Source organism: Arachis hypogaea, chromosome 13 (assembly GCF_003086295.3).
Source record: "Arachis hypogaea cultivar Tifrunner chromosome 13, arahy.Tifrunner.gnm2.J5K5, whole genome shotgun sequence".
NCBI classification, from domain to species: domain Eukaryota; kingdom Viridiplantae; phylum Streptophyta; class Magnoliopsida; order Fabales; family Fabaceae; genus Arachis; species Arachis hypogaea.
In genome coordinates, this window is record NC_092048.1 from 86,286,626 (window position 1) to 86,358,714 (window position 72,089).

General features: G+C 37.2%; 1 protein-coding gene and 2 non-coding genes across 3 annotated transcripts; 2 read left to right on the forward strand and 1 right to left on the reverse strand.

Moving 5' to 3' along the window:
• Positions 1-23,095: 23,095 nt before the first annotated feature.
• LOC112739717 (small nucleolar RNA R71) lies at positions 23,096-23,199 on the forward strand. The gene has a single exon (XR_003170653.1). It is a non-coding gene; the product is annotated as a small nucleolar RNA R71 (small nucleolar RNA).
• A 16,295-nt stretch (positions 23,200-39,494) lies between these two features.
• LOC140177640 (uncharacterized) lies at positions 39,495-40,555 on the forward strand. Its single transcript, XM_072210783.1, has 2 exons — positions 39,495-39,629; positions 39,731-40,555. The coding sequence occupies exons 1-2, from the start codon at positions 39,495-39,497 to the stop codon at positions 40,553-40,555; spliced, it is 960 nt and encodes a 319-aa protein (XP_072066884.1).
• A 17,763-nt stretch (positions 40,556-58,318) lies between these two features.
• Positions 58,319-58,426, reverse strand: LOC112739349 (small nucleolar RNA R71). Its single transcript, XR_003170285.1, has one exon. It is a non-coding gene; the product is annotated as a small nucleolar RNA R71 (small nucleolar RNA).
• Positions 58,427-72,089: the final 13,663 nt, after the last annotated feature.

The window sequence follows — 72,089 nt, forward strand, 5'->3', positions numbered from 1 at the left end:
AAGATTTACAAGGAGAAAACTAAGAAATGGCATGATCAAAGGCTAACAAGAAGAGAGTTTATAGAAGGTCAAAAGGTGTTGTTATACAACTCAAGACTTAAAGTTTTCTCAGGGAAGTTAAAGTCAAGATGGTCTGGACCATTCACAATCATCAAAGCTTCTCCTTATGATCATGTGGAGCTTATGGATGACAAAACACAGAGGACTTTCATTATTAGACCACAGACTTAAGCACTACTTGGGGGACTCATTGGATGAGCAAAGAGTGAACTATAACCTCAGCTGAAGAGCAAGGATCGTCAAGCTAGTGACGTTAAAGGAGCGCTAATTGGGAGCTACCCCAACACTCATATCCTTTCCATTTCAAGTTTTTTTAGAATTAACTTATGTTTAGTCACTTTGGTTAATTGTTTTTCAGTTTCGGTTGTTAGTTATTTAGTTGATATTTTTTTTATTTGAACTTCAAAAGTTTTTTTTCTAGTGCTGGAAGTGCAACCTTGCATGCTACATTAGGTGATGATGTTAATTAGGTTGAGGAGCTAGCTGAGGAATTAAGTTTGGTGTGGCCACTAGCCCACTTAATTTTTGGCCGTACAAATTGATTAACTTTAAGAATAAGCCAAAAATTTAAGTTTGGTGTGGCCACCATCATAAGCAATTCAGCCTGCGCCTAAATTAAACCCACTAATATAACATTTCAATGCACCTAGCAACTTGGCAGGGAATTGAATGGATCACTTTATTGTGTACACATATAGTGGAAGTGGGAGTGTGAAAGAATTAAATTGATTCCACTCATTGGCTAATTACTAGATGCAAGGAATCTAAGTTTGGTGTCCAAGAGACACACATCAAGTTAGCCTCTTCTAAACCATAACAGTCTACCATATCCGAGCAACTCATGTCCTCTCATCAAGTTAACTCATGGCTTCCCACTATAGCCGAAGGTGAAAACCTAAGCAATCCACTCCCCTTCGCGATCCTACTCAAAATGTCACAGACAATGTTGGATCCTCCAGATCAGGGAATGTTGCTTCTCAGACTCTAGCCATAGTGCTACAGAGACCTCAGCAACCTACGGTCAATGAGATTTTATGTCACTTATCCAAAGTTTTCCAGGCCCTCTCTTGGAATCTGCAGTGCATTCTCTAGCTATGGTTCAATGCTATCCGGGTCAGGACTCACACGTTACCCATGTAGAACAAGGATGAATGTCACGGTTCATCCTCAATTCATGAGATGAAGAACGAAAATGCACAAGAGAGTGGAATCAAACGTCTATTGAAATAAAAATAGTAATATTATTAATCCATGAGAATCAGCAAAGCTCCTAACCCTAACTTAGGAGGTTTAGTAGCTCATAGCTTACAGAAAGTAATAGTAAAATGTGAAAAAGGGCAAAAATCTCTAATAGTGGTGATCTTTGATCTATATATAATAACCTAATAACTAAGAAGTACAAAAGTATGATAGACTAGACTAAAGGTGCGAAAATCCACTCTTGGGCCCACTTTGGTTGAGTACTTGGGTTGAGTTTGGCGTCCAACTTGAGGAATGGGCGTTGAATGCCCATTGGGGGGGTGATTGGTGCTGCCTTGTTCCTCTTGGTGGCGATGAACGCCAGGAATGGGGTGGAATGTGGCGTTCAACGCTGGCTTAGGTTCCTTTGCGGCGTTGAACGCTAGAAAGGGGGTAACTCCTTGGCGTTCAATGCCCAATATAAGCAAGCTCCTTCGAAGAAAAGTATAGAACATTATATATTGTTCTGGAAGTTATCTTTCCAAAGACGTTGAGAGTGCATTATTTTGACCTCTGTAGCTCCAGAAATGCTCATTTGAGTGCATGGAGGTCAGAATCTGACAGCATATGCTACGCTTTCCTTGCCTCTGAATCGGACTTTGCCAAAACTCCTCAATTTCAACCAGAAATTACCTGAAATCATCAGAAAATACAACAACTCAAAGTAGAATCCAAAAATATGAATTTAGCACTAAAACCTATGAAAATATAATAAAACTTAAACCAAACATAACTAAAACAATATGAAAATGATGCCAAAAAGCTTATAAAATATCCGCTCATCAATTGACGATGACTGAGTATAGCCGGATTGGCTGAGATGGCAAGGTCTGGGTATGATCCCGCTTACATGTTACCTCAAAAAATTATATTGGCGCCTACACTAGGCTAGGAAGGAGGTTCCATCCCGTTTTGCTCGTGGTTGCGATGTCATGATGGAGGCAAAGTTTTTATCTCGCCCATGGTGAGGACGGGGGTTTAATCTCACTCACGAGGTTGGCAAGTTGAGGATGAAGGATTCTCTCTCTTGTCGTGATGTGGATGTGGGAAAGGTGAAAAGGCACTCTCATTCATATTATTTTTTCCCCACATTCTTCATTGGTTGGAAGGTGGAAAGGCACACTCCTTCGATGTGGAAAGGCACTCTCCTTTGTAATTCCTCTAGGAGATGGTGAAAAGGCACTCACTTTTGTTTGTGTTCCTCCTAGGGATGCACAGCCTAGAGACAATATCCGGGTTAGCTACTAGATGTATTGGGTCCTGGGATGTTGGGATGTTGGGATGTTGTATTTTGGGTGCTTTGATGTATATGTATATATGTGTATAGACTTATCCCTTATTTTGTTTCGCTCTTATACCTCATAGAGGTTTTTGATGAAGAACTAAAGTTATTTTCAGTATTTTGGAAACTTGGAACTTGTATATACTTATATAAATATCCTTCGGCCAGCCTTAGCTTTGCAGGTTGAGCTTGGAATTTGAATATTTGTATCATTGACACTCTGTTCTTATCATATATATCTATATTCACTTTTCTTCGTATGCAAGTTATCGTTAACTTGAGCGTTGCACTTTTATTTTTCATGTTTTTGCTTAACCAACCTTCAAGGCTCCTTGAATATTATATTCTTTCCATTATATTATGTATGTATATTTTATTTTATAGGTTGTAATACCACACCACCTTTGTTTTACGGCTTAAGCGGAAAGCTCTATGTGGTAAGGTGTTATACTTTGTATGTGAATGATTGTGCGGGGACGTCTGTAAATATAGAATGGCTTCCAGGAGAAAGGGTCACATGCTTCAACTGGAGAATCAGCGCATACAAGAAGTAAAAACTTGCAAAGGTTATGTTGCTGGAATGCCTTATCCAACTTTCGAGTTGGATTGCGTCAAGTGCGGATCGAAACCGACAACTGAGCTCATTACCTGTGATAGGACCAGAGATGCATCATCCTTGCTGCGCATTTGCATTTTACTTGATAATGTGAAATTGTCTGAGATTGTCTTCTTGTGTTTGTGCATTCCTTAATGGTATTCTGAATTATTGTGACTAGCTATTTCTCTGTGATTCTTGTGTATTTGCCTGTAAATTAATTGAACTGTGATAATCCTGACTTAGCTAACTACCCCTAACCCTACTAAGAACTCCAGTTCTTACCTCTTCCTTTCTTTCCCATCAGATGTGATTGAGATTTCCTCTAACGATGACCGTTAATGCTTGGGAGCTGAGGATGTGGCTTTTGGGAGTTTTTGTGTTAGCCTAGTTTTTGTGTTTAGTCTCTCACCTTTGATTAGACTCACTGAGAAAGTAGGATATATATAGTTGACTAGGCTAGTTTTCGGGCGCCAGCTTAGGGGCTTTCTATATGGACCAGGGCTCGGAATGTTGATTATGTATATAGTAACAAGATGTGAAAGATTGTACGCTAACTCAGGACCTGTATGGCAATATATATATATATAAGTAGTATGTATGATGTATATTATCTCTATCTCTGATGTTTGTGTTATTTTATCGTACTTACTTAATTATTTCAGTTTTTTGAAAACTCGATCGCGCGCTAATACAATTACAGGATTAATAATAAATATTTCTTTAATTTTTAGGAAAGCAAGTTAGTGACGCTTAATTTTCAGTATGATCATGGCATACTGAAAATTGGTTCGTTATAATGATTTGGTTTGATTGAAATTAGGAAATGAACTTAGGATTTTTTATGATTTTCATCCAATCACTTTACATATATAGAGAATAAGCTTAGTCGAATAATGAAATTTTCTAAGAAAAACATTCTTTATAGGGCACCCTAATTGATTTGAGTTAAATTTCTCATTGAACTTGCTTGAAAAATATTGTGGAACATAGTTGAGAGCTAAGAACACACAACTTTGTGAGTTCTGAGCCTTAATGTGTGGTTACATCATATTAACCACTATTTTCATTCTTGTGTGTTATGCTCTTTCTATAATTCTAATCTTTGATTTGTTTGATTCTTTATGTCCATTATTCCGTGTATGAATGTATTTATACGATTGAGACCTTATGATTCTAATCTTTGATTTGTTTGATTCTTTACGATTGTTTAAGTGTAAGGAGTTTGATAAACCACAATTTTATGGTTTATTTTGGATTGAACTAAGTGGATTTTATCAACTTATCTTGCATTTATTCACTAAAATAGCATGGTTTTGTGAATTCCTCCTAATTGTGCTTAATGATTAAAAACATACTTTTTAGGCCCTTAAATTACTAAATTTAATTCACTTTAATTCCATTCGATGCCTTGATATATTTGTTGAAGTGATTTCAAGCATAGAAGGCAGGGATGCCTTGAAGAAGTGAAGAAAAAGCATGCAAAAGTGGAGAATTCATGAGAAAATGAAGTTTGGAGCATTTTATGGTCATGCGTACGCATGTCTTGCACGTACGCATGTTTTGGAAATTCGCCACTTTGTGCTTACACATGCCTCATGCGTACGCAAGACTGCTAGCACATGATTTTACTTAAGTGAATACGTGGGTCGCAATTTCAGGCCAATTTTGCCCCAATCCAACTCATTTCTAAAGTATTTCAAGCCAAACTCAAGAAGGATCAAGGGAGAGAGCAATTAGGATAGTTTTTGCCATATTTTAGGTTAGATTTCTAGACAGAGAAGCTTTCTCTTCTCTTTAGAATTTAGGAATTTAGGTTTAGTCTTCCCCTTAGTTTAGGATTTAATTCTTGTTTTAATGTAGTGTGAATTATGTAACAGCCCAGATCACCCGCTAGCACGATATTGTCCGCTTTGGCACACAAGGCCTCACGGTTTTGCCTTTGACGATAGGGATGATAGCCGAAGCCCCCCTCACTCATCAAAATGCGTCATGCTAGGGAGAGGTATCCACACCCTTATAAGGCATGCTTCGTTCCCCTCCCCAACCGATGTGGGATCTTACAAATTACAATTTCCTTATTTTATCATCTTGATTTTTTAGTTTTACTTGTTAACTCCTCTATTTTGTTGCTTGTTTTAGTTTTATGAACTCTTGTTAATTTTGGTTTTCTTTTTGCAACTTGGTATTTTATGTTTTTTTGATACTTGTTGAGTTATTACTATTGTTATCTTGTATTTGGTAGCTTTAGATCTTATTGTTATTGCAATTTTACCATGTTTTACTTTTATGCCTTCTAAGTATTTGTGAAAATACTTCTTTTAGTTTTAGGGTAGAATTTTATACTCTTAGCTTAGAATTGAGTAATTGGAGTTACCTTGATGTCACTAATGTCTGAATTGATTGATAATTTGTAGATTTTAATTGATCTTGTTCCCATTAATTAGTAAGACCTATGAGTTGAGATTGATTAAACCCGGTTGACTTATCTCACTTTTAGAGGTTGACTAATTGGGTTTGCTCTTATAATTATCATGTCGTAGTTAGTGACAAGAGAGTCATTGATGTCCAATATTGATTGGTGATTTAGGGTTGTTAGCTATTCTTATTTCTATTGATGAGTAAGACCTATGTATTAAGACTGACTATGCCTATTTGACTTTTTCCCGATGTTGGAGATGACGAAATAGGATTAACTCTAGGTAATCACTATGTTTATGGTCAATGACTTAATTAGGAAGCTTTGATTCTCAATCCTTTCCAGGAATGTCATTTAGAATTTATCTTCCTTAGTTGTTAGCTTTACTTTCTTGCAATTTAATTTCTTATCTGTTTATCTACAAACCCCCTCATTCTCATGACCCATAATCTGCACACCTCACTACAATTCCCTTGAGAGACGACCGACTCTCGGTTTTTATTGGTTTACATTGTGACAAACAAATTAAACTTTGATTGTGGGTCATTTGTCGGTTTGGAACTATACTTATAACGAAGTGATTCATTTATTGAAAAAACTCCAAACCGACGTCTGGCTTGCCATCAGTTGACGAGGCTAGTTTCAACGGTGGCGATGAGGACTAAGCTTCCTCTCGGTCACTGCTCGCGTCTCCCTCTCGTCCGTGTGCTCGACGGCGACGCGTAGTGATGGCGACGATATCAAGCCTACGACGCCACACCCTTTTCCCTCTCCTTCTCTTCTTCCTCGCCACTGGTTCTCTCTCTTTCTCATATCTCTTCCTCTCTGTTCAATGTGTGTGAGGGTGAAAGGGGGTGGGGGTGCGGCTGAGTGTGGTGAGGGAGGGTATAAATTAGGGTTAGGATTTATTATTTTGGGAATTAGGGTTTTTGATTTTGGGAATTTAGGATTAAGGTTAGGGTTAGGGTTAGGGTTTTTATAAAGGAATAAAAATAGCATAGATATTTTGATAAAATTGGAGAGTAGAATAATAATTTTAAAACCAAATGTACTCTATTAAAAATATTTAAGAACACTATTTATTATCGCTAAGTTCAAATAATTATTTCTAATTTAATTTATAAAATAAACATATTAATCACATTCTATAAAGTAAGGTTTACATCCAAAATATCAATTATCTAAATTAAATCATATAACTTTTTATCATTTTTCCATTACAAAAATTTTTATTTCAAATTTATATAAGATAACCAATTATAATAAAATTATTCAAGAATATTAATTAACATAAACTCAAAGTATTTATAAAATCAATTTAATTATTTTTAATAAATTTTTTTAAAAATAAGGAACTCAAATTAAATCATAAATTATTCATAATAGAAGTTAGTTAGATTAAATTATATAATTCTTTCTTATTTTTTAATTATTAGAATTATAATTTCAATTATACAAATATCCAATTATAATAAAGGTTATATAAAAATCCTAATTAATTTAAACTCCATCTATTATGAAAATTACATATAACTCCATATTATTATTTTTTTTTTTAAATTCAAAGTATCATAAAGTTTTACTTAATTACTTTTACTAAAATAATTTTTTTTAGAATAAAATCTTCATCAAATATAATAAATTTAATTTTTCAAAAACTTGGATTCTTACAGTTTTGAATTTGAATATTAAGTAGAATTAAGATATAAATAAGTGAACAAAATTCAAAAGAGAAGGCATCCAGGAGGGGGATCTTCGGATCCAAATCCCATTCGATTTTTCAGTATAATTTTCTTCTCGTTTTCTTTTACTTTTTCATGGTAACTTGTAACACCCTACCCTTTAAAGACTTATGCTTATGTCATAATTCAATGATGGTTTGGTACTATGACACAAGGTTGAAATATAAATACTTATGTTTAGAAAGAGATATTAAACTAGAAGCCTGTAAAGGGATTTAAACCCCGGATAAAAAGACAATTCGCCAATTGTTCACACTTGATAACATACATAAGCATGACGAAAATGTAGATAATTAAAAGTTTGAAGAAAGAATAAGGGTAAAGAGACATATACAAGTATATATAAAAATATCTACTAGTGTTAAGACTAATTTTACCTTTACTGGCTTAAATTAGTGATAGAAACCACTAAGAACACAAGCTAGATAACTCCTATACCATCAAAGTCACCAAAAATCCTCAATACTCAAGCTCAAAATGTGAATTCAGACTTGAATGAGAAACTGGAGCTAGGATTTCGAGTTACTTACCAAACCAATCAAATAAAATTGAAGAGGAGGAGATAGACTTCGTGTAACTGCAAATGGTGCAGCGATCGGAGTTCCAGAATAAAAGTTATGAGCAATCAAAGATGATAATGAATAGTGCCAAGAGTTTTCTCACACTGCTCTTCTCTCCAACGTTGCTTTCACTCTCTCAAATGGGAGAAATGTTGAATTTTGTTAAGTGTTGTGGGTTTATAAGTCATGACCTTGGGCCCAAGTGAGGCCCAATTCAATTTTTGCCAGTTATTGGGCCAAACCTTTAAGATAGGTGCTCGGGTTTTTATTCTAAATATTTTCCTTGTTATTTTCAAAGCCTTAGTTCCTTTACTCGCAGTACCAAACAGATTTAAGCCAATACAACTAATTTTAATGCTGGTACGCATTTTTCCCAAAATAATTATATTTTTGCGCTTAATTTAATTTTCTTAATTCAAATTTTACTGTTAAATTTCTAAATTATAGATTCTAATATTTTTAAATATTATGGGCGTCTTACTCCCAATTAACGCAATTTTTAGTTAGTCATTTTTACTAGTTAATTTTCTCGAATCTTACATAACTAATCCTCTATCAAAGGATTAGGAGCTCTGTTTATGTTTTCTATGGATTATTAATCTAAGTTTATTCTATTTTAAAGTCTTGTATTGAACTATTTCATGATTAAGTTATTCGTTCTTCATTTGGATTAGTGGTATCGCAAGATATACTAATCCCTCTTGAATTCTTTTATTATAATTGGAAAATTTAATATTTGATTAAAGTTTGAAAACTCTTTCACATGACCTCCTTGAATTTGGCTAGGAATAGTGGTTCAATTAGTGTGTGACACATACATAATTTTCCATCATTCTAATTTTGAATAAGTGACATATTATTCAAATTTGATAACTTTTGAAAATTGTGTTTTCTTCTAAGGTTTAACTAGACATGACTAGCTTGAATAAGTGACATGTAATTCAACTTAAGGACTAATTTTAAATCTTATTAGAAACTAAATCAGTTTTTGTGCTTAAACTCTTTAATTAATTAACTGACGATTAGTTGCTTAAAGAGAAACTGAGGAATCAAGGAATTGAAAGTCAGTTACTAAAAATTTGTTGTCAAAGATCTTTGCATACTTCAAAATAAGTAAACAAGTTTTGGTTTTTCTAAGAGCATAAACATCTTCGAAACCCTTGACTCTCACCATCATTGCCTTCTCTCAATCAACATCCAAGTTCACTCTCTCTCTCAAGCACTCAAGATTCCAAGAAAGATAAAAGTTTTGCACTCATCAATCCAAGTTATTTTAATTTAATAAGGTATTTAATCTGATATTTGGTTGCTCAATCCTTTATTCCTTGTAAAAATAATATCCACTCACCGTGACATTACTTAAACAATTCAGTGCACTTGGTGATATCCGTGAGCCTTCATTTTCGCTCATCAGGAGTTACCATCTTCCGGCAGTGATTCATCTACAGGTGGGCTGCACGAGGATCTACTAAATGGTGATATCTGAGTTCAGTTAGGTGGACATCAGTTAGTATTTTGGCGGCATCTTAGTTTAGTAATAGGAGAGTTTAGAAGTGCTAGGCTAGTCCGGACACCAATTTAGTGACTTTTTGTATGGGCCAAGACCTGGAGATGTCATTATGTTTATATATTTATTTATTTATTTATCTTATGGAATGTATACTGACGGGGTCTATAAATGCTGTACTAATATATGATGATATGTGAATATCCTGTTAATATTTGTGCATATGATGTTGACTACTCCTGTATGCTTTGTGAAAATAAATTGGTAAATGTTTTCAAAAAAAAATTACTCGTAAAATGACTATATTTTAACAAGGTGGAAGGCTCATATAATATATAATAATTACAAGTTAGAGAAGTAAGTTAGTAATACTCGCCTTTCAGTATGATCATGATATACCAGAAGTTGTGTAAGACTCCGAATTTTTAAAAATTAAATAATAAATTATTTATAATTTATTATATTTGTTAATAATTTTATTTAAAAAAGATTATTTTTCTAAAAGTAATTAAATTAAATTTTATAATACTTTAAATTTAAAATTCATTAGGATTTATAAAATTTTTTAAATAATTAAATATTTTCATATTAGGAATTTAAAATTTTAGTAATTAAAAATAATGAGTTTTATGCCATTTAAATTGAATAATTAAAGGTTGTGAATAATTTTATGAATTAAAAAAAAATTTATTTATTTAACTCTAATTTTGAATTAGAGTACTTAATTAAAAATAATTTATAAATTAAAAAATAAATGATATTTTTAAAATTTATTATATTGAATTAAATTTGATTTTCAATTAGTATTTCACCCAAACCCTAATTCCCAAATCAAAACCCTAATTGACACTAACCCTAACCTAGCACTCACACCCTCATTCCTTCATCAAATCAGCTCCGCTACCCACCCCAAAACCTTCACCACGGCACATTCACACACAATAACACCACAGCACACAAACGCGCACACACACATTCGTGAAGAAGAGAGAAAGAGAGGGAGCCGCTATCACGCCACCATCGTCCAACTCGCTGCCGTTCGCCACATCGCCATCGTCGCCGATGATGAAGGACCGAGGGAAGAGTGTTGCGTAGAAGGGAAAGCTCACGGGAGAGAGAGAGTGCAACACACAAGCCAATGAGAGAGGAAGAAGACGCGTCGTTCTACCCAAAGCCGCCATGGGAAGGATTGTCACCGTCGTCGCCCCTGGACCCATCACCCTGTGTCGCCGTCAAGCCTAGCTACCATCGCCGCTGCTCGTGCCTTCGTTTCACACCGTTGTGACTCTCGTCGCCACCAGATCTGTAGCCATCGCCATGCACGCCGTCGTCGAGAGAGAAACAGGACGCACGTGGAGAGATAAAGGGTCGTGGGGTGGTCCTGCTGCCGTTGGAGCTCCGCTGTTGCTGCTGTCATGGCCATCGCGCCACTGTCGCCAGAAAACGATGTTGTGGTCGCTGGAAAATGCTGTCAGAGTGGGTTGTTGGAGTTGCAGTTACTCTATTCTTGGTTCTTTTTTGGTACAGTAAATCGTTTTGTTCTGAAAACTAGTTTAGTCACTTTTCTATTATATATTACTGAGGTTTCTTCAGCATTTTTGCGATAGGGTTGAATTGCGGTGATTGCATGTCGTGTTTAGAGTTATTGTTGTCACTGCGAAGGTGAAATGGAGTTGTGATTGTGGGTGCTATTGCTGCAGGCTGAAAGAAAAAGAGTTTTGTCACGAAGTTGAGTCCCGATCAAGGTAGGGATTTTTCTTAAACTTATTTTTACTTTCAAGAATTATTACAAGTTGATATTATTGTGAAAAATGTATTTTTGTGATTTCAGAAGTCTCATCGACTAAACTAAGTTGCTTTGAATAAATGTAATTTCTTGCCTGGTTGGTTGTTGTTGACGTGATCGCTTGATGATTGTATTGGTTTCTTAATTATGTTAAAGTCATTGAGAATTCTGATTTATTAATTCATTTTGTTAAGTTGTTGGTTGATGAAATAAATTGAGATTTGTAAATATTTTGATATTGGAATTTGGTTTTGTTGGTTTATCCGAAATGATTTTGAGAATTAGAAATAATTTGAGATATGAAAATGATTTGAAGAGAGTTTGAGAAATGGTTTGGTTGGGATCCTTGAAGGGTGGCATAGTCCGAATTTTCACTACAAGAAAAAAGGTCGACAAAAAAGGTCTGTCGGCACATTTTTTTTTGCCACGCTTTTAAAGCGTGCCCAAAAGTAGTCTATGGGTACGCTTTTGTGAGGGTGGCTACTTATTTGTTATTTGACCACACTTTTTTTGCCACGATTAAAAAGCGTGGCCATAGAGGGAAATCGGCACGCTTTTATGAGGGTGGCCACTTATTTAAAATTTGGCCACGCTTTCTTATTGCCATGCTTGTAAAGCGTACCCATAAAGAAAAATTGGCACGCTTTAAAAACGTGACTAATTTCTTTTTAACAGTCACATTTTATAAGCGTGCCCATATACTGTGTTTATATAGGCACCCTACAAAAATGTACCGATAGAGTGCCACCCTATTTTTTACACACTTCACTTTTTTCTAAGTTAACTTTTAACCTATAGAAGTTGTAACTGCTCATACACTTCATTTTTATTTCCAAATTCATTTTTAACCTAGAAGATAACCTAAAAGCAAGCCGTCGCACCCAGCAAGCCATCGCACTAAGTTCATCACTGCCTATCGCCAAGACCGTCGCACCACACAGCTCGCCGTCATGTTCATCTAACCCTCACACCCAGCTCTTCATCTAGCCCTCACACCCATCCCTCTCTCTGTCGCACCCAACCCCGCACCATCAACGATCTCTCGTGCCCAGCTGTTTCTCGACGGTCTCTCGCACCCAACCCTCGCACCATCGACGCAACCCTCGTTAGATTTGGAACCCTCCATCGGCGCTGCTCCGTCCATGCACCATCAGTGGTCTCTGTCTCGGCGTGCCCTCCTACTCTCTCAGTGGTCTCTGTCTCGCAAACCCTTGTCGGATTCGGAACCTCAATCGTTGCTCACTCTATTTCGCAAACCCTCAATCGCCGCTCCTCCCTCCGTGGTTCAGCACCCGTCGCGTTGCCGTCTCCCTCTCTGAAGTCGTCGCGCCGCCGTCTCCCTCTCCCTCACTCGTCGCACCTCCGTCAGCCATGTTCAACGTTCACAATGCCGTGGTAAATTATTTGGTCAATTTTTTCCTTGATCTGATTATTTGATTTTTGAATTTGATTTTCTTGGTTCTTCATTTTTTTTATTTTTCTAAATTTCTATTTTTTGTTCTAATATGATCCGTGGTTTAGGGTTTTTTTTTTCTCTAAACTTCTTGACATTTGGTTCTGTTCTGCTGTAGCTGTGGTAGTGCTCAGCTACTGATATGTGGTGCTCATTCTGAGTTCATTCTTTGCTGAATCTCGTTTGGCAGAGAATACCTCTAGATTTTTTGCAAGGTGGCAAATTTAGAGCAGCAGCAGATAATTACATTAGGCCTCCCCTAACTAAGGTATTCAAGTTTCTTTTTAGCTTCAAATTATGCCTCGCTCAGGTTTTTCGAAGTTGATTGTGATTTCTTTCTTTTGTATTCTCTCCAGGGAGTTCCATCTCTTTTCTCTGATCTTTCGTCTTTGTATAATCACCCTGGGAAGGTCAACTTTATCCCTTACATTTCTATAACTGAAAAACTATGAGATATTTGATTGTATTTTTTCTTCTATCATGTTATCTAATGGAAGAAGATAAGCTTCCTATGGGTTCTGATTGTTCTTTTTATTCTTTTGAACTTTGTTCAGGCAGACATTTTGGAATAACTTATTCTTGTATTTTTTCACAGCGCTCTTCAAGCTAAGGTATATTAAAGATCAGATAGCGAAGTAGGCAGCTTAATTGCTTCAGTGAATATAGGTTTTAAAGGCTAGCTAGTAATTAATTACTACTGTATATATAGATAGAGAGTGGTCACTACTACAGCCTGTATGTTCTTGTTTAATTATTTGTTTTTAGTTGTGTGTATATTTAAATGTTTGCATCCTTGTTTTGGTTTTCAGAGGTAATTTAGTAAAGGAGGAATTCAAGAAATTATTGTAGCATTTATACTGAGCATCGCATCTGCTAAAATAAATAAATATGTCAAATAGATTTGAGATTCATCAAGAGAATAATGAAGGAAGTGGCGGCAAGAGTAGTAATGATAATGAGGGTGAGGAAAATTCATTTGACATGAATGAAGGAGCGGCTATGAGTGATGATGAGGAATTGGAAGAAGAGAATAATAATGAAGCAAAGGAGGAGGAGGAGGATAACAATGAAGAAGGGAATTCAGCAAACCCAAGTAGCAGCAGCACAGCATCAAGAGAAGGGAAGAGAGGGAGTGGTGTGAGACAATATGTGAGATCAAAGATGCTAAGGCTTTGTTGGACTCCTAATCTTCATCTCTCCTTTGTCCATGCTGTTCAGAGGCTTGGAGGTCAAGAAAGTAAGTCAAGAAAGTAATTCCACTCTCAAACAGTTGTAAGACTACACTTCAATTTGACTTGGGAGGAGTTCAATTTGATAAAATGGTCTGTTTCAATCTTTTTTTAAGTGATTCTTCTGTCTTGTGTCTATCCTCTGAGTATGCTACTATTGTAGGTTCCTTATATTACAATTGCTTTGACGGATTCTAAACTTGGTGCGGAAGGGGTGTAAAGAACTTTTTGATTGGTTATCTAGGAAACTTTCTGTGCAAAGCAGTTTTGCTGAAGCTGCACAACTTCTGAAGCCAGCCTCTGCTGCAATGACAGTTTGGACATTCATGGACCAATTCTAGCTTTAGTTCTTGAGAAGTTGAAACCATATGGAGGCCTTCAAGGTAGGGTTTTGTATCATAGCTCATTCTTAATCCACTTTGTTGCTCAGGGTTAATGATTAACATGAGTATTCTTATGTTTATTTTCTTTCCCATGCAATATTTGTGCTTAGAATCATTTGAGCCTGCTAAGGCAGTTTCAGTGGGCGCATCAAAAGGTGTTCAAAGGCTGGGAAATTAACAAGTTTTGAATTTGGATTAGTTCTGCAAACACTACTGCCAATGCTTTAAACTCTGCTTTAGTGGAACTACGACTGACAGTGGTTTGTTTTCTACATTCCAGAAAACCATATTCGATCCATAGTAAACACAATATCCAGTAGTTGAAAAGAAATTTAGATCATTTAGATCTCCAAGTTCTTTTAATAGAAAAGTTGAATGTAATTTGTTTAAAATAGTTTGTATCGTAGTAGAATTACTTTCACTGACAAGCATATCAACAACATAAATAAATATATAAATAATTGAAGTAGTTGTAAAATGTGTGAAGAGGGAAGGATTTGATTTTGTGCTCATAAATCCAAAAGATTGTAAGGTGGCAGTAATGGTTAGATACCAAGCTCTAAGAGCTTATTTCAAACCATATATTGCCTTGTTTAGTTTGCAAACAAGGTTTGAATTTGAGTAAACTTGATGCGCATAATCTAGTTATGCTACGATTTAGGAAATTGCACGATCGGCGAAATTCCTTCCGGCAAGTGCACCGGTTATCGTCAAGTAAAAACTCACAATAGAGTGAGGTCGAATCCCACAAGGATTGGTTGAGTGAGCAATTCGGATTAGAAGTGTGTTCTAGTTGAGCGGAATCAAGATTGAGATGAGTATTGTGGAATGTAAAATTGGCGGGGAAAAGTAAATGACAAGGAATTGAAATGGCGGAATCTTAAATTGCATGAATTAAAGAGCAGAAACTAAATTGCTGAAATTAAAAGGGAATGGGGGTGATTGCATGAATTGAGTTGCAGAATGTAAAGAGAAAGTGGAAATCAGAAATGGGGAATTCATTGGGTTTAGGAGATATTGAAATCTCCGAATCAAAACATGTATATCTCTTCCTCAATCAATGCATTCATTGAATTTTGCTTGGCAATCTTATATGATTGGATCCCAATCCCTTGGCTCACCAATTCTCTCTAAAAACAAACAAATTCCCAATCCCTTGGTTTAAATGTTCATAAGAAGAGATGATGCTTGATCACTGATTATACCACACAATTTCATGAACCACAATTTGGTAGGATTACATGTCACAATATCCATCCAAACCCCAATCCAATTCACTGTGAGAAAGCTTCTCTAGCATGAATCCTCCATTCCTTTCCCAAGGCTCCGAAGGATTCCAAGTATGGGTAGTTTCTTTCCCAAGACAACTACTCAATGGAATTAGATCGAGAAGCTTTCTAACAAAATTCAAGAGAAAAGATTGAAGAAGAAGATAAACTATTATTGATTCATTGAATTACAATAGAGCTCCCTAACCCAATGAAAGGGGGTTTAGTGAATCATAGCTCTGAATTCAATTACAAATAAAAGGAAAACTAGCTAAAAGTGAAAGTAAAAGTCCTCTCCAACTTAACTTCTATCCTATTTATACACTTTCTATATTGAGCTTCAGTTGTGCTTCTTGGGCTTTGAGGCCTCTCCTTGCTTTCCTTTTGCCTTGGGTTTATGATCCATAATCTTGATGAGGTTGTTGATCCAAATCCTGTAACATTTATTGAGCCAACTTAGTGATAATCAAATAATGACACATGACTCAATAAATTGAGATTTCAAACTCATCAATCCTTCAGGCCCAATCCCATAAACCATGATATTCAATTGGGTTTCATACCAAAGTAAGTTTAAGTTAATCTTTGTGCTCAAAGACTAACTTAAATCACAATATTTTTGGCCCAGAAACCTTTTCCAAGAGTGGCGTTTAAGTTGTAGTTTAAGCTTAAACTGCAGCTTAAACGCCAGACACTTCCAGTGAGGCCTTTTGTAGAAGCACGTTTAAGCTTCAGTTTAAGGTTAAACTGAAGCTTAAACGTGGAGATAGGAAGGGCAGCCCTGGAGGTCGAACACGTTTAACCTCCAGTTTGAGGTCAAACTGGAGGTTAAACGTGGAAAAGGGTGGAGGCATACTGGAGGTCGAACACGTTTAACCTCCAGTTTGACCTCAAACTGGAGGTTAAACGTGGAAAAGGGTGGAGGCATACTGGAGGTCGAACACGTTTAACCTCCAGTTTGAGGTCAAACTGGAGGTTAAACGTGGAAGCTTAGAATGGTAGCCCTGGAGGTGTCGAACACGTTTAACCTCCAGTTTGAGGTCAAACTGGAGGTTAAACGTGGAAATGGAGAGAGCAACCCTGGAGTAGAAAAGCTGTCGAACACGTTTAAGCTCCAGTTTGAGGTCAAACTGGAGCTTAAACGTGGAATGGCTCCCTGGTACTCTTCCTGGTTCTGGCGTTTAACCTCCAGTTTGAGGTCAAACTGGAGGTTAAACGTGGAACTCCTCCCTGGGTGGCATACTCATTCTGGCGTTTAACCTCCAGTTTGAGGTCAAACTGGAGGTTAAACGTGGAATGCTTCTTTAGTGAGGCTTTTCATTCTGGCGTTTAACCTCCAATTTGAGGTCAAACTGGAGGTTAAACTTCAATTCCAGCATTTCTTATCCTTCATGATTTTTGGCGTTTAAGCTCTAGTTTAGGCTTAAACTGGAACTTAAACTCCACATGTGATATTCAAGCTTCCTTTATTGATTTTGTTGCTTCCTTGCCTAGCCTCTTCTTCCCTGAAATCATCCAAACAATTGCATCAAAGTCTTGCAAAATTTCATGAGAAATCTTCCATTCATAGCATTTAAGTATTATAACTAAAACTCATGGAATATGCATCAAAATCATGTTGTTTGGATGGTTCATTGCTTTGTTCTTCATTTAACCATTTTTGGTTACTTTAAGCTCAAGAAAATGCATAAAACAACTAAAACTAACAGAAAAATGCTAGTGAAACTAGCCTATGATGCCTTGGCATCACAACACCAAACTTAATACTTGCTTGTCCCTAAGCAAGTCCTGAGTTATTTGAGAAGAAAGTATGAAACAGAAAGCAATTACATTGGCTATATTAGCAAGCATTTGAAGTTCATCAGAAGGGTTTTATGCAGAAAGTTGCAGCATCACTTTTTCATACTTATCAGGTAGGATTATCACTTTTTCATTGCATCCATCAAACATTGCTATGGCCTCTTGTTATTCTTATGTCTTTGGCACTTTTCTCTTCTTTGTTTTTCTTTTCTTTTTCTTAGAGCTTCTTTTGCTCCTTGTTTGCTTAGTGTCATGTGTTGCACAAGCCTTTGGCATTTTCTTTTTCTTATCAGTGCACTACACATATCCACTTTAGGCATTTTGGTTCACATTTCTTCTTGAGACATTGGTGCCCAGCACCTCTTTGTGTGACTAAATGTTTTGTATTTAGGTTGCTCTTGATAATGGACTTTTGGTTGATAATCCCGGGTTAGTTAACCCAAGTTACCAAGTGTTGAAACACTCCTCAGAACCTATTCATCCAAGCATATCCTTAATACATAAACACCACAGGCATTTGTCTCAGAAGTTCAAACCATTGGTACCTAGCTTATTTTCTCAATTTTTTTGCTTTTTGGTTGCCTTTTTCCGTGGCTTTTTTTTTTTTTTTCTTTTTCTTTCTTTTTCATGGCCAAAGACATTTATTCATCAAGATCCATAGACAATTTTCACTTTCTACATAAAAATGATAATTCTACACTCTAATTTTAGTGATCTGACTAAACAATCAAGCATGCATACCACCACTTAATTCTACTTGATTTGTCACTAATTTAGCCAAGTTACTTTTGTTCAAACTTTTCTTTTATTTTTGGAAACAGAACAAGCATGGCACGCACTTGTTTAAGAAGGTGAAGTTATATCCAAACATCTAGGCATTCACTTTATTCAAAGCAATTAACAAACACACATACTAAAAAAAACGACTCATAAAAAAAAAAAGACTCCACATAACACTTAAATGACTTATGATGAAAACACGGTCATAAAGACAATTCACCAATTATCATTTGATTATTAAGGAACGAGACCACCTCTTATTTATTGCTTGGTTCTTCTTAATTCTTGGGATCCTGCTTCTTCTTGCTTCCTGCCTCTTTTTGACCACTTGTGCTTCCTTTGTCTTTTCTTATGAGCTTTTTCCAGAATCCAGCCTTTTTCATCGTTTCTTCCACTCCTTTTTCAAGGATCATTGCCTTGTTTATTTCTCCTTCTTTCCTCCCTTTGAAATACTCATCATAAGCTGGGAATGCTGGGTCCATCTTGTGTAGATGTTCCCCTATGTAGTTAAGCTTGATTTGCGAACTGATGTTGTAATCAGCTTGGACTGAGTATCTTGCATTCTGTAAAGTGGTGGCTTCCTTGATTGCCAAGACATTGGCATCTTGGTGTTGGCATATGTGGCTGAAGGATTCCTGTAAGTGTAAATTTTGTTCCCTTTGCAGATCGAAGAATCTTGATTCAAAGTTCCTTTGCATATCCATCATTTTTAGATGAAAGTCCTCTTGTCTCTCCTGAGACCTCATGTATTGTTGAGACATTCCTTCCATGATTTCCTGCATTCTGCTCATATCCATGGGGTCTCTGGGAATTCGTTGTCTTCTTTCAGGAGTTGCTTGCTCTTCTTGCTCTTCTTCTCTATCTTCTCCTTCCTGTCTTTCTTGTTCTGCTTCTTGCTCGGCTTCCACTTGTTGCCCTTCTTCATTTCTTCTTCTTGTATGTCTTGGAGGAGTTGGGCCAAGAGTCATTCTGTGCGCAGTTATGGCCAGTCCAGGATATAGCCAATTAGGTCTTTCATCCTCAAGTGGTACTTGGGCATCGATGCATAGTCTAATGATAGTGCTAGGGAAGTGGAGCCAGGATTCAGGGTCACTTTTCTCACTAAACTCTTGTATCTGTTCAGCAATGAGTTTATGAACTTTGATCTCCCCTCCAACCATAATGCAATGTAGCAAGATGGCTCTTTTAGGGACTATTTCTGAAGAGTTTGCAGTGGGTAGGATGGATCTCCTAACTATTGCATACCACCCTTTAGCTTCAGGTGTTAGGTCTCCCCTTCTCAAGACTCTTGGGGCCCCTCTTGTTTTTCTCACCCATTCAGCTCTGATGGCACAAAGGTCTTCAGCAATAGTTGTATAGTCAGGTTCTCCTATCATCCTTTCTTCATAACTTGCTTGGCTGAAATGTATGTTTTTCAGGCCAAGAGTTTTCATGATTGCTTTGGGACTGAAGTCAACTTCCACCCCTCTCACATAGCTTTTGTATGTGGGATTCTTGGTTTGATCCTCCCTTACTGCATTTGCATAAAACTCTTTCACCAAGTTGATGTTGATTTTAGTGATTGGCTTAGTCAGGAGCTCCCACTTCCTCTTTTTGATCTTTTCCCAAACACCTGGGAACTCATCCTTTTCAAGGTCAAAGGGAACCTCAGCTAGTACCGTTTTAGGTCTCATCCATTCGGCTTGAATCTCATGGAAAACTGATCTGTATCTCCATGCATCGAATTCCCTGTTTTCCTCCATTGGCTGCTTGTCTTTTCTTCTTTTGTGGCTAGATGAAGCTGCCATTGATTCTTTAGTTTTGGTAAGTGACAAGCTAAAGTTGACAAGGTAAAGCAAGAAGTGTTGTTGGAAGTGTGGTGAGGTTGTTTTCGGCAAGAGATAGTTATGCTATTATGAAGGAAAATGTGTATGGAGAAGAATTGGTGGTGTGGGACTCGTTCCTCAAGTGGTTCTTTATAGTGCCCATGAGTGAAAAATGGACGGCTAGGGTGGTTTGTGAAGGGTGGCTTGATGGTAAATATATGAATTGTGGATAAGGACGATTTGCTTTTCATTTTCTTGGAAGTATTCTGGATGCATTAGGTTGTACATGTAGCTTTCTTTTCTTGCAGAACTTCCTTTTCCCATGTGTTAGTTTCAAAGATTTGTGAATTTTCTTTTTGACCAAGCACGTACCTCCCTTTGTCTTTTTCCTCCATTTTTGTCTTTTCTTTTGTACCTGCACAAACAAACAAATTTGCTATCATTTTTCGGTCCATGTGAATTATGAATAGTATTTGCACATGTAAATCAATGCTTGTCTTTAGGAGCTTATAGCCGTGACTTCTACATGTATGCACACTTATTATTTGGACACCAAACTTAGTGTTTGGTTAAGTCTCCTGATGACATGAAATCCATATTGGTTGTCCTTAATGAGTGTGCATAATTCTAATAAATCATAGTCACCTTGGCTCTTTGATTCTAAACAAAGTTACTACCCTAAGTAATTGAAACCAAAGTATTAAAACATGTGAATGGTATACTTGTCATGAATTTTGAAATCCAGAGGAACTTCTTGCTTTTCATAAACTGTGTTCAAAAAGAACACCAAACTTAATGTTTGGTTGTGCACCTTGAATGAAAGATGGAATTCAATTTGAGTAAGATTTGGGAGTGCCATCAGGCACACCAAACTTAGAGACCCATTGTAATTTACATGCAAGGTTTAGTGCACTTAATCAATAGTTGTCCTGAGGATTCAAGTTCATGCATAAGAAACCATGCTTTATTAGATGTAAAGCAAAGCACTAAAGATTAAGGATACTAAAAACATGGGTTGCCTCCCATGAAGCGCTTCTTTAACGTCACTAGCTTGACGGTTGTCCCTTGTTAGGGTGGATTGTAGTGCTTGACGTCTTCTCCTCTCACTATGAAAACGTCCCCACTTGATTCATTCATGATCTCTAAATGTTCCATAGAAAGAACTTTCCTGATTGTGAACACTTGAGGGAGCTGGGAAGGAATGGTTTTGAGGCCAGGTGGGATTGGCAGATAATGACTTGATATCACGTTATCTCCCTGAGAAAAACCTTCAGTGGGAATTTTCTTATTTCTCCATCCTCTTGGCAATCTCCCTATCACTCTTCCCTTTCTCTTGAGGATTTCTTCATTGACCCTTATGTCAGGAGGATCCTTCTGATCTGTTTCCACTGATTCTTGTGGCTCTAACTCTTGCAACTCTTGGTTGCCTTCCAAGGACTGTTTTAGAGTTTCAGCTGCTGGATTCCTTTCCTCCAAACACAGATAGCTACTATCATCCTTAGGCTTTTCAGGTTCTGGTTCAGGCTCAGATGCAGGTTTGAAAACTTTGAAAATGAGCTGTTCATCATGTATTCTCAGAATTAGCTCTCCTTGTTCTACATCTATGAGCGCTCTAGTAGTGGCTAGAAATGGTCTGCCCAGAATGATAGGGTGTAAGTAGCTTTCCTCCATGTCCATAATGACAAAGTCTGTGGGAAAGTAATAATCCCCCACTTTCACCAGCACATTTTCAACTACCCCTTCAGCTTGCTTCTGAGTTTTGTCAGCCAGTTGTATGATTACATCAGTGGATCTCACCTCATTCAGTTGTAGCCTCTTCATAAGAGTTAGAGGCATCACATTTATGCTAGCTCCTAGATCACAGAATCCTCTGTCAATTTTTGTTTCCCCTATGATGCAAGGGATATGAAAACTTCCTGGGTCCGTTTTCTTAGAGAGTGTGTCCTTCTTGATGAGAGCACTGCATTCTTTGTTCATTGTTACCGTTTGTCCTCCCTTCAAAACTCTTTTCCTGCTTAACAATTCCTTTAAATACTTGATGTGTGTGGGCATTTGATGAAGAATCTCAAGAAAGGGAATATTGACATGAAGAGAGTTAAATGTCTCTAGAAACCTTGAATAGGTTTTCCTTTTTTCACCTCCTCCTAACCTCTCAGGAAATGGTGCTTTTGGTTGGTATATTTCCATCATGCCTTTTTGCAGTTCCTTGGCTTGCTCAGTTCCACCTTCCTGCTTAACTTCTTCCACACCTTCCTTCAAGATTTCTGGTTCCTGCTCTGAGGACCTGATTCCTTCTTCTTCTGAGATTTCCTTCAATATGGTGATGGCCTTGCATTCTTCCCATCTTACTCTCTTTTGTTCCCCTTTAGGATTCTTTTCTGTGTCATTAGGGAACACTGCAGTTGATTTGGGTGCCTGTTGAGATAGCTCTCCTACTTGAGATTCCATCCTCTTGAGTTTTTCACCATGGTTTCTTAAGGTAGTTCTCACATCATCCCTGAAGCTCTTCAGTTCAATAATGTCTTGACTCATGGTTGCCATCATTCCTTCTATCCGGTTTAATTGATCTTGAAATTGTTGGTTCGGATTAGGTTGGGTATGTTGATTATTTTGGCCATGATATGATGGTTGGGGGTAAGTGTTTTGTGTGGCTTGGTATGATCTTTGGTTGGAGTTTTGGTATGTGGAATTGTTATGTTGATTGTGGTTGTAAGGTTTGTGGTTTTGTGGTTGGGTTTGTTGGTTTCCCCACCCAAAGTTTGGGTGGTTTCTCCAGCCTGGGTTGTAAGTGTTGGAATGTGGATCATATGATTGCCTTTGTTGGTTTCCCACATAGTTAGCCTCATCCCAATCACCTCCTTCAATGCCTACTTCCTCTTGATCTTGTGTGTGTATTGCAGCCACTTGCTTTGTTTCTAATTGCCTGGTAAGCTCTGCTAGTTGCTTGGCAAACACCTTGTTTTGGGCTAGAATTGTATCAACATGGTTCAGCTCCATGACTCCCTTAGTGTTGTGCCTTTCTGATGCATAGTAGTACTCATTCTCAGCCACTGTCTCGATCACTTCAATGGCTTCTTCCACAGTCTTTTTCCTGTTCAATGAACCTCCTGATGAATGGTCTACAGCCTTCCTTGATTCATAAGAGAGCCCATCATAGAAGATGTGCAGTTGCACCCAATCATGGAACATGTTTGGTGGGCATTTCCTTGTCAAGTCCTTGAATCTCTCCCATGCCTCGTAGAGAGTTTCACCATCTTGTTGTCTAAAAGTCTGAACCTCAGATCGAAGCCTATTGACCTTTTGTGGAGGGTAGAAATGTGCCAGAAACTTGCTTTCCACCTCATCCCATGTTGTTAGACTCCCCCTTGGGAATGATTCCAGCCACTTAGCTGCTTTGTCCCTAAGTGAAAATGGGAACAAAAGCAGTTTATAGGCATCTTCCTGGACTCCATTGGACTTCACAGTGTCACAAATTCTCAGGAATTTTGTGAGATGTTGGTTTGGGTCTTCATTAGCACTTCCTCCAAAGGAACAATGATTCTCAACTAGTGATATTAGCTGTGGCTTGAGCTCAAAATTGTTGGCCTGAATGGGTGGTTTCTGGATGCTACTACCACAATTCCCAGAGGTTGGGTTTATGTATGAACTAAGAACCCTCCTCTCAGGGATGGCATCGTTTCCCTCAGCTCTCTCATGGTTGTGAACTTCTCTATCCATGTTGAGATCTAAAGCTTCCTCAAAATTGTCCTCAGATTCTCCTTCAGATTCCTCTTCTCCCACTACTCTCTTCCCTCTTGCTTCCCTTCTAAGTCTATGAAGGGTCCTCTCTGGTTCGGTATATGGAGGAGTTGATGTCTCTCCTCTCCTACCTGTCATACAAGAACACAGCTCAAACACAAACAAGTGAAATACTCTTGGTTAATGGAAGAGTATGGTTAGCTCAATTGAGGAATTAATTCAAACAGTTAGTGAGTCAGTGAGTTAGTTGCATGAATTTAAAGGCATAAAGAAGGAAAGCATGTAACCAAGTGCAGAAATTAAAATTCAACAAGTATCTTGGACAGAATTAACAAAGCAAGAGAAAATTGCTCAATCTAGTTAGCTTCCAATTTGAGAATTGTCAATCGAAAACCAATCCCCGGCAACGGCGCCATAAACTTGATGCGCATAATCTAGTTATGCTACGATTTAGGAAATTGCACGATCGGCGAAATTCCTTCCGGCAAGTGCACCGGTTATCGTCAAGTAAAAACTCACAATAGAGTGAGGTCGAATCCCACAAGGATTGGTTGAGTGAGCAATTCGGATTAGAAGTGTGTTCTAGTTGAGCGGAATCAAGATTGAGATGAGTATTGTGGAATGTAAAATTGGCGGGGAAAAGTAAATGACAAGGAATTGAAATGGCGGAATCTTAAATTGCATGAATTAAAGAGCAGAAACTAAATTGCTGAAATTAAAAGGGAATGGGGGTGATTGCATGAATTGAGTTGCAGAATGTAAAGAGAAAGTGGAAATCAGAAATGGGGAATTCATTGGGTTTAGGAGATATTGAAATCTCCGAATCAAAACATGTATATCTCTTCCTCAATCAATGCATTCATTGAATTTTGCTTGGCAATCTTATATGATTGGATCCCAATCCCTTGGCTCACCAATTCTCTCTAAAAACAAACAAATTCCCAATCCCTTGGTTTAAATGTTCATAAGAAGAGATGATGCTTGATCACTGATTATACCACACAATTTCATGAACCACAATTTGGTAGGATTACATGTCACAATATCCATCCAAACCCCAATCCAATTCACTGTGAGAAAGCTTCTCTAGCATGAATCCTCCATTCCTTTCCCAAGGCTCCGAAGGATTCCAAGTATGGGTAGTTTCTTTCCCAAGACAACTACTCAATGGAATTAGATCGAGAAGCTTTCTAACAAAATTCAAGAGAAAAGATTGAAGAAGAAGATAAACTATTATTGATTCATTGAATTACAATAGAGCTCCCTAACCCAATGAAAGGGGGTTTAGTGAATCATAGCTCTGAATTCAATTACAAATAAAAGGAAAACTAGCTAAAAGTGAAAGTAAAAGTCCTCTCCAACTTAACTTCTATCCTATTTATACACTTTCTATATTGAGCTTCAGTTGTGCTTCTTGGGCTTTGAGGCCTCTCCTTGCTTTCCTTTTGCCTTGGGTTTATGATCCATAATCTTGATGAGGTTGTTGATCCAAATCCTGTAACATTTATTGAGCCAACTTAGTGATAATCAAATAATGACACATGACTCAATAAATTGAGATTTCAAACCCATCAATCCTTCAGGCCCAATCCCATAAACCATGATATTCAATTGGGTTTCATACCAAAGTAAGTTTAAGTTAATCTTTGTGCTCAAAGACTAACTTAAATCACAATATTTTTGGCCCAGAAACCTTTTCCAAGAGTGGCGTTTAAGTTGTAGTTTAAGCTTAAACTGCAGCTTAAACGCCAGACACTTCCAGTGAGGCCTTTTGTAGAAGCACGTTTAAGCTTCAGTTTAAGGTTAAACTGAAGCTTAAACGTGGAGATAGGAAGGGCAGCCCTGGAGGTCGAACACGTTTAACCTCCAGTTTGAGGTCAAACTGGAGGTTAAACGTGGAAAAGGGTGGAGGCATACTGGAGGTCGAACACGTTTAACCTCCAGTTTGAGGTCAAACTGGAGGTTAAACGTGGAAAAGGGTGGAGGCATACTGGAGGTCGAACACGTTTAACCTACAGTTTGAGGTCAAACTGGAGGTTAAACGTGGAAGCTTAGAATGGTAGCCCTGGAGGTGTCGAACACGTTTAACCTCCAGTTTGAGGTCAAACTGGAGGTTAAACGTGGAAATGGAGAGAGCAACCCTGGAGTAGAAAAGCTGTCGAACACGTTTAAGCTCCAGTTTGAGGTCAAACTGGAGCTTAAACGTGGAATGGCTCCCTGGTACTCTTCCTGGTTCTGGCGTTTAACCTCCAGTTTGAGGTCAAACTGGAGGTTAAACGTGGAACTCCTCCCTGGGTGGCATACTCATTCTGGCGTTTAACCTCCAGTTTGAGGTCAAACTGGAGGTTAAACGTGGAATGCTTCTTTAGTGAGGCTTTTCATTCTGGCGTTTAACCTCCAATTTGAGGTCAAACTGGAGGTTAAACTTCAATTCCAGCATTTCTTATCCTTCATGATTTTTGGCGTTTAAGCTCTAGTTTAGGCTTAAACTGGAACTTAAACTCCACATGTGATATTCAAGCTTCCTTTATTGATTTTGTTGCTTCCTTGCCTAGCCTCTTCTTCCCTGAAATCATCCAAACAATTGCATCAAAGTCTTGCAAAATTTCATGAGAAATCTTCCATTCATAGCATTTAAGTATTATAACTAAAACTCATGGAATATGCATCAAAATCATGTTGTTTGGATGGTTCATTGCTTTGTTCTTCATTTAACCATTTTTGGTTACTTTAAGCTCAAGAAAATGCATAAAACAACTAAAACTAACAGAAAAATGCTAGTGAAACTAGCCTATGATGCCTTGGCATCACAAACAAAACTAGGGAGTTGAGACATGTAAATAGTCTCGGTTAGATTTCCATTTAGAAAAGCATCATGAAAATTATACTGCTTCACTGCCCAACCTTTTGATAAAGCTATGATTAAGATTATTCTAATAGTTACAGGTTTGATAATAGGTGAGAAAACCTTATCAAAATCCACACCTACTGTTTGTGTATATCTACAAGCAACTAACTTTGCTTTATGCCTAAGAATGTTTGAGTTTGTGTTGGTTGATTGCTTTTAAGATTTGTTTGACTTCCTAACTACTTGATTCATCATCTTGATAGCGGGCTGTTGCAACAAAGGGTGCTAGGTCTGAGCCTATCTCTGTCCAAGATATAGCGCTTCAGTCTCAAGCTTTATTAAATGTTAAGGATTCAAACAAGGAACTGCTAAGCTCTGTATACCATAATCTACATTAAATCTTCAAAAAGAGTTCATGGATGAACTGTCAACTGTGTTGCCTTACATGCAGGAAGATAGAGAAAGAATGGTGATTCGAAAGTTTAAGTTTGAGGACCCACGCATTGAGCAGATTCAAGATCTAGAGGTGAGTCCATTTTTAACCAATGACCATGTGTATATTTTCTGTGATTTTTGAATTGTAATAAACTACTCTGCAACATGCTTGTGATGCAGAGTGATATGATTAGGTACTTCAGAGAGTATTTATATAGGAGACTCTTAATTGATAACTTCTTGAGAAATAAAGAAATATGATTTTAATGAGATTATTACAATTTGTGCTCTGGAGTAGCTGCCCGCTGGTAGTTCTGCCCCCTGCACAGCTTCCACGGTTTTGGAGATTTAAGCGAGACTATCAAGGTATCATAACTTTTTTCTAGGTTTCATTTGTATGTTAACTCAGTGCTGTGAATTTTGATGAGCTTTCAGATAACAGATGATGCATTAACGTATAGTGGTATTGGCTGTAATTGGACACTACCACCATATGGTTTGCCACTATTATTCTTAGTGTGAAATTCCGCTACTTAGTAATAGCTATATGTTTGTTGTATTTGTTGAAACCTCAGCTCAGACATCGAGTATTTTTCTTTTTTTTTTTTTAATGTAACTGGTGTTTCAAGTTTGAACATACTCAACTAGTGCCAACTTATATGCATCATTTGATTCATTATGGCTGCTTGCTATCGTTGCAGTCAATGCAATGTTTACATTCCATTTGTCAATGTTTTATGTGATTTTAATGCATACTTTTCACTAATGCTTCCTTGATGCCGGCATGAATTTTTTTACATTAATTCAGTTAATGAAATGATTTAATGAGATGAGATGAAAATTTTCATTTGTTCACTTTGCTATTAGAAAAATGTACCTATATTTTTTATTTGGGAACCCAATGTATGAAATTTAAATCTGCCTTTAGCCTCTAATATTCTGAATTCTGATGCTATACCAAGTAATGAGAGTTAATATTAATATGTTCAGGTCAGAGGTGATGTCTACACATATGACTCGGGTCTTGTTGCAGGTACGTATTATTATAAAAAGGAGGCTACTAGTTTTGATTACTAAGTGACAAATTTGACATGGTTGAAATTAGTACTGATTTTGCAATTTGTTGTATAGTTCTCATGCATACAGGTTACTGTTGCTCAACAGCTTCTCCACCTCCAACAGCTATACAAGAGTTGCGGGCAACCATTCGTGTGCTACAAATTAGTCCGGATGTTGTTTAAGAATTAGATTAGATTTTTTATAACATAGAATTGTAATTTTTTTAAATGTTTATTTTGGAATTTGAATTTATTTTTTTTTAAATATTTTATTCATGTTTTATCATGTACATAATTCATATAAATCAATGGAAGATTAATTTTTTAGTATTATATTTTATTTGAAAGATTAACTTATTAGTATTTCTATTTTTCTTATTTTTCTTTTTTTTTATTTGAAAAAGTATTAGGCCACGCATTTGAAGTGTAACGACAAGTTTTTAATTTTTGGCACGCTTTAAAAGCGTGGCTGTATATACATCTTTCGGCACGTTTTAAAAGCGTGGTTGGATATCCATTTTTTGGCACGTTTTAAAAGCGTGGCTGTATATTCATCTTTCGGCACGCTTTAAAAACGTGGCTATAGGGTTATACATACAGTCACGCTTTTAAGCGTACCAATAGATAAAAGCGTGACAAAAAGTAAAGCGTACCAATAGATCAAGAAAAGCGTGCCGATAGATCAACCGGCACGCTGGCAGATGTGACCCTTTCAAAAGCGTACCGATAGCTCAAAAATTTTTTTGCACCTTTCGGTACGTTTTAAAAGCGTGGCAAGAAGTTTATTTTCTTGTAGTGTTTAGAGGAAATGCTGTCAAAATTTTATAAAAATTAGAGGTTTCGTTTGAAATGGTTATTTAGAAAGATTTGGATTTAAGGGTTATATGATTTGATTTTGAGTTATTAAGGAAAGGATTACGTTTTGAGTTTTATTTATTTAAAAAAGGATGAACTAAGTTTTGATGAGTTTGAATTATTGATGAATGGAATGGAAAGGATGATGAGGTTTGAATTATAGCAAGGGGGTTATGGCTCAGGTCCACTTACTCCGCAATGGGTGTTTCTGTCTAAGGTTAGCTACCAAGACATGTCGGGCTGGCTATATAACTGACAGATGATATCATCAGCCGTAGGATAGGCATGCATCATATGCTTTTGCATGTTTTGTTTGAGTTTAAATTTTGTTTTAGTTTGCCTAATTGCTTAACTATTATTAACTGCTATCTGAGCTATTTGTCGTAATTACTATCTATACATGTGCTTTCCTTGTCTGTTTTGCCTATGTTTGTTTCTGGTGTGGTACTTTTGTGATTGATGATTGGTGATGGGTTGATGGTAATGTTGATTGATTATGCGGTGGGCTGGAGGCCGTGTTTGGTTTCTGATTGAGGTTTAGTTAAGTATGAAAAACCAAGCTGGTTCAGCATAGATTTAATGAACCTATGCTTGGAATAGGTTGGTCATTCATACAGTCTAGGAATCTTTTAAGACTTCTTTTATAAGAACAAAAAGGTTTTGGATTTTTGGATGATCACTATGTTTGAAAACGGTTTTCTTTGTAAATATCTTCTTATAACAAATTCTGAAATGCCGTGGTGGGACCGTGTGGTTAGGTTCTCACTCCCTCACAGCTTTACCTTTTTAGGAATCGGATGAAGGAGCTTACGAAGAGTTTTGTTGCGTTTTGTTTATACGATGTTATTGTTTTAGTTAGATAATTTTTCTTCCCTTGCCTTTGTTATTGTAATATTGTAAGAGGGATAGGAGTTGTATATTTATATGTATATTATATCTATAAACTACTTATGTAATAAGTTTTGAATATATGAATATGCTTGTTTGTTTTTAAGATAAAGTATTTTTTTCGGTTTTTCAAAGAAAACAGCGATACGGTTTCGAGTCAAAAGCTCTTACTTTATTACTAAGTATATGAAATCGTCGTAATACTTCTTACTATCAGAGTGGCACAGCTGGAAGCGTGACATTCTGATAATGAGAATGTTACAAGTTGGATCATTACACCCTAGGTCACTATGAAAATGTAAAACTTAACTAAAATTTTTTAACAAAAACAAGTTGTACCTATAATCCTAAAAACTAGTTGCACTAAAAACATGTTCAATGTTAGCATCTAAGTTAAAATATATTCTAAACAATAAATTCTAACCCTAACAATAATGTCATTACTTAACCAATTATTCCCAATAATGCACAAAATTTGTACAATAAAGGAATTTAAATTATTTAAAAATAAAATTAACAAAAAAAAATAAAAGATTGACTAATATGAGTACCAACCTCACGGTTGAATGCTCTCTCCATGTGTCAATTTGCATTCATCCTGTTGAAGTCTAGAAAACGTACTCAAGATATTAGATCTCACTAAGAGCTACAAAAATTCTATCAAAGTCAAAACTTACTAAAAAAGTGTGCTAAAAGACAAAATAGAGTGGTCCAACTCGTTCCCACACGATATACTTATATAGGCATTACAATATACATATCCCGGTTACAATAAAAACATAACAATTATGAATATATCTTGTCTCCAATACAGACGAGATACATGTAGTATAATGTCCATGTCTTATCATGTATGAAAATATTATATGCATTTAGCGCATATTTTCTTATCTCATTCTCTATGCAAACGAAATACGTGCATAACAGATTCGTGTTCTATAAAGACGAGATAAATAATATAAAAAATATATAAATTTTTTATTTATGTCTATATCTGTAAATATAATATTTATTTTATTTATGGAAAAAAATTCCAAACAAGGCCACATGCATAGAATGATATATTAAGTCATTAGAAGACCACACACAAGTTTGAAAATATAAGGCCCTAAGCTTTTTAGAAAATTAATTTTAATTAAGTTAGGGATAATTTCTTTAAAATAGAGACTAGTGTAAAATAAATAAATAAGAAAGAGAAAATAAATATAAAATAAAGAAGTATAAATAGAAGACTCTAATATTAATATCTACAAATATTATTATCTCAATATAATGGAGATGATTCATATATATTTATATGTATTGCAGCGTGCATAGAGAGACAAAGAAAGAGGAGTATTTTATATTCGCAGTGTCTATCTATTGCCTCAGCCTATACCCTTATTTATATATCTACAATGTTAACTTTTCAAATTTTAAAAATCTTGCACCGTCTACCATTCAATGTTTGTACTGCCCAAAAGTATTTGATCGGAGGAATAAGTTATGCTGAGTGGATACTGAGTGGACATTCATATTGTAATGCTCCCCCTTGGATGTCTATTAGGAATATGCCTCATTAAAACCTTATTAAAAAAATGCAATAAAAAAATTTAGTGAAGGAAAAAGAGTACAATATTCTTTGTGATAAGGACTGCCTCATTAAGCACCTTGTCAAGAAAACCCATTAGGAACAAAAATCTGACCAAGAAAAAAAGAGTACAACCTCTCCCTCTTGTCAACATTATTTAATATCTCAGAATCGGCGCATCCCAATCTGATGTACCAATCTTTCAAAGGAGGATTTTAGAAGTGACTTTGGAAATAAATTTACCAGATTATCACTTGAGCGGATCTGTTGGACATTAATTATTCTTTGATTTTGAAGGTCATGAGTAAAGAAGAATTTGGAAGAAATATGTTTTGTTCTATCACTTTTGATGTATCCGCCCTTAAGTTGAGCAATGCATGCTGTATTATCTTCAAACAAAATAGTTGGAGCTATTTTATGGTCGATCAATCCACAGGATGACAGAATATATTGGATTAAACTCTTGAGCCAAAAACACTCGCGACTTGCCTCATTTATCGCGAGTATATCAGCATGATTAGAGGATGTTGCTGCTATCGTCTATTTTGTGGACCTCCATGATATAGCTGTATCACCATATGTGAATAGGTATCCTATTTGAGATCTTCCTTTGTGCGGATTAGACAAGTATCTTGCATCTGCATAGCCAACTAATTGTGACTTGGATTTATATAGATAAAATAGTCCCACATCAACTGTTCCATGAAGATATCGAAAGATTTGTTTGATTCTATTCCAATGTCTTCTGGTTGGAGAGAAACTATACCTTGCTCGTAAATTCACTGCAAATGATATATCAGGTCGTGTATTATTAGCAAGATACATTAGTGCTCCAATAGCACTGAGATATGGTACTTCAAGACCAAGGATATCTTCATTTTCTTCTTTAGGACAAAATTGATCCTTTTTCACATCCAAAGACCTTACAATTATTGGGGTACTTAATGGATGTGACTTATCCATATAAAATCTCTTCAAGATCTTTTCTGTGTATGTTGTTTGATGAATAAAGATCCTAATTTTTGTATGCTCAATCTGCAAGTCGAGACAAAATTTAGTCTTTCTGATATCTTTCATGTTAAACTCTTCTTTTAGATCTTTTATAATTGTTGGAATCTCTTGAAGGGTTCCAGTGATATTTAAATCATCAACGTACACAGCAATTATAATGAATCCAGATGCAGATTTCTTTATGAAAATACATGGGCAGATATCATCATTCTTGAATCCGTTTTTGGCCAGATACTTAGTAAGATGATTATACCATATTTGTATAGATTGCTTTAGATTATATAAAGATCTTTGTAATTTGACTGAGTACAACCCCTCCAAATATTCATTGAATGATTTAGATATCTTTAGTCCTTCAGAAATTTTCATATAGATATCATGATCTAATGATTTGTATAAATAGGCTGTTACCGCATCCATTATATGCATATGTAGTTTATAGTATGCGGATAAACTGACCAAATAATGCAATGTAATTGCATTTACTACAAGAGAATATGCTTCTTCATAATCTATACCAGGCGTTTGTGAAAAACCTTATGCCACAAGTCGAGCTTTGTAGCGTACAACTTCATTTTTCTCATTTTGTTTTCTCACAAATACCCATCTGTATCCAACAAGTTTTACATCTTCTGGTGGATGAACTACATGTCAAAAGACTTCACATTTTACAAGTGAGTCTAACTCAGCCTTCATAGATTCTTTCCATTTTGGCCAATCATTCCTTTGTCGATATTCTTCGATTGTTCTTGGCTCAAGATCTTACTTTCATGCATGATGTATAATGCCACATTATATGCAAATATTTTATTGATAATTGTTTTATTTCGGTTCTATTTTTGTCCTGTAAAGACATAATTTATCGAGATCTCATCAGTTTTATAATTTTCAGAATTTTCATGTACCTGAACGTCTTCTGGCATCAAAATTATATCAGAATTTTGGATAACTATAAGTGTCTTTACTATGTCTTTATCTTTTCCAGCAAGAATAGTATTTATCTCTTTTCTTTTTCGAGGAATTTTTCTTTAGAATCGACAAGTCTACCACACTTCTGACATGAATTTGTTTCAGTAGCCATTTGTCCGGCTGGGACCTCAATTTGAGTTGGTGCATTTTCAGCTGGTATGTAGGATTTCGATATCCTTTTCGTATTAGAAAATGCATCAGATAATTCATTTTCTATTCTTTGCAAATATATAATCTTTTGAACTTCTAGTCACATTGTCTTGATCAATGAACTAAAAGCATCAAGGATGATACATTCTAATTAAGTTCTTTTTCAAGAAGTTATTCTCTCCCCCTAATATTAGAAATTTTGATTCATCAAAATGACAATATGCAAATCGAGCTTTAAACACATATAGAGGGAGACATAATTTGAAATACCATCAAGACACCTCACTATAGAGGGAGAATCATATCCCACATAATTTCCTAATTTTCTTTAAGATCCAATTTTAGTGCGAGAAAGTGGGGCAATTGGGACAAATATCGTACACCCAAATATTTTTAAATGGGAAATATTTGGCTGTTGGCCAAAAGCTAATTGCAGAGGAGAGAATTGATGGTAATATGTTGGCCTCAATCGAATAAGTGCTACATCATTTGAAATAGCATGCCCCAAGCAGGGATTTTTTATTTTAATAAATAAATTAATTATAATAATTATTGAAATAAATAATTTAAAAAATATTTACCAAAATAAATATCCCTCTCTTATCTCGTTTACACTGTAAACGAGATAATTTTGCACGTATCTCGTTTATAGTGTAAACGAGATATGCGTAGTTTTTCAATTTTCGTATATCTCATTTATAGTTTTATCTCGTTTACACTGTAAAAGAAATATGTGTATTTATAAATATAAAAATATATTTTCTGAAAATAATAAAAAATATAATTTGAATAAAACAAATTTAAAATATAATTATATTTAACCATTTTCCAATTGTTGGAAGATAAATAAAACAAAATTTGAAATATAATTATATTTAAATTATATTTCAAATTTTTATGTACTCTTATGCAATAAACGAAATTTGAAATATATATAATTTGAATTCAAAAATTAATACTCAAGATAGTACATAAAAAAATTTAAAAATTTTATCAGTTAGAAACAATAGTATTAATAGTGGGGTAGTTAGAAAAAGATAATCGTATTAATAGTGGGCAGTTTAATGGTGCACTTATGTGCTTTCACGTAAACGTGTTGACGTGCTTATTTTCAATAGACAGTCCATCTTCCCTATCATTTAAAATGGATGGTTTATCTTTCCTATTATTTAAAATCATCCATCTTGTTTATTATTTGAAACGTTTCATTTTTAAGAGTTTTATCCAATTTAAATCATTAATATTTTTTATTATTTTTAAAAATTATATTTAATTATTTATAAATACATATATCTTGTTTACAGTGTAAACGAGATAAACGAAAATAGAAAAACTACACATATCTCGTTTATACTGTAAACGAGACACGTGAAAAATTATCTCGTTTACAGTGTAAACGAGATAAGGGGGGAGTATTTATTTTGGTAAATATTTTTTAATTATTTATTTCAGTAATTATTATAATTTATTTATTTATTAAAATAAACCCCCCGGCAGAGGTTGAGAGATTCATTCTCATAAGTAAGGGTCTAGCAATTAATTGGAGGCATGTAATAAGTGATTCTGCTAACCTATTTTGTGTGTGAACATGAGCTACTAGATGTTCAACGCTTATTCCGTTAGCCATACAATAAGCATCAAAGGCTTAGGAAGTGAATTTACCAGCATTATCAAGACGAATTGCTTTGATTGGATTTTCTGGAAGCTGTGTTTTTAATCGAATAATTTGAGAAAGTAATCTTGCAAACACCAGATTTCGAGAAGATAATAAGCACACATGTGACCATCTTGAAGATCCGTCTATTAGGACCATAAAATATCTAAAAGATATACATGGTGGATGAATAGATCCACATATGTCGCCTTGAATCTTTTCTAAGAATTCAGGAGACTGAAATCCAATCTTTACTAGTGATGGCCTTAAAATTAACTTTCCCTCAGACATACTGCACAACAAAATTCATTGAATTTAAGAATCTTCTGGTTCTTTAGTGAATGTCCATGAGAATTTTCAATAATTCTCCGCATTATGGTTGTTCCAGGATGTCCCAATCGATCATGCCAAATTATGAATTTATTTGGGTTAGTAAACTTCTAGTTTAAAATGACATGTGATTCAATTGTACTAATTTTAGTATAATATAGCTCAGAAAAAAGTGAAGGCAAATTTTTTAATATAACCTTTTTATTTGAATCATGAGTTGTGATACATAAGTACTCATGATTTTTCTCATTCATTGTTTCAATATGATATCCATTTCGGTAAATATCTTTAAAACTCAACAAATTCTTTACAGACTTAGTAGACAGTAGTGTATTATTTATTATAGATTTTGTTCCTCCGGAAAAAAAAAGTATAGTTCTTCCAGAGCTTTCTATCACATTGCCTGAGCCAATAATAGTATTAACATATTCTTCTTTTGGTACAAGATGAGTAAAATATATATTACGTTTGAAAATGGTATGCAAACTTACACTATCCTCAAGACAAACATCTTCATTATATCTCATTGCCATTTTCTTCAAAGACAGATAATAATAATAAAATGAGTAAAAGTACATGCGCAGTAAAATTGTATTCCTGCTTAAAATTATTTTTCTAAAAAGTACTGTACATAGTATCATATAGTAAAAATTTTATTATTATTATTTTATAACTTGACACATTTAGTAATTTTGAAATTCATAAACATAAATATTTTATTAAACATTATTTATATACATTATACTTGAAATTCAAATACATAGAGAATAAAACTTAATAAGAAGTTTTGTTTACATTATTTATTTACATAAATACTTAACGAACCTAAATATTAAAATTTTTCATCATTGATCAAATGGCCAATATTTTCTTTAGGATTCTCAAAGAAATAAGATATTTCATAATGAGTGGTGTAATTTTTAACAATATCCTTTGAAACAAAATTTGTCTTCTTTCCTTTGTCATCTTTTTTCAAAGATATTTGATCAAGATTAACTAAGTATCTTGGGGTACGACAGGTACGTAACCAATGTCCCTTTCCACCACAATGAAAACATTTATCCTCTGTCAATTTATTTTGCCCATTATTTCTTTTTTTATCCCACTTCTGGTGAGATATTTTCTTTGAGCATAATTTTTCTTTTTTTCATAATTTTTCTTATTATCAAAATCTTGCCATTTATCTCTTCTGGGTTATGATTTGTCGCATTTGCTTCAGAAAACGGGGCAGCGTCAGCTAGGCGCGCTTCGTGATTTCTTAAAAGCAATTCATTATTACGTTCAGCAACAAGAAGGCAAAAAATTATCTCAGAATATTTTTTAATTATTTTTCTCAATACTGTTGTTGCAGAAGCACATTCGAGGCATGGAAAGTTGAGAAAATTTTCTATAGCATGTCATTATCAGTTATATTTTTTTCACATAATTTCATTCGTGAGGTAATTCAGAACATTGCTGAATTGTATTCATTTATGGATTTAAAATTCTCTAGACACAAGTGTGTCCACTCATATCGAGTTTGAGAAAGTATCACTGTCTTTTGATGATTATACTTTTCTTCAAGGTTCTTCCATAGATTTGCAGGATCTTTTAGTGTGAGATATTTATTTTTCAATCCTTTCTCAAGATGACGATGAAGGAAGATCATGGCTTTGGCTTTATCCTTCTGAGATGTATTATTTTCAGCCTTAATGGTATTTTCAAAATCCATTGAATCAAGATGAATTTTGACATCTAATATCCATGATTAGTAGTTATTTTCAGATATATCAAGAGTATTAAATTCAAGATGAGAGAGTTTTGACAAAATAAAATTTGTTACTTGAGACTTCTTAAATTTTGATCAGAATCTCATACTGATAATGTGTTGTAAATAAATAAATAAGGAAGAGAAAATAAATATAAAATAAAAAAATATAAATAGAAGACTTTAGTATTAATATTCACCAATATTATTATTTCAATATAATAAAAAATTATTCATAAATATTTAAATATATTGTAGCATGCATAGAAAGACAAAGAAAAAGGAGTATTTTATATTGGTAGTGCGTATCTATTGCCTCAGTCTATATCCTTATTTATACATATGCGATATTAATTTTTTTTTTCAAATTTTGAAAATCTTGCATCGTCTACTATTTAATGTTTATACCGCTAAAAAATATTTGATTAGAAGAATAAGTCATGTTGAGTGGATATTTAATGGACATTTATATTGTACTAGAGACAACTATATTTTTGTTTGTTCGATCGAGCATAATTAAATTCAATAGTTAAAAATTGAATTTAATTATTATAGATCTTGATATTTTGCAATTAATTATAAACTTACCTGGATAATAAGAGAAAAATAGAAATTAAAAAAAAACTATGAATTATAAATTCTAATTTAATTATAGGGCAAATGACTTGGTTAAACCAAGTGCATTTCAATATGTCCTGAATGTCCCAAACTAAAAATTGTAACGTCAAAGTCCCAAACCACGTTTCTATATAAATCGAATTGAATAAATTCGATTTAGCAAAACAGGTAGTAAATCGAAACTAAATTATTCGAATTAGGTAATAAATGAAGTTGAATGAAAATTAAATCAAATCAATTTGATTTAGAGATGAACTTAAATCGAAGCTAATAAATTCGATTTATGAATGAACGTAAATCGAATGAACTAAATTCGATTCACACATGCAACCAACGTTAGAGTAAATCGAATTTAAATGTTTCGATTTACAAAGCAAGGAGGTATGTAAAAACGAGCTACTATACGAAATTTTGTAGAAGAGTGAGATTCACAATGACTACTGATGAGAGTTTTGTAGCTCTTGTGCACTATAGAGGGTCCATTAAGAAGAAAACGCAATTAGAAATTAAGTTCACTGACAAGGACCCACTGAGTATTTTTCTCAAACCTTCGATAAGTTTCGCTAAGTTTAAGAATACTATACTCCAGAGACTAGGACTGCATGGCATGAAACGGGTGGAGAAGTTGTTCTATCGAATTCCGATTTTCATGTTACGCGATGATGTAAAGTATGATTCATTCATTATTAGCAATGACGAAGATATGCAGGTGTTGTTTCATTGTCGCCGTCAATTTCTTGAGGTGAGGACTCCGGAGTTGTTGGCGAAACTTGTGGATGTGGTATCTAGTTCTGGAGGCTAGAACAGGAATATGCACTCCACAGGACATCTAGCCAGCTCTAGTGCATTGCCTGTTGGATCCTCGTCAGCAGTGCCGGTGATTGTACCCATGCCAGATTTAGTGGCTTCACCATCATTTGTCGTCAATCTGAATCGAAGTTGTGATGTATTAGTTGGCGAGGCTGGACCGTTGGGAAACGGTGCTTTCGCGGCGCCCAGTTCTCCTCTGTGTGTTGCGGTATTCAGAGAGATTGGAGCACCCGAAAGGGTTGATGATGCATTACAGGATGATGATGATGATGATGATGATGATGATGATGATGATGATGATGATGATGTGGAGCCCACAACGATTACTGTAGATGATAGCGAGGAGGAAACACCACGGACGACTCCACCTGTGGGTGGAGGAGCATCTAGTTCAGGTACTAATCAGTCCCCCCCACTTCTCTGCTCTGGACTTGGATGCCATGGCACCTCAGGAAGATCCCTCTGTACCTGTTAGCTTCAGGGCAAGAGACTCACAAAATGCAGGAGATGTAGCTGAATTTCAGGTTGGCCAGCAGTTTCAGGATAAAGAGGAAGTCGTGCTTAGCGTGAAGACCTATAGCATTCGCCGCGGAGTTGAGTACAAGGTATTGGAGTCGGATCATCGCAAGTACTATGGCAAGTTCAAGGAGTTCGGGAGCGGGTGCGTATGGCTAATTTGGGTCAGCCTCCGCCAGCGCAAGGGGATATGGGAGGTAAAACGGTACAATGGTCCTCATACTTGTCTAGCCACATCGATCTCTAGTGACCACAGAAAGCTTGATTATCATGTCATATCGGCCTTCATTATGCCCCTAATCAGAGCTGATGCTGCCACGTAGACTAAGGTACTGCAGAATGCCACGGAAGCACACTTCGGGTTCAGACCGACGTATAGGAGGGTTTGGATGGCCAAACAGAAGGCTGTGGCACAAATTTACGGATACTGGGAAAATTCGTATAATGAGTTGCCACGATGGGTATTGGGCTTGCAGATTACTATGCTGGGTAGTGTAGCTATCTTGAGAACGAGTCATGTTCGAGTATGTGGGTAGTTGGATGATTCTACAACTTATTTCCATCGCTTGTTTTGGACATTCCCACCATGTGTTGAGGCATTTTGACATTGCAAGTCATTGGTTAGTGTGGATGGGACCCACCTGTACGGCAAATACGGTGGTCACTACTTATCGCTATTGCACAGGATGGCAACTCCAACATCATTCATGTTGCTTTTACACTTGTGGAAGGTGAAAATGTGGAGTCATGGTCATTCTTTCTATCCCACCTTCGGGCTCATGTGACACCTCAACCGGGTATACTTGTTATATCAGATAAGCACAATAGGATAAAGGCTGCGTTGGAGGCTCCTGATGGGGGATGGCTTTCGCCTACCGCATATAGGGCGTTCTGCATCCGTCACGTTGCGGCTAATTTTGCCCTGACATTCAAGGACAAGGATGCAAGGAAGCTGTTAGTGAATGCTGCATATGCAAAGACAGAGGTTGAGTTTCAATACTGGTTTGACATCCTGAGAACGTTTGATCCTGCGATGTGCGACTGGGCTAATCTAATTGAGTATGCACATTGGACTCAGCATCGGGATGAAGGCCGCAGATTTGGACACATGACTATGAACATATCTGAGTGTGGGAACTCGATCCTAAAGGGTGTTAAGAACTTTCCGGTGTGTGCATTGGTGAAAGCCACATATGGGCGGTTGGCCGAGCTATTCGTTCGTAAGGGAAAAGAGACCGAGGCACAGTTAGGCACTAGGCAGCAGTTCAGTCAGCATCTGCTTAAGGCGATCGAGGCCAACCTGAAGGCCTCAAGGTGCTTCACCGTGATGCAGTACGATAGGGACAACTCAGAGTTTACTGTGGCTGAGACCACTCCAACAGGGAGCTTTTCACTTGGCTCATACAGAGTATCCCTCAGGGACCAGACATGTGATTGTGGCTATTTCTAGGCACTTTATTATCCATGCCGACATGCATTGTCATGCTGTGCATATGCACGCCTAACGTGGTCCACCTATGTGCATGAGGTGTATCGACTTAGCTCCGTGTTCGATGTTTATCGGATGGGATTCATTTCTCCGATTCTGGAGGGATTCTAGCCGCCATATGATGGTCCAACCGTCGTACCGGACCCGACCAAGAGACGGGCGACTGAAGGACGCCCAGGGCTACTAGGATTCGGACTTCGATGGACGAGGCGGACCCGAACCGGCCCAAGCGATGTGGACTATGCCGACAACCCGGCCATACAGGTAGGAGTTATCTCCAGAGAGGAGTGACAGTTGGATCTGCAACTGCCAGTAATGTGTGATGTCTATGCTTCTTGTTATGTCATGTTATATTTCGATTTAGCATTTTATTTCCATTGTATGGTTTTTTGTAAGCAATAGACATCTACTATTGATGTTAATTTAAATTTATCATGCATTATGGTTTTATAAATTGGGTACGCGTGCTTACTAGTGATTCCTTATTTTAATAAAATTTATCAGCGATTTCTTTTTCATAATACAATAGAACATAAGGTAACGACGTTTTGCGTGACAAATTAACTACACCACATACATAAGTCAAACTGAAGTCTAGATAACAGAATAACTAAAACATGATGCACAAATAAGTTTCCATACATAACTAATATAGGAATACATAAAACATGTGACAAATCCACTATGTCCTCATATGAGATGTGATCTGGTGAAGCAGCGCTGAGGTCGTCTGACCCGCTGATAAACCCCAATTTTGTGATTTATCTTGTGCTTATTTTGGGGGATTTTATCACCTTTTCTCACATTTATTCAATGAAATAGCATGGTTTTGCAATTCTCCCTTGATTTGTGCTTAAATGTGAAAACATGCTTTTTAGGCCCTAAACTTGGTGATTTTAATTCACTTTAATTCCATTCGATGCCTTGATATGTTTGTTGAGTAATTTCAGGTTCATAAGGCAAGTATTGGATGGAAGAAGTGAGGAGAAAAGCATGCAAAGTGGGAGAACTCATGAAGAAATGAAGGAACCGTAAAGCTGTCAAGCCTGACCTCTTTGCACTCAAACGACCATAACTTGAACTACAGAGGTCCAAATGAGGCAGTTCTAGTTTCATTGGAAAGCTAACATCCGGGGCTTCGAAATGATTTAAAATTTTCCATATGTTTTTTTGCGTATAGGGACGCGCACGCGCCATGTACGCGTGCGCGCCGATGCTGCTCGTGGCCCACTAAAGTGAAATCACCCCCAGCGATTTCTGAAGCACTTTGGGCCCAACCCAACTTATTTCTAATGCTATTTCATAAATAATTCAAGCTTGGACAAAGGGGGGAGCAATTGTTTGTAGTATTAGCATCATGTAGGTTAGTTTCTAGAGAGAGAAGCTCTCTCTTCTCTCTAGAATTAGGTTAGGATAGGTTAATCTCTTCTAGATTTAGGTTTAATCTCATATTTTCATCTTGTTTCTTTTATGAATTCTTACTTCTACTCTTTCATTCTCTTAGTTTATGATGTTAATTTCCCTTTTATGCTCTTTTTTATGTTCATGGATGCTCTTGTTGGATTTGATTTACATTTAATGAAATTTAATGTTTGATGTTCTTTTAATTGATGATTTGAGTTGTGATCTTACTTTCCTTGCAATTGGTAGTTGGTAGATTTATTATTCTTGCATTTTTACTATGCTTTCCTTTTATGCCTTCCAAGTATTTCATAAAATGCTTGGTTGGATGTTAGAGTAGATTTTGAGCATTCTTGGCTTGGAAAGAGTAATTAGGTAATCTTGAGTCATAAAAACCCAACTCATGTTGGTGATCTAGAGTTGTTAACTCATATTATTTTCATTGACGCTAATCTTTTGCTAATTTAATTAGTAAGTTGATTAGGACTTTTGGATTGAGATTAGCTAGTCTTGTTAGACTTTCTCTCATGGAAGATAACCTAAATCTTATTCCAATGTTAGAGATGACATAATAAGATAAATTCTTGTTTATATTTGTGACATGATTAATTAGTCTTGTTTGACATTCTCCCTATGTGAAGATGACATGATACCTTCTTCCGTTTGTTGGAGTTGACTAAATAAGATGAATTAATCAATGTATGACTAGGATAGAAAGCCTATGATCTCAATTCTTGCCATGAATGTTGCTCTTTATTACTTGCTTTCTTTAGTTACTTGCTTGATTTACTTTTCTTGTCATTTATTTTCCGCCTCTTATAAACAAAACCCCTTGTCCCCTTCATAGCCAATAATCATTCACTTCATTGCAATTCCTTGTGAGACGACCCGGAGTCTAAATACTTCGGTTAATTCTTATTTAGGGTTTGTTACTTGTGACAACCAAATTTAATTTGATGTGAGAGTTGTTTGTTGGTTTGGAGCTATACTTACAACGAAGTAATTCTTTTCTATAAGAAGAAAATCTAGACCGACGACAAATTTTCAACATCAAATAAATGGCATCGTTGCCGGAGAATTGCAATGGTGTTATGTTATTGGCTATTGTATATATGTTAATATGCTTCTTTGCTAGTTTTTGCTTGTTTTAGGAGTTAGTTTTTATTAGTTCTTATTAGTCTTTGTTTTCATTTTCTCTTGCTATTATGAATTCTCATCACTTTGGTTATGAGTTTGGCTCAAATTATGTTGTAGGGAATGGGAACTATAATGACAATATGCATCAAGGATGGAACAATCAAAGGTGGGAGGAGCCTCAAAGGATTGATCAACCTTATTGGCAACAACAACCTCTGGTTTCTTATGGGTATAATTCTCATCCTAATGCATATCAATCTAATGGATGTGGTGACCCTTATTGTGATTGTCAACAACCACCACCACATGCCTATGAACCACCCCCTCAATATAATTTTGAACCACCTTACTCACAAGCCCCTACTACCAAATACCTCCATATGACCCTAATCCTTATCCACCATACCAACCACCTTATGAACCATATGAACCATACATGGAACCACCACTATTTCAACACAATTACTCTTAAGAACCACCTCAATATACCCCATCTTCATACCCTTGCCAAGATGAACCAACTTTCAATTATGAAACCTCATTTCCAAACAATGAACCTTCTTTTTCCACACCACCTCCAATGGATGATTCTCTCCAAGAATGTGTTAGTTCTTACATTCGAAGGGAAGAAGAGAACCAAAAAGAGTTTAAGGAGCTAGAAGCCAAGATGGCTATCCTAGCGGAAGCCGTTAGCAATATGGTCTCCTCCCGCCTAAGCCTATGCGATCAAGAAACTCCCATCGTTGAATGTGGAGTAGCAATGAAGGAGCATAGTGAGGGAGTGAGCTTAGAGCTTCAAGATGAAGAAGAGGAGTTGAAGAAAGAATTGTCACAATGGGAAGAAGTTGAGATAAATGAGCCGGAAGAAGTGGTTGAAAACATAGGAGATGTTGGAAGTCCATGGGGATGTAGCATTAGAGAGCCCTCTTTCAAGAAGTTTGATATTGATGTTGAGGAGGGTGTACAACCTCCAAAGCATATCTTGATTGAAGACTTTGAAGAGGTTGACCAAGAGATGGATTCAATCATTGAGGAATTCCTATGTACAATTGAATTCTCTCCCATTGGACTTGACATGGAGATTAAAGAAGAAGACACCTCACCTCCCATACCCTTGGTGAGCAATGAAGAAGAGATTGAATTGGAAGAGAGCCACCAAGAGGAAGATGTTGAAGTTGAAGGAAGTTGCAAAGAGGTGGAGATAGTCAAGGAAGAGCACAAGGGAGTGGAGCTTGCAAGATCATTGGGACCACCCTTCCTAAGTCACCATCCTACACAACATTCAAGTGGGTAAAATTCTTATCCCTAAGCTTCACTTTCTCACTTGAATATGGTTTGATTAAAAATGATGGTCAACTTAGAGCTCTTTGTGGAGTTAAGAGTAAGAGAGAGTTGTGTAGTGGTTGGAAACGTCACTCTAAGTTCATAATGGTTGCATGCTCAAAGTTGAATGGCAATGGTTGGTGTAAAACCAAATGGCATGGGTCTAGGAGGTTGTTTGGAAGCTTCTTTGAGAATTCCAAGGCTAAACCACCCAAGTAGAATCATGATGATCAATTTGAAGATGGGTGTCAAAACAAAGTGTGGGATCCCGGATCGCGCAAGAAAAATCAACTTTGGGAGCTCATGGTTTGTGAAAAACTCCATCAAAGCTTGAAGATATTAACACTGAAGAATGGAGCTTATTGGAGATTCAAGCATTGGTGGATGTTCCAAGATGGTTACAAGCACAAGCCACCTTAAGAAGAGCTCCCCATAAGTCCAACTTAAGGACAATAAATAAAAGTGCTAGGTGGGAGACACCCCACCATGGTAAACTCTTTTCATTTTTCTCTTTTGTAAATATTGGTAGAATAGGTTTGATTTCATGTTTTGTTTTGTTTGTTGAGTTTATTTGGTAGTATAATATGTTAAATAAGGTTTTAAGGTGTTTGGAGGTTTGGAATGCTTGGTTTGGTGCAAGAATTTGGAAAAATTTTGAAAAACAGAGCACCAACCTGCGCGTGCGCGTGCCTCAAACATTTTCAACCATCCACGCGGGCGCGCCATGTGCGCGGACGCGTGGATTGAAAAATCTCACCCCTCCATACATTGACCCGAGAGTTGCGCCTACACTGCGCCAGCACCATGCCAGAAGCACGAACCACCCGTGCGTGCGCGCACCTGGCGCGTACGCGTCCCTGAAGCTAATTGCGTAATGTGCGCGCACGCACGCTGTGCGCGTGCGCGCCGATAGCGCTACCTGCCCTCTCAACCAAAAACCAGAGAGTTATGCCCACTTTGTGCCTATTCTGTGCCTACAACTCACGCGTGCGCGCACCTGGCGCGTACGCGTCCTTTGGCCAAACTGCGCATCGGCGCGGAAGCGTGCATGACGTGTCCGCGCCGATATAAAAAAATTTCTTTTCTTCCATTTTCTTTTATTGCATTTGCCTAGTTTCATTCATTGCATGTTAATTTTGTTTTTATTACTTGTTCTTGTTTTCTTTTCTAAGTTCTTGTTTTAATAATGGTGTTGAATGCTCTTACTCAATTGTTGAGAATTTCTTGGTTACTCTTGGTGCTTTGTGACTTGTTTGGCATTAATTGTAATATTTACTCTACACACAAGATTAGTGCTTTAGTCCTTCCTGACTCATGATCCCTTGTTTTTGTACCTCATCATCATTGAGTTAGGATGGGACCAAATACTCTCATGCTTATCACTAATCTTGTTTGTGTCAATTATTGATTAAGCTTGATGCAACATGCTCTTTATGACATGTACTCATGCTTTGACTTTTTTCTTGCATCAAGTATTAATTGATATGCCCTTTGCCTATATTGCTTTCTCACTCACATGCGTAGCTAACATGTAGTGAGAACCTTACTTTTAATTGGCATTAGCCCTCGCCTATATTCTATTTGCTTTGATATCTTTATTATAGGCTTAATTTCCTTTCTTTCTCTTTCCTTTTAGGTCGGCCACCAAGAAGGAAAGGGATGGAAAAAGAAGGTTCATTATTTGGAAAGGAGGTTTCATAATTGGAAATTGGTTCATCTTGGCAAGGGTATGGAGATGGTGTATATTGAGGTGGTTCTTGAGAGTAATTGTGTTGGAATGGTGGTGGTTCCATGAATAGTTCATATGGTTCATAAGATGGTTGGTATGGTGGATAAGGATTAGGGTCATATGGGGATGTTTGGTAGTAGGGGGCTTGTGAGTAAGGTAGTTCAAAATTATATTGAGGGGGTGGTTCATAGGCATGTGGTGGTGGTTGTTGACAATCACAATAAAGGTCACCATATCCATTAGATTGATATGCATTAGGATGAGAATTATACCCATAAGAAACCAGAGGTTGTTGTTGCCAATAAGGTTGATCAATCCTTTGAGGCTCCTCCCACCTTTGATTGTTCCATCCTTGATGCATATTGTCATTATAGTTCCCATTCCCTACAACATAATTTGAGCCAAACTCATAGCCAAAGTGATGAGAATTCATAATAGCAAGAGAAAATGAAAACAAAGACTAATAAGAACTAATAAAAACTAACTCCTAAAACAATCAAAAACTAGCAAAGAAGCATATTAACATATATACAATAGCCAATAACATAACACCATTGCAACTCCCCGGCAACGGTGTGACAAATAGATTTTTGCCGGTATAGAAATTATCAAATGATCAATCGTAATATAGTCTAAACCGACGCAAAATCCTTCATCAAACAAATCTACAATCTATATCCGAGAGTACTAGTCTCCCGAGTCGTTCTCCCTTGGAATTGCCAAAGTGTGCATCTTATTGATTTAGTAAGCTTTGTTGGAATTCTTTGAAGGTTTTAGCAAAGCAATGAGAAACAAACAATCAATTATCAAAAGACTTGGCTTAGGGTTGGCATTAGAAATCCTATCCTTATAGTCCATTCAATGTTGACAACAATTAGGCCTTGCTCCATTTAGTTATCCCCTAGGTATAGAGGAAGATCAAATGAAAGTAATCAACTTGAGTCACAAGTCCTAGCTTCACCTTATGGGAATCTAGCTTTAGTGCACTCCAAGCCAACTAGCAATCCCTAATTCCAAATCAACTATTGATACACTATTCAACTTCTTCCAAAGACCAAACCCTATGCCAAGTGTGAGAATTCTACTCCATAGCTAGTGTTGTCATTTTATCAAACATGTGATGAGCAAGAAGGAAAGTCATAGTAAAATGAGAAGAAAAGTCAAATTGAAAGTATTGCAACACAAAGATCTAACAACAAATCTCAAAGAGTAGCAATGAAAATCCAAAATAGAGATGAAATCCAAAATTACAAAGTTGAATTCTAGATCTATGAGAATTGATCAATTGTATCTACTACTTGAAATTGGAGAAGAAAATCTATGACATGAACAAAGTGGAGTGAGAATTGTAGTGGATCTCACCAAAAAGTCATTGAAAATTCAGAAATTAGATGAGGATGAACCCTAGTGAAGCTTGGAATCTCCCTCTTCTTCTCCCAAAAAATGTAACTAACTCTCTCCTCTCTCCAAAAAAAGGAAAATATCTAGATCTAGAAGAAAATGAACTAAAAGTGTCCTTAACCCTTGTTCCTTTGGTCTTCTTAAGCTTTTCCCACCAAGGTGTTTCTCCAAGAGTGGGATCCTCAACTGCCTCCATGCCTAAGTCACGTGACTTCTTAAAAAATCATATTCGCAAATCGGCGCGCACGTGCAAGGTACGCGCACGTGCAAGGTACGCGCACGCGCCGTTGAGACGTCTTTTAATGTGCGCGGAGGCGTGATGTACGCGTGCGCGCCCATGAAGATCCTGGCTTAGCCGCTTCTCAAGCCGGCTTCTTGGCTTTGGCTTCGCGTTGCTCTATCCGCGCGGGCGCGCAAGGTGCGCGCACGCGCCCATGCGGAAACCTCCAAAGCTTAATCCTCATGCTTCCTTCCTTTGTACCCATCTTCCTTCTCTCTTTCGGTCCATTCCTACTCTATATCCTGAAACCACTTAACACACAAGTCACGACATCGAATGGCATCAAGAGAAGATTAGAAATGTATCTATTTTAGTGCGAAATAAGCATGTTTTCATTCATGAGGCGCAACTAGGAAAGGAATGCAAAATCTTGTATTTTCATATAGAAAGTGTGTGGAATCATTGATAAAACCCCTGAAATCATCACAAGATAAATCCTCAAATTGGGGTTTGTCACGGTGCCATTTATTTGATGTTGAAAATTTGTCGTCGGTCTAGATTTTCTTCTTATATAAAAGAATTACTTCGTTGTAAGCATAGCTCCAAACCAACAAACAAATCTCACATCAAATTAAATTTGGTTGTCACAAGTAACAAACCCCAAATAAGAATTAACCGAAGTATTTAGACTCCGGGTCGTCTCACAAGGAATTGCAATGAAGTGAATGATTATTGGCTATGAAGGGGACAAGGGGTTTTGTTTATAAGAGGCGGAAAATAAATGACAAGAAAAGTAAATCAAGCAAGTAACTAAAGAAAGCAAGTAATAAAGAGCCACATTCATGGCAAGAATTGAGATCATAGGCTTTCTATCCTAGTCATACATTGATTAATTCATCTTATTTAGTCAACTCCAAGAAACGGAAGAAGGTATCATGTCATCTTCACATAGGGAGAATGTCAAACAAGACTAATTAATCATGTCACAAATATAAACAAGAATTTATCTTATTACGTCATCTCCAACATTGGAAGAAGATTTAGGTTATCTTCCATGAGAGAAAGTCTAACAAGACTAGCTAATCTCAATCCAAAAGTCCTAATCAACTTACTAATTAAATTAGCAAAAGATTAGCGTCAATGGAAACAATATTAGCTAACAACTCTAGATTACCAACATGAGTTGGGTTTTTATGTCTCAAGATTGCCTAATTACTCTTTCCAAGCCAAGAATGCTCAAAATCTACTCTAACATCCAACCAAGCATTTTATCAAACACTTGGAAGGCATAAAAGGAAAGCATAGTAAAAATGCAAGAATAATAAATCTACCAACTACCGATTGCAAGGAAAGTAAGATCACAACTCAAATCATCAATTAAAAGAACATCAAACATTAAATTTCATTAAATGTAAATCAAATCCAACAAGAGCATCCATGAACATAAAAGAGAGCATAAAAGGGAAATTAACATCATAAACTAAGAGAATGAAAGAGTAGAAGTAAGAATTCCTAAAAAAAATAAGATAAAAACATGAGATTAAACCTAAACCTAGAAGAGATTAACCTAGACTAACCTAATTCTAGAGAGAAGAGGGAGCTTCTCTCTCTAGAAACTAACCTACATGATGCTAATGCTACAAACAATTGCTCCCCCCTTTGCCCAAGCTTAAATTCTGCATGAAACAGCATCAGAAATGAGTTGGGTTGGGCCCAAAGTACTTCAGAAATCGCTGGGGGCGATTTCACTTTAGTGGGCCACGAGCAGCATTGGTGCGCACGCATACATGGTGCATGCGCGCCCCTATACGCGAAGCAACATATGGCAAATTTTATATCATTTTGAAGTCCCAGATGTTAGCTTTCCAACACAACTAAAACTGCCTCATTTGGACCTCTGTAGCTCAAGTTATGGTCGTTTGAGTGCGAAGAGGTCAGGCTTGACAGATTTACGGTTCCTTCATTTCTTCATGAGTTCTCCCACTTCGCATGCTTTTCTCCTCACTTCTTCCATCCAATACTTGCCTTATGGACCTGAAATCACTCAATAAACATATCAAGGCATCGAATGGAATTAAAGTGAATTAAAATCACCAATTTTAGGGCCTAAAAAGCATGTTTTCACACTTAAGCACAAATTTGGGGAGAATTACAAAATCATGCTATTTCATTGAATAAATGTGAGAAAAATTGATAAAATCCCCCAAATTAAGCATAAGATAAACCACAAAATTGAAGTTTATCACTCGCCGGCCTCTCTGTGCCAGGGGGATCTCATCACCACCCCGTCGTCGTCACCGTTCGAGTCATCGTCCTCTCCCTGCGGATCTGCATCTGGTGTGACTGCATGCGATGTAGACAGACCAACCTGTGATGAACTGGGCCCCGCGAAAGCAGTGGGGGTGCCCCACCCAGCGCAAATGTGTCGTCGATCGGTCCAGAAGGAGGCTCATTCAGGTCGACATCTACCCGAGCCTGGGGTCCACCAAGCGGAGACATACGCCTGGCTAGCTCATCCTCCTGCATTATCATGCTGATCTCATCTAGAAAATGTGACCCTCCAAACTTTGCATTGAGCCCCTCACTACCTAGCAAGTCCGACAACATCTGACCAGGGCTATTATATGGATGATGCTCCTGCAAACTATCATCACACGCAGGGACCCTAATGAATGAAAAAATTGACGGTTCAGAATTTCACAAATGAAATCTCGTTGCAAGTATAGTTTCTAAACCAACAATAATCCTTTTATACAAAAGATTGTTTGTCACAGGTACAAACCTCTAAAAATAATAACCGAAGTATTCAAATCTCGGGTCGTTCTCCCTAGAAATTGCAATAAAGTGTTCTTGTTATTGGTTAGAGGTATGTTTTGGGGTTTTTGGAATAAGAAACAAGAATTGTAAATTGCAAAAGGAATAAACTAACAACTAGAAAAGCTCTTGGCAAGGTATGAGAACTAGAAGTCCTATCCTAGCTATCCTTATCAATTGTGATGAGAATTGTCCATTGCTCCCACTTAGTTAACCCCTAACCATGGAGGAAAGCCAATTGGATGGATTAACTTGATTCCACAAGTCCTAGCCAAATCCTAAAGGAAAGACTAGCTTTAGTGGCATTCAAGGCAATTAGCAACTTCTAATTATCAATCGACAAAAGCATTAGATAACTCAAGAGTCACTAATTACTCTACCAAAGCCAAAAGGAGAAAAATATAACTCATAGCTAAAAGAGGCATTTCATCAAATACATAAAAGGAAATAAAGGTAAACAACATGAATTGCAAGAATTAAAGAGAGATCTAACTACAAAGGTAATAGATCCATAATAGAAAATCAAATCAAACATGAAAAAGCATGGAAATCATAAATTGCATTGGAAGAGAAATGGAGGTCTACATAAGAATTCATAAAACTAAAGTAAAATTTAAGCAAGAGAAGAAGAAGATCTAGATCTAGAAGGAGAAAACTAAAACCTAATCCTAATCCTAATTCTAGAGAGAAGTGAGAGCTTCTCTCTCTAGAAACTAACTTTCCCTCCAAAACTCAACTAAACTAAACTAATGTAATGTGTTCAAAAAATTGTGATTCCCCTTCAGTCCTTGGGTCAAATAGCAACAGAGATGAGTTGGGTTTGGGCCTGGGAAGCCCAGAAATCGCCCCCAGCGGATTCACTTTAAGTGGGTCATGTGCAAGCATCGACGCGTACGCGTACAGCACGCGTACGCGTCGCTTGGCAATTTTCCATCCACGCGTACGCGTGATGTGTGCGTATGCGTCGCCATGCGACCTCACAATCCACGCGTGCGCGTCTGCTGCGCGTGCGCGTCGTTGATCTCATCCCAAATCCTTGCTTTTCCATGATTTCTCCATTTTGCATGATTTTCTCTTCATTCCTTTGATCCATTCCTAGCCTTTTCAACCTGAAATCACTAACACACACATCAAGGCATCTAGTGAAATCAAAGGTGAATCAAAATTGGCAATTAAGGGCCTAAAAAGTATGTTTTCATACTTAAGCACAAATTAGGAGGTAATCATGAAACCATGCTATTTCTTTAGATAAATGTGGGTAAAAGGTGATAAAATCCCCTAAATTAAGCACAAGATAAACCTTAAAAATGGGGTTTATCAACCTCCCCATACTTAAACCATATCATGTCCTCATGCTAAATCAAGAAGGAAATAAAGGGTATCAACATTTATTCAATGTAACAACTAAATGCAATCTACCTAAATACAACTATTTAAATGAATGCAACTACTTAGTCAAAATAACTCAACTCCCAAGAAAGCATATATAAGCACAAGGGCTAAGGTATTAACAACCATGCCAAACCACAATTCAATTGAGTTAGTAAAGAGTTTACAAACTTGCAAGAAAAGTGATGATCATAGGTGAAAACATGTAATTGAGCAATCGAACCCTCACCGGAAGTGTTTGCACTCTAGTCGCTCAAGTGTTTAGGGTTGATTCACTCAATTCTCCCCTAATCATGCTTTCTAAGATTTGTGTTTTATCTAACAATCAACATTTATTTCATGCATGCATACAAATATCATGAGGTATTTTCTTAGGTTGTAATGGGGCTAGGGTCAAGGTAAGGATGCATATTTGGTCAAGTGGACTTGAAATTTGAATCTTTGATAAGTTTAAACTTTCCACCTAACCTATGGCAGCCTATACAATTTCAAAGCTAACCTAACTACCCATTCTTCACTTTTTTTCACATACTCATGTACTTTCTTTTCATTTCACAACACTTATGCATTGATTTTTATTGAACTTTACTTTGGGGCATTTTGTCCCCTTTTTATTTCTTTTTTTTTTCTTTTTTCTTTCTTTTCTATTTTTTTTCTTTTGATATATTTTTTTCTTTTTATTTTCTCATTTTTTTTCTTTCTATATACAAGAACATCAATGCATAAGGTCTAACATTTGATTAATACATGAGCATGCACTCAATTCCCACTATTTTCAACAAAACTATCCTTTTCTCAACCAATGTCCCAAATTTCCCCACTCTTGAATGATACACACTCACTAGTCTAAGCTAATCAAAGATCCAAAGTAAGGACATTTATTATTTTCCGCTTCAAGACTTGTAATGTGCTAAAAAATTAAGAACAAAGTGGGTTAATCGTAGGCTCAAAGTTGGCTAACAAAGGAAGATAAAAGGTAAGGCTTTTTGGGTAAGTGAGCTAAATGAAATGATGGCCTCAATCATATAAATGCATGTCTACACAAAATAATGGACATAAAGAATCAAACAAATCAACGGTTACAATCATAGGAAGAGAATAATGCACACAAGAAGGAAAAAATAAGTGGTTATAAGATGTAACCACACCATTAAGGCTCAAATCTCACAAGGTTGTGTGTTCTTAGCTCAAAAATCATGTTTCACAATATATATAATTCAAGCAAGTTCTATGAAAAGTTTTTACTCAAATCAATTGAGGTGGTGCCCTATAGATAAATTTCTTGAAAAATTTTATTATTTTAACTAAGCTTATTATGTATACATATGCAAAGATAAGAAAATGCAACAAAAAATCCTAAAAGACCTAAAATGAAATATAAAAGTGTTGGGATTAGAAATTTGTCACCCAAAAATGCCGAATGGTCGGACGACCTCCCCACACTTAAAAGTTTGCACCGTCCTCGGTGCATTCAAAAATGACCAAGGGGGTACGGTGACTCTTCGAATTGCTACCTTCAGCTGGTAGGTCAACCGGTGCTGCGTGTTCTTTCTTCCGCTTCCGTTTTAGCTTATAATGACTCATCCTAAAATTAGAAGACCGGATAGTAAGAAAAGTGAATGCAAAAGCAAGAAAGCATACATCGTTGGAATGAGATAAATCACTAGAATGGGGTGAGTGATCTAATGTGTGACATTAATGAAACAAGTGTGTAAGTTCTAAGATGCATGCGGTCTAGAACACTCACTAACATAAAAAGTCCCATGTCACAATTACACAAAAAGGAACATGCACTTCACTCATCCTAGTGTGCTTGAGATGCTCTAAACTTGTGGGTTAAGACAACCAAACAAGCAATAAAGAAGCATGAGAGCATTCAAACAAATATATAACATATGGTTGCATATGATCAAGAAGCACAATGCATTGAGATAAATACACAACATCCACTATCAAGAAATTGCCTAATCAAAGAAAAGAATTCAAATCACATGGTGGCCAAATCATGCAATTCAAAAGAATTAAGATGCTTGAAGGCAATGTCTAGTGTACTTGGTATTCACAAAATTAAGCATGAAAAATTCAAAACCAAGTAACAAATTATAAGCTCAATCAAGGAATCCAACAATGAATATCTAAAAACAATTATGCTAAGATAGCATGCAATTAGGAATAAACAACAATATATAGCAAACAAAATCAATAATCCAACACTTATCATGAAAAATGGAAAATTAAACAAAATTTAAACCATCAAAATAGCTAACTAACTAAACTAACTAATGGTTGATGGTGTATCGTGGTGTTGGATGAGGTATAGGAGAAGGGAGGAAGAAAGGTGAAGGAAAGAAATGGAAATAGGAGAAGAAAAGAAGTGTAGTGAAGAAAGGGTGTCCACGCATACGTGATGAGCGGATAATTTATACGCTTTTTGGCATTGTTTTTAGTATATTTTTAGTAGGATCTAGTTACTTTTAGGAATGTTTTTATTAGTTTTTATGCTAAATTCACATTTCTGGACTTTACTATGAGTTTGTGTGTTTTTCTGTGATTTCAGGTATTTTCTGGCTGAAATTGAGAGACTTGAGCAAAAATCAGATTCAGAGGTTGAAGAAGGACTGCAGATGCTGTTGGATTCTGACCTCCCTGCACTCAAAGTAAATTTTCTGGAGCTACAGAACTCCAAATGGCGCGCTCTTAATTGCGTTGGAAAGTAGAAATCCAGGGCTTTCCAGAATTATATAATAGTCCATACTTTTATTAAGGATAGATGATGTAAACTGGCGTTGAACACCAGTTCCATGCTGCATTCTGGAGTCAAACGCCAAAAACAGGTTGCAAAGTGGAGTTAAACGCCAGAAACAGGTTACAAACTGGCGTTCAACTCCAAGAGAAGCCTCTACACGTGTAAAGCTCAATGCTCAGCTTAAGCACACACCAAGTGGGTCCCAGAAGTGGATTTCTGCATCAATTACTCATTCTGTAAACCCTAGTAACTAGTTTAGTATAAATAGGACTTTTTACTATTGTATTTACATCTTCGAATCAGATCTTTGATTAGTTTTATGCTATCTTAGACTTTTGGGAGGCTGGCCATTCGGCCATGCCTGGACCTTATCACTTATGTATTTTCCACGGTAGAGTTTCTACACTCCATAGATTAAGGTGTAGAGCTTTGCTGTTCCTCATAAATTAATACAAAGTACTACTATTTTTCTATTCAATTCAACTTATTCCGCTTCTAAGATGTTCATTCGCACCCAAGAACATGATGAATGTGATGATTATGTGACGCTCATCATCATTCTCACTTATGAATGCGTTCCTAACAAACACTTCCATTTTACATGCAAACAAGCTAGAATGAGTATCTCTTGGATATCTAATACAGGGGACCAAGTCCGAGTTATTAGTATCTTCGTGGTATAAGTTAGAACCCATGGACGGCCATTCTTGAGAATCCGGAAAGTCTAAACCTTGTCTGTGGTATTCCGAGTAGGATTCAGGGATTGAATGACTGTGACGAGCTTCAAACTCGCGAGTGCTGGGCGTAGTGACAGACACAAAAGGATAGTAAATCCTATTCCAGTATGATCGAGAACCGACAGATGATTAGCCATGCAGTGACAGCACATTGGACCATTTTCACTGAGAGGACAGGTGGCCATTGACAACGGTGATGCCTAACATACAGCTTGCCATGGAAAGGAGTAGGACTGATTGGATGAAGACAGCAGGAAAGCAGAGGTTTAGAGGAACGAAAGCATTTCTATACTTTTATCTGAAATTCTCACCAATGATTTACATAAGTATCTCTATCCTATTTTAATTATCTTTTAGAACGCTATAATCTCTTAATACATTTGAATCCGCCTGACTGAGATTTACAAGGTGACCATAGCTTGCTTCAAGCCGACAATCTCCGTGGGATCGACCCTTACTCACGTAAGGTTTATTACTTGGACGACCCAGTGCACTTGCTGGTTAGTTGTACGAAGTTGTGAAACAGAATTAAGAACATGAACGTGCGTATTGAGTTTTTAGCGCCGTTACCAAGGAAGGAATGATCACGATTTCGCACACCAAGTTTTTGGCGCCGTTGCCGGGGATTGTTCGAGTTTGGACAACTGATGGTTCATCTTGTTGCTCAGATTAGGTAATTTTCTTTTTGATTTATTTTCAAAAATTCTTCAAAAATCTTTCAAAATTTTTTTTTCCTTTTGTTTTCGAAAATCATTCTAAATTTTTAAGAATGAATTCTAAAGTTTCAATATGGTATGTTGAATCTTGGCTGGCCATCAAGCTTTAGACTAACTTGGTATGATTCCTGGAATCTTGATTGAGGAATTTGAATTCATTACTTCCTCTTTCCTATATGTTTTCGAAAAAATATACAAAAATCCAAAAAAAAAATAATAAAATCATAAAAATAAAAAATATTTTATGTTGTCTGTTTGAGTCTTGAGTCAATTCTTTTAGTTTTGTGTCAATGGCATTTTTCTAAAAATTTATGTATTTTTCGAAAATTCATGCATTCATAGTGATCTTCATGATCTTCAAGTTGTTCTTGGTAAGTCTTCTTGTTTGATCTTCATATTTTCTTGTTTTGTGTCTTTTCTTGTTTTTCATATGCATTCTTGAATTATTAATGTCTAAAGAATAAAAATCTTTAAGTTTGGTGTCTTGCATGTTTTCTTTTCTTGAAAATTTTTCAAAAATAAGTTCTTAGTGTTCATCTTGACATTCAAAGTGTTCTTGGTGTTCATCTTGACGTTCATAATGTTCTTGCATGCATTGTGTGTTTTGATTCATAATTTTTATGTTATGTGTTATTTTTCATGTTTTTCTCTTTCTTCATTAAAAATTCAAAAATAAAAAATTTATCTTTCCCTTTTTTATCTCATAAATTTCAAAAATTTGGATTGAGTTTTTCAAAAATTTTTAAAATCTAGTTGTTTCTTATGAGTCAAATCAAATTTTCAATTTAAAAATCTTATCTTTTTCAAAATCTTTTTCATTTCTTATTTATTTTCAAAAATTTTAAAAATATTTTTCAAAAATTTTTTTCTTAATTTTATCTCATAATTTTCGAAAATATTATCAACAATTAATGTTTTGATTCAAAAATTTCAAGTTTGTTACTTTCTTGTTAAGAAAGATTCAAACTTTAAGTTTTAGAATCATATCTTGTGATTACTTGTGAGTCAAGTCATTAATTTTGATTTTAAAATTCAAATCTTTTTCAAAACTAATTTTAATCATATCTTTCTATCATATCTTTTTAAATCATATTTTTTAAAAAATTTGATTTTAAAATATCTTCTCTAACTTCTTATCTTATCTTTTCAAAATTGATTTTCAAATCTTTTTCAACTAACTAATTGACTTTTTGTTTGTTTCTTATCTTTTTCAAAACTACCTAACTACTCTTCCCTCTCTAATTTTCGAAAATACCTCACTCTTTTTCAAAAATTCTTTTTAATTAATTAATTGTTTTAAATTTTAATTTTAATTTTATTTTTCCTTTAATTTTCGAAAATCATCAACCCCTTTTCAAAAATTATTTTTGAAAACTCCTCCCTTTCATCTTCTTCTATTCATTTAATTACTTACTAACACTTCTTTTCATCTCATATCTCTGCTCCTATCCTTACCCTTGTGTTTGGATTATCCATTCTTCTTCACTCTTATTCCTTTCTTCTTCTACTAACAATAAGGAACCTCTTTACTGTAACATAGAGGATTCCTCTTCTTTTCTTGTTCTCTTCTCTTTCATATGAGCAGGAACAAGGAAAAGGGCATTCTTGTTGAAGCTGATCCAGAACCTGAAAGGACTCTGAAGAGAAAACTAAGAGAAGCTAAATTACAACAATCCAGAGACAACCTTACAGAATTTTTCGAAAAGGAAGAGGAGATGGCAGCCGAAAATAATAATAATGCAAGAAGGATGCTTGGTGATTATACTACACCTACTTCCAAGTTTGATGGAAGAAGCATCTCAATCCCTACCATTGGAGCAAACAATTTTGAGCTGAAACCTCAATTAGTTGTTCTAATGCAACAGAACTGCAAATTCCATGGACTTTCATCAGAAGATCCCTACCAAATTTTAACTGAGTTCCTACAGATCTGTGAGACTGTTAAGACTAATGGAGTAGATCCTGAAGTCTACAGGCTCATGCTTTTCCCTTTTGCTGTAAGAGACAGAGCTAGAACATGGTTGGACTCACAACCTAAAGATAGCCTGAACTCTTGGGATAAGCTGGTCACGGCCTTCTTTGCTAAGTTCTTTCCTCCTCAAAAGCTGAGCAAGCTTAGAGTGGATGTTCAGACCTTCAAGTAAAAAGATGGTGAATCCCTCTATGAAGCTTGGGAAAGATACAAGCAGATGACCAAAAGGTGTCCTCCTGACATGCTTTCAGAATGGACCATTCTGGATATATTCTATTATGGTCTGTCTGAGTTCTCCAAGATATAACTGGACTATTCTGCAGGTGGATCCATTCACCTAAAGAAAACGCCTGCAGAAGCTCAAGAACTTATTGACATGGTTGCAAATAATCAATTCATGTATACTTCGGAGAGAAATTCAGTGAATAATGGAACGCCTCAGAAGAAGGGAGTTCTTGAAATTGATGCTCTGAATGCCATATTGGCTCAGAACAAAGTGTTGACTCAGCAAGTCAACATGATTTTCCAAAGTCTGAATGGATGGCAAAACGCATCCAACAGTACTAAAGAGGCATCTTCTGAAGAAGAAGCTTATGATCCTGATAACCCTGCAATAGCAGAGGTAAATTACATGGGTGAACCTTATGGAAACACCTATAATTCATCATGGAGAAATCATCCAAATTTCTCATGGAAGGATCAACAAAAGCCTCAACAAGGCTTTAATAATGGTGGAAAAAACAGGCTCAGCAATAGCAAGCTTTTTCCATCATCTTCTTAGCAACAGACAGAGAATTCTGAACAAAATACATCTAATTTAGCAAACTTAGTCTCTGATCTGTCCAAGGCCACTCTAAGTTTCATGAGTGAAACAAGGTCCTCCATAAAAAAAATTTGGAGGTACAAGTGGGCCAGCTGAGTAAGAAAATCACTGAAACACCTCCTAGTACTCTCCCAAGCAATACAGACGAGAATCCAAAGAGAGAGTGCAAGGCCATTGATTTAATCATCATGGCTGAACCTACAAGGGAGGGAGAGGACGTGAATCCCAGTGAGGAAGACCTCTGGTGCACAAATTGTGAATCACACTTTTCACAACTCGTACCACTGACCAGCAAGTGCACTGGGTCGTCCAAGTAATACCTCACGTGAGTAAGGGTCGAATCCCACGGAGATTGTTGGTTTGAAGCATTCTATGGTTATCTTGTAAATCTTAGTCAGGAAGTCAATTATGTTTATCAGTTGAATTGCAAATAAACAAGAGAGCATGGATTAAAGGTTACTTGTTATGCAGTAATGGAGAATATGTTGGAGTTTTGGAGATGCTTTGTCTTCTGAATCTCTGCTTTCCTCTGTCTTCTTGTTCACGCACGCACGTCCTCCTATGGCAAGCTGTGTGTTGGTGGATCACCGTTGTCAATGGCTACCTTCCATCCTTCCAGTGAAAACTACGCTCACGCGCTCTGTCACAGCACGACTAATCACCGGTTGGTTCTCAATCCGGTTGGAATAGAATCCCTTGATTCCTTTGAGTTTGTCACTAACGCCCAGCCTTCAGGAGTTTGAAGCTCGTCACAGTCATTCAATCCTTGAATCCTACTCGGAATACCACAGACAAGGTTTAGACTTTCTGGATTCTCATGAATGCCGCCATCAATTCTAGCTTATACCACGAAGATTCTGATTAAGAGATTTAAGAGATACTCATTCAATCTGATATAGAACGGAGGTGGTTGTCAGGCACACGTTCATGGGTTGAGAATGGTGATGAGTGTCACGAATCATCACCTTCATCACAGTTAAGCGCGAATGAACATCTTAGATAGGAACAGGCGTGTTTGAATAGAAAACAGAAATACTTGCATTAATTCATTGAGACATAGCAGAGCTCCTCACCCCCAACAATGGAGTTTAGAGACTCATGCCGTCAAAGAGTACAAAGTTCAGATCTAAAATGTCATGAGATGCAAAATAAGTCTCTAAAAGTTGTTTAAATACTAAACTAGTAGCCTAGGTTTACAAAAAATGAGTAAACTATGATGGATGATGCAGAGATCCACTTCTGGGGCCCACTTGGTGTGTGCTGGGGCTGAGATTTAAGCAATTCACGTGTAGAGGCCATTTGTGGAGTTGAACGCCAGTTTTTGTGCCAGTTTGGGCGTTCAACTCCAGCTTTTGATCCTTTTCTGGCGCTGGACGCCAGAATTGGCAGAGAACTGGCGTTGAACGCCAGTTTACGTCGTCTATCCTTGAGCAAAGTATGGACTATTATATATTGTTGGAAAATTAGAAGCACGCCATTTCGAGTTCTGTAGCTCCAGAAAATCCACTTTGAGTGCAGGGAGGTCAGAATCCAACAGCATCAGCAGTCCTTTTTCAGCCTGAATCAGATTTTTGCTCAGCTCTTTCAATTTCAGCCAGAAAAATACCTGAAATTACAGAAAAACACACAACTCATAGTAAAGTCCAGAAATATGAATTTTTCTTAAAAACTAATGAAAATAAACTAAAAACTAACTAAAACATACTAAAAGCTATATGAAATTAACCCCAAAAAGCGTATAAAATATCCGCTCATCACAACACCAAACTTAAACTGTTGCTTGTCCTCAAGCAACTAGACAAATAAAATAGGAGACTAATAGGTTGAGAAGCAATAATATTTCAGAGTTTTTGAGTGAAGCTCAGATTCTAATTAGATGAGCGGGACTAGTAGCTTTTTGCTTCTGAACAGTTTTGGCATCTCACTTTATCCATTGAAGCTCAGAGTGATTGGCATCTATAGGGACTTAGAATTCAAATAGTGTTATTGATTCTCCTATTTCAGTGTGATGATTCTTGAACACAGCTATTTTATGAGTCTTGGCCGTGGCCCTAAGCACTTTGTTTTCCAGTATTACCACCGGATACATAAATGCCACAGACACATAATTAGGTGAACCTTTTCAGATTGTGGCTCAGCTTTGCTAAAGCCCCCAATTAGAGGTGTCCAGGGTTCTTAAGCACACTCTTCTTTTTGCTTTGGACCTTGACTTTAACCGCTCAGTCTCAAGTTCTCACTTGACACCTACACGCCACAAGCACATGGTTAGGGACAGCTTGGTTTAGCCGCTTAGACCAGGATTTTATTCCTTTAGGCCCTCCTATCCACTGATGCTCAAAGCCTTGGGATCCTTTTTATTTGCCCTTGCCTTTTGGTTTTAAGGGTTATTGGCTTTTTGCTCTTGCCTCTTGGTTTTAAGAGCTTTTGGCTTTTTCTGCTTGCTTTTTCTTTTTCTTTCTAAATTTTTTTTCGCCTATTTTATTATATATATATATATATATATATTATTTTTTCTGCAAGCTTTGTTCTTTACTGCTTTTTCTTGCTTCAAGAATCATTTTTAGGATTTTTCAGATTATCAATAACATGTCTCATGTTCATCATTCTTTCAAGAGCCAACATATTTAACGGTCTTAAACAACAAATTCAAAAGACATATTCACTATTCAAGCATTCATTCAGAAGACAGAAAGCATTGCCACCACATGTTACTAATTAGGATTTTTCTTATTAAAAACTCGAAATTTTATTGCCTCTTATTCAAAAGATCTACTATTTTATTCATGTTTGCTGATGATGAGAAAAATAGACTATAACTTAATTGGGGATAAAATCAAAATAGACACTAATTACTACTAATGATCATATAATGAAGACACAAACATAGATAAGCACTTAACATAGAGAAAACGAAAAACAGAGAAAGTAAGAACAAGGAATGAGTCCACCTTAGTGATGATGGCATTTCCTTCTTGAGGAACCAATGATGTTCTTGAGCTCTTTTATGTCTCTTCCTTGCCTTTGTGACTTGATTCCTAGTGATTTTTGGTATTTCTATCCTCAGTTGCTTCCAATAGTTATGTGGAGGGAAGTGCATCCCCTGAGGTATCTCAGAGATCTCTTGATTTGCAGCCACATGTTCTACCACTGAGCTATAGATCCTTCACATAATTGTTTTACCACACCAAACTTAGAATGTTGCTCGCCCTCGAGCAAAAGAAGAAGGAATAGATGAAGAAGAAGATGTGGAAAAAAAACTAGGATTATGAGGAGGGAAGGTGGGGATCCTGTGGGGTCCACAGATCTTGAAATGATCCTGTGAGGTCCACAGATCTTGAGGTGTCAAGGCATTTACATCCCTGCACCAATTTAGGCATGCAAAATGCCCTTGCACACAACTCTGGGCGTTCAGCGCCAGGTTGGTGCCCATTTTGGGTGTTCAACGCCCATTTACTAGCCATTTCTGGCGTTGAACGCCAGAACCATGCTTGTTCTGGGCGTTCAGCGCCAGGATGTTGCCTATTTTGGGCGTTCAGCGCCAGAACCATGCTCTGTTCTGGCGTTGAACGCCAGACAGGTGCTTCCTCCAGGGTGTGATTTTTCTTCTGCTGTTTTTGATTCCGTTTTCAATTTTTAATATTTATTTTGTGACTCCACATGATCATGAACCTAATAAAACATGAAAAACCATGAAGGTAAATAAAAGTTGGGTTGCCTCCCAACAAGCGCTTCTTTAATGTCCTTAGCTGGACTTTGCTGAGCTTTTAATCTAGCTTCAACCTTGAGCACTCTTGCTCAACATTGCCTTCAAGATAGTGCTTGATTCTCTGTCCATTAACAATGAACTTCTTGTCAGAGTCAATATCTTGAAGCTCTACATAACCATATGGTGATACGCTTATAATCACGTATGGTCCCCTCCACCGGGATTTCAATTTCCCGGGGAATAGCCTGAGTCTAGAGTTGAACAGCAAAACCTTCTGTCCTGGTTCAAAGATTCTAGATGACAGCTTTCTGTTATGCCACTTTTTTGATTTCTCTTTATAAAGCTTGGCATTTTCGAAAGCTGTGAATCTGAACTCCTCTAGCTTATTTAGCTGGAGAAATCTTTTTTCTCCTGCTAATTTGGCATCAAAGTTTAGGAATCTGGTTGCCCAGTAGGCCTTATGTTCCAGTTCCACGGGCAGGTGACATGCCTTACCATACACGAGTTGGTATGGAGAGGTCCCTATAGGGGTCTTGAATGCTATTTTGTAAGCCCACAGAGCATCATCCAAGCTCCGTGCCCAATCCTTTCTACGGGTATTTACTGTCCGTTCCAGGATTCTCTTTAATTCTCTGTTAGAGACTTCAGCTTGCCCATTAGTTTGTGGAAGATATGGAGTAGCCACCTTGTGGCGAATTCCATACCGAACCATGGCAGAGTAAAGCTGTTTATTGCAGAAGTGAGTGCCCCCATCACTGATTAGTATTCTAGGGACACCGAACCTGCTAAAGATATGTTTCTGGAGGAACTTCAGCACCGTTTTAGTATCATTGGTGGGTGTGGCAATGGCCTCAACCCATTTTGATACATAATCAACTGCCACCAGAATATAAGTGTTTGAGTATGATGGTGGGAAAGGTCCCATGAAGTCAATTTCCCATACGTCAAACAACTCAATCTCCAAGATTCCTTGTTGAGGCATGGCGTAACCATGAGGCAGATTGCCAGCTCTTTGGCAACTGTCACAGTTACGTACAAACTCTCGGGAATCTTTATAGAGTGTGGGCCAATAGAAGCCACATTGGAGGACCTTGGTGGCTGTTCGCTCACCTCCGAAATGGCCTCCGTATTGTGATCCAAGGCAATGCCATAGGATCCTCTGTGCTTCTTCTCTAGGCACACACCTACGGATTATTCCGTCTGCACATCTCTTAAAGAGATAGGGTTCATCCCACAAGTAGTACTTTGCATCGGTAATTAATTTCTTCTTTTGTATCCTATTGTACTCCTTGGGTATGAACCTTGCAGCTTTATAGTTTGTAATATCGGCAAACCATGGTGTTTCCTGAATGGCAAATAAATGCTCATCCGGAAAAGTCTCAGAGATCTCAAGAGAGGGGAGGGGCGTCCCTTCTACTGGCTCTATCCGGGACAGATGATCAGCCACTTGGTTCTCTGTCCCTTTTCTGTCTCTTATTTCTATATCAAACTCTTACAGAAGCAACACCCATCTGATGAGCCTGGGTTTTGAATCCTGCTTTGTGAGTAGATATTTAAGAGCAGCATGATCAGTATACACAATCACTTTTGATCCTACTAATTATGATCTGAACTTGTCAATGGCGTAAACCACTGCAAGTAATTCTTTTTCTGTGGTTGTGTAATTTTTTTGGGCATCATTTAAAATGCGACTAGCATAATAAATGACATGCAGAAGCTTGTCATGCCTCTGTCCCAATACTGCACCAATGGCGTGATCACTGGCATCACACATTAGCTCAAATGGTAACGTCCAGTCTGGTGTAGAAATGACTGGTGCTGTGACCAGCTTAGCTTTCAGCGTTTCAAATGCCTGCAGGCACTCTGTGTCAAACACAAATGGCGTGTCAGCAGCTAGCAGATTACTTAGAGGTTTTGCGATTTTTGAAAAATTCTTTATAAACCTCCTATAGAATCCTGCATGCCCCAGAAAGCTTCTGATTGCCTTAACATTGGCAGGTGGTGGTAATTTTTCAATTACCTCTATTTTTGCTTGATCTACCTCTATTCCCTTGTTTGAGATTTTATGCCCAAGGACAATCCCCTCAGTCACCATGAAGTGACATTTTTCCCAGTTTAAAACTAGGTTGGTCTCTTGGCATCTTTTCAGAACAAGTTTCAGGTGATCAAGACAGGAGCTGAATGAGTCTCCATATACTGAGAAGTCATCCATGAAGACTTCCAGAAATTTTTCCACCATATCAGAGAAAATAGAGAGCATGCATCTCTGGAAGGTTGCAGGCGTATTACATAGCCCAAATGGCATCTTTCTATAAGCAAACACTCCAGATGGACATGTGAATGCTGTTTTCTCTTGATCCTGGGGATCTACTGCAATCTGGTTATAGCCTGAGTAGCCATCCAAAAAGCAGTAATAATCATGACCTGCTAGTCTTTCTAGCATCTGGTCTATGAATGATAAAGGAAAATGATCCTTTTTGGTGGCTGTATTGAGCCTTCTGTAGTCAATACACATGCACCACCCTGTAACTGTTCTTGTAGGAACCAGTTCATTTTTTTCATTATGAATCACTGTCATGCCTCCCTTTTTTGGGACGACTTGGACAGGGCTCACCCAGGGGCTATCAGAAATAGGATAAATAATCCCAGCCTCTAGTAATTTGGTGACCTATTTCTGCACCACTTCTTTCATGGTTGGATTTAGCCGCCTCTGTGGTTGAACCACTGGTTTGGCATTATCCTCCAATAAGATTTTGTGCATGCATCTAGCTGGGCTGATGCCCTTAAGGTCACCTATGGACCACCCAAGAGCTGTCTTGTGTGTCCTTAGCACTTGAATAAGTGCTTCCTCTTCCTGTGAATTTAAAGTAGAGCTTATGATCACTGGAAAAGTGTCACCTTCTCCCAAAAATGCATATTTCAAGGATGGTGGTAATGGCTTGAGTTCGGGTTTAGGAGGTTTTTTCTCTTCCAGAAGAAATTTCAGAGGCTCTTTCATGTCCTCTGAGTCCTCCAAATCAGGCTGAACATCTTTAAAGATATTTTCCAACTCTGATTCGAGACTCTCAGCCATGTTGATCTCTTCTACCAAGGAGTCAATAAGATCAACTTTCATGCAGTCTGTTGATGTGTCTGGATGCTGCATGGCTTTGACAGCGTTCAACTTGAACTCATCATCATTGACTCTCAGGGTTATTTCCCCCTGTTGAACGTCAATGAGGGATCGTCCAGTTGCTAGGAAGGGTTTTCCTAGAATGAGAGTAGCATTCTTGTGCTCCTCCATTTCCAGCACAACAAAGTCAGTGGGAAAGGTGAATGGCCCAACTCTGACTATCATGTCTTCGATCACGCCTGATGGGTATTTAGTGGAGTCATCAGCAAGTTGGAGACATATTCGGGTTGGTTTAACTTCATCAAGTAAGCCAAGCTTTCTGACAGTGGATGCAGGTATTAGGTTGATGCTTGCCCCAAGATCGCGTAAAGTTGTCTTGGTACAATTATCTTCTAATATGCATGGTATCAGAAAACTCCCAGGGTCTTTAAGCTTTTCAGGAAAGCTCTTCAGAATGACTGCACTGCATTCTTCAGTGAGAAGAACTCCTTCTGTTTCTCTCCAATCCTTCTTATGACTCAAGATCTCTTTCATGAACTTGGCATAAGAAGGTATTTGCTCAAGTGCCTCTGCAAATGGAATCTTTATTTCAAGAGTCCTGAGATAATCTGCAAAGCGAGCAAATTGCTTATCCTGCTCCTCTTTCCGGAGTTTTTGAGGATAAGGTATCTTGGCTTTATATTCCTCAATCTTAGTTGCTGCAGGTTTATTGCCTACAGAAGTGGTTGAAGAAGCCTTTTTAGAGGGGTTGTTATCAGCATTTGTGTGTGTCTGATCCCTCACTGGCAATTGAGTGCCAGAGTTAGAAACTGGAGTGACGTTAGACGCCAACTCCTTGTCTGTTCCTGGCGTCTGAACGCCAGAACTGTGCCCATTTTGGGCGTTCAGCGCCAGATCTTGCCCAATTTGGGCGTTCAACGCCAGATCCTTGCCCATTTCTGGCGTTGAACGCCAATCCTGCCTTGTTTCTGGCGTTGAACGCCAGTTTTGGGCATGGTCTGGGCGTTCAGCGCCAGCCTTCCACCAATTTTCTGGCGTTTTAGTGCCAGAATTATTTTTCCCTGGGCTCTTACTGTCCTCAGGTGAATTTTGGGTGGTTTGCTCATTCCTTAGTTTTTTGCTGCCTTGAGGTGGGGTATTTAATGTTTTCCCACTTCTTAATTGAACTGCTTGGCATTCTTCTGTTATTTGTCTTGATAGCTGCTGCTTTGTTTGCCTAAACTGTTCTTCCATATGTATATTAGCCATTCTTGTCTCTTGTAGCCTGTCTTTAAATTCGGCTAGCTGCTTTGTTAGAAAGTCCAATTGCTGATTGAATTCAGCAGCTTGTTTTACAGGACTGAGTTCAGCAGTTACTGTTTTAACCTCTTCATTCATGGAAGGGTTGCTGCTTAGGTACAGATGCTGATTCCTGGCAACTGTATCAATGAGCTCTTGAGCCTCTTCAATTGTCTTTCTCATGTGGATAGATCCACCAGCTGAGTAATCTAGAGACATCTGAGCTCCTTCTGTAAGCCCATAGTAGAAGATGTCTAACTGAACCCACTCTGAAAACATTTCAGAGGGGCATTTTTGTAGCATCTCTCTGTATCTCTCCCAGGCATCATAAAGAGATTCATTATCTCCTTGTTTAAAGCCTTGGATGTCTAGCCTTAGCTGTGTCATCCTTTTTGGAGGGAAATATTGATTCAGGAATTTTTCTGTCAGTTGTTTCCATGTCCTTATGCTGGCCTTAGGTTGGTTATTCAACCACCTCTTAGCTTGATCTTTTACAGCGAATGGAAACAGTAATAGTCTGTAGACATCCTGATCTATTTCTTTATCATGTACTGTGTCAGCAATTTGTAAAAACTGTACCAGAAACTCTGTAGGTTCTTCTTGTGGAAGACCGGAATACTGGCAACTTTGCTGCACCATGATAATGAGCTGAGGATTCAACTCAAAGCTACTGACTCCAATGGAGGGTATGCAGATACTACTCCCATATGAAGCAGTAGAGGGGTTAGAATATGACCCCAGAGTCCTCCTGGACTGTTCATTTCCGCTTAGGTCCATGATGGAGAAAGGGAGATGATGTAAAATAGAGAAAATATTTTTATTTATTTATTTATTTATTTATTTCGAAAATAAAATAAAATAATAAAATAAATAAGAATAGGTGAAGATTTTCGAAAAAATGAGGGAAGAGAAAGTGGTAAGGAAGTTTTGAAAAAGATATGATTTGGAAAAGATTTTAAATTTTGAAAAAAAATGTAAAATTTTTTTTTAAAAAAAATAATTTTCGAAAATTTGTTTTAAAATTAGAGAGAAAAGATATTTTTGAATTTAGTGAGGAGAGAGAAAAATAATAAAATAGCATACGATTTAAAATTTTTAGATCTAATGCTCCTTGTTTTCGAAAAATTTGGAGAGAAAACACCAAGGAACACCAAACTTAAAGATTTTAAGATCAAGACACAAGGAAAACTCAAGAACACTTTGAAGACTCACAAGAACACAAGAACATGAAGAAGGAACACCAAACTTAAAATTTTTAGAAAACCAAACCAAAATTTTCGAAAATCAAGGGAAATCAACGGGAAAACACCAAACTTAAAGTTTGGCACAAAATTTAATAGAGAAAATATTATTTTTGAAAAAGATTTTAAAAAGAGTGTACCAAACTGCCACGGACTTAGACTAACGCTCTAGCCAATTGGGCAGTAAATGTAACACTTGTTTTAAAGAAGGATATTTTTAACCAAGAACAATAATAAGAGACTCTAAACCAAAAAGAAAAATTTTCCTAATCTAAGCAACAAAATAATCCGTCAGTTGTTCAAACACGAACAATCCCCGGCAACGGCGCCAAAAACTTGGTGCACAAATTGTGAATCACACTTTTCACAACTCGTACCACTGACCAGCAAGTGCACTGGGTCGTCCAAGTAATACCTCACGTGAGTAAGGGTCGAATCCCACGGAGATTGTTGGTTTGAAGCAATCTATGGTTATCTTGTAAATCTTAGTCAGGAAGTCAATTATGTTTATCAGTTGAATTGCAAATAAACAAGAGAGCATGGATTAAAGGTTACTTGTTATGAAGTAATGGAGAATATATTGGAGTTTTGGAGATGCTTTGTCTTCTGAATCTCTGCTTTCCTCTGTCTTCTTGTTCACGCACGCACGTCCTCCTATGGCAAGCTGTGTGTTGGTGGATCACCATTGTCAATGGCTACCTTCCATCCTTCCAGTGAAAACTACGCTCACGCGCTCTGTCACAGCACGGCTAATCACCGGTTGGTTCTCGATCCGGTTGGAATAGAATCCCTTGATTCCTTTGCGTTTGTCACTAACGCCCAGCCTTCAGGAGTTTGAAGCTCGTCACAGTCATTTAATCCTTGAATCCTACTCGGAATACCACAGACAAGGTTTAGACTTTCCGGATTCTCATGAATGCCGCCATCAATTCTAGCTTATACCACGAAGATTCTGATTAAGAGATCTAAGAGATACTCATTCAATCTGATATAGAACGGAGGTGGTTGTCAGGCACACGTTCATGGGTTGAGAATGGTGATGAGTGTCACAGATCATCACCTTCATCACAGTTAAGCGCGAATGAACATCTTAGATAGGAACAAGCATGTTTGAATAGAAAACAGAAATACTTGCATTAATTCATTGAGACATAGCAGAGCTCCTCACCCCCAACAATGGAGTTTAGAGACTCATGTCATCAAAGAGTACAAAGTTCAGATCTAAAATGTCATGAGATGCAAAATAAGTCTCTAAAAGTTGTTTAAATACTAAACTAGTAGCCTAGGTTTACAAAAAATGAGTAAACTATGATGGATGATGCAGAGATCCACTTCTGGGGCCCACTTGGTGTGTGCTGGGGCTGAGATTTAAGCAATTCACGTGCAGAGGCCATTTGTGGAGTTGAACGCCAGTTTTTGTGCCAGTTTGGGCGTTCAACTCCAGCTTTTGATCCTTTTCTGGCGCTGGACGCCAGAATTGGGCAGAGAACTGGCGTTGAACTCCAGTTTACGTCATCTATCCTTGAGCAAAGTATGGACTATTATATATTGCTGGAAATCCCTGGATGTCTACTTTCCAACGCAATTGGAAGCACTCCATTTAGAGTTCTGTAGCTCCAGAAAATCCAATTTGAGGGCAGGGAGGTCAGAATCCAACAGCATCAGCAGTCCTTTTTCAGCCTGAATCAGATTTTTGCTCAGCTCCTTCAATTTCAGCCAGAAAAATACCTGAAATTACAGAAAAACACACAACTCATAGTAAAGTCCAGAAATATGAATTTTTCCTAAAAACTAATGAAAATAAACTAAAAACTAACTAAAACATACTAAAAGCTATATGAAATTAACCCCAAAAAGCGTATAAAATATCCGCTCACCAACCTCCTGGGACGTCCAGAGATCAATAAGGAGTTTCCCTCTGAGGAACCAAAGGACTCTGAGGCTCATCTGGAGACCATAGAGATTCCATTAAACCTCCTTATGCCATTCATGAGCTCTGAAGACTATTCTTCCTCTGAAGAGGATGAAGATGTAACCGAAGAGCAAGTTACCCAAGTACCCTGGTGCAATCATGAAACTGAATACCAAATTATTTGGTAATGAGACTTGGGAAGATGAACCTCCCTTACTCAGCAATGAACTGAGTGATCTGGATCAACTGAGATTGCCTCAGAAGAAACAGGATCCTGAAAAGTTCTTAATACCTTGTACCATAGGCACCATGACCTTTGAAAAGGCTCTATGTGATCTTGGGTCAGGGATAAACCTCATGCCACTCTCTGTAATGGAGAAACTGGGAATCTTTGAGGTGCAAGCTGCCAGAATCTCACTAGAGATGGCAGACAAGTCAGTAAGACAAGCTTATGGATTAGTAGAGGACGTGTTAGTAAAGGTTGAAAGCCTTTACATCCCTGCTGATTTCATAATCTTAGACACTAGGAAGGAGGAGGATGAATGCATCATCCTTGGAAGACCCTTCTTAGCCACAGAAGAAGTTGTGATAGATGTTAACAGAGGAGAGTTAGTCCTTCAATTGAATGGGAACTACCTTGTGTTTAAGGCCCAAGGCTATCCTTCTGTAACAATGGAGAGGAAGCATGAAAATCTTCTCTCAGTACAGAGTCAAACAAAGCTCCCACAATCAAACTCTAAGTTTGGTGTTGGGAGGCCTCAGCCAAACTCTAAGTTTGGTGTTGAATCCCCACATCCAAACTCTAATTTTGGTGTTGGGAGTCTACAAAATTGATCTGATCACCTGTGTGGCTCCTTGAGAGCCCACTGTCAAGCTATTGACATTAAAGAGGCACTTATTGGAAGGCAACCCAATTTTTATTTATTTAATTTTATTCTTTCTTTTATTGATCTTTTATGTTTTATTAGGTTCATAATCATGTAGAGTCACGAAAAAATACTAAAATGAAAAACAGAATCAAAAACAGTAGAAGAAAAATCACACCCTGGAGGAAGGGCTTACTGGCGTTTAAACGCCAGTAAGGAGAATCTGGCATTGAACGCCAAAAACAAGCAACATCCAGGCATTCAAATGCCAAGAATACACCCTGGGAAGAGATGGCGCTCAACGCCAGAAACATGCTGCACATGGGCGTTGAACGCCCAGAACAAGCATCACTTCGGCTTTTAAGCGCCAGAATTGCATGCAAAGGCATTTTACATGCCTAATTGGTGTAGGGATGTAAATCCTTGACACCTCAGGATCTGTGGACCCCACAGGATCATCTCAGGATCTGTGGACCCCACAAGATCTCCACCTACCTCCACTCACCTTCTCCCCCCTTCACACAATCCCATAAACACTCTTCCCCAAAAACCCTTCACCAATCACCTCAATCTCTCTTCCCCATCACCTCTCCACCACTCACATCCATCCACCCTTCCCCATAAACCCCTCCATTCTTCTTCTTTTTCACACAACACAACCCTCTTTTCTCCTCCTTGGCCAAAACACAACCCTCTCTCCCTCTCCTCCATATCTTCTTCTTCATCTATTCTTTCTTTTCTTGCTCGAGGGCGAGCAATATTCTAAGTTTGGTGTGGTAAAAGCATAGCTTTTTGTTTTGCCATTACCATTGATGGCACCTAAGACTGGAGAAAAGGGAAAGGGTAGACAAAAGCTTCCACCTCCGAGTCATGGGAGATGGAAAGGTTCATCTCCAAAGCCCATCAAGACCACTTCTATGATGTTGTGGATAAGAAGAAGGTGATCCCTGAGGTCCCTTTCAAACTCAAGAA

Bases quoted from the DNA above. Each gene is read 5' to 3' on its own strand.
- LOC140177640 (XM_072210783.1), top strand. From the start codon at position 39,495: ATGGCCAAACAGAAGGCTGTGGCACAAATTTACGGATACTGGGAAAAT. The intron at 39,630-39,730 runs GTATGTGGGTAG...GTCATTGGTTAG, and splicing joins TGAGAACGAGTCATGTTCGA to TGTGGATGGGACCCACCTGT.